The sequence below is a fragment of the Lethenteron reissneri genome, chromosome 41 (assembly GCF_015708825.2).
Source record: "Lethenteron reissneri isolate LAM-NWPU_2019-01 chromosome 41, ASM1570882v1, whole genome shotgun sequence".
Taxonomy (NCBI): Eukaryota; Metazoa; Chordata; class Hyperoartia; order Petromyzontiformes; family Petromyzontidae; genus Lethenteron; species Lethenteron reissneri.
In genome coordinates this window covers 7,369,646-7,429,796 of record NC_083819.1, presented here as the reverse complement: position 1 = coordinate 7,429,796, position 60,151 = coordinate 7,369,646, and the positions used below count along the sequence as shown (strand labels likewise).

Sequence of the window (60,151 nt, the reverse complement as noted above, 5' to 3'; positions counted from 1 at the left end):
ATGGCAGAATACCCAAGGAAGTCTTGTACGGCGAGGTGGCATCAGGCACGCGGGTCACTGGTCACCCAGTCCTGCGCTTCAAAGATGTCTGTAAACGGGACATGAAGAGCTGCGACATCAACCCAAATGACTGGGAGAAAACTGCGGGAAACCGACTCAGCTGGCAGCAGGCTGTAAAAACAGGCCTCCGGAGAGGCGAGGAGAAAAGACACACTGCGTGGCAGATCAAGAGGGAGTGACGTAAAGAAAAAGCAACAAACACCTCTGGAGCTGCCACCGCATTCACTTGCAATTGTTGTGGCAAGGATTGCCACTCAAGGATTGGCCTACTAAGTCGTTTAAGGCGCTGCAAAACCGACAGCTGACCTCGTAAGGCGCAAAAGAATTGTCTCTCGAGACACAAAGGCCTATGATGGACAAGCAAACCCCTAGCCAAAATGAGTAGAAAACAAACGTCGCTGGAGAGCTTCTTTGAAATGGGGGAAAGACCCAATGATGAACCCCCCCCCACCCCTCGGTCCGTGAAAAAATTATCTTCCACGAAACCGTTCCCTGGTACCAAAACGTTTGGGGATCGCTGCTTTCAACGGCCCATCGGCTCGTCAGTCGTAAGCGAGACCCCGGGGGACTGCTCCCCTCGCGTGAATGCCGAAGCGTTAACGCCTTGCAGCGCTCGTGCCACGCTCACCGAGGCATCGGGCACGTGCGCCTATTTGTTTGCGCCGCACGCGATTCGACGCCTTCGTGCGCCAGGCAGGCGTGGCAGTGCAGACATCTCGTCTCGTTTATGTGGTTGTAGATGTCCTTCCCCCATTGATCCGCGTGGTAACCCCCACGCGTTGCGACCGCAGGGCGAGACGCGCATCTGGAATTCGCGCAACGATGAGGCTGGCGTGCATCGCCTACCAGCAGACCTCCCTACCGGGAACAGATGCAGCGCGCTACTCGTCAGTGAGATGGAATTGAATCTCGGTTGCGTTCGACGCACGTCCCACACTCCACGTGTTTGGGGGGAGGGGTCGAACGGGGCAGTCGCGTGGCTCATCACGAAAGCGGCGGCCGTAGGTGAAGCCATTGTCCCACGATGTTCGTGACCCCTGCAGCTGTTTTCCACGACCCTTCCGTCCATTGATCCGCAGCACAAATCGCGCGTCTTGTGATGTGGAGAGCACACCTGCGAACAGATGTATGTTCAACTTATTTCACACCGCACTGAGCCAAACGCGCCAATCGGGGGAGGGGGGGGGGGTTACTGGAGAAGGACAATAAACTAAACACACACAAACACAAAGCAGTTCTGAATATGTGGGACCAATAATGATGCATTTATTGTCATTTCCAGGTGTGCTCTTTCATTTGCGCGTGGTCACACTGAATTGGTGGGGCTTCAGCGATGCAGCATCGGCACCAAAGGCTCGCCAAATCGCACCGTCCGCATTCAGACAGCAGCTGTTTTCCATGCCTGTTAACGACCAGACCAAACACGAGCTGAAACATGTTTCTAGCAGAAAAAGAGCAGCATCTGAAATGATGCGCGCGGTGTGTGTGTGTGTTTTTAAAAAAATTCATTCTGCAGGGAGGAAGCTCTTGAGTGGCCGCTCATCCATCAGGAGGCACGTGGGAGATGTTGAGGGTTTGAGAGGCGCAAGCAGCCACGGGCTGCCAGGGGTGTCTTGAATTGGGGGGGGGCACCACCACTCCTGCACGCTGCTTCACCTCACGGGCTCTTTGGAGCTGCGAAAATCGGTCGATCAAGTCGATACATCGATGAAAAAATCCTGACCAACCACTGTTTCGTCGTCGATTGTACAGGTCCCATTTAAAGACGGCGGCCGCCCCTGCATGGTCTCTCGTCCAGCGGCACACGTGGGGGTGGAGGTGACTTTGTATCCAATTATGTTCGTTTTCTTTAATTAGTCAAGTGACCGATCCGACATTCGGTGGAGTAAATAAATGGATTGCTAAATAACGAGAGAGCGCAACTCTCGCTGGATTCACGGCCTTTCATATGATACCCCTTGTTTTCTTGAGCAGGTGGAGGCCCAGGCCCCCCGAAGATTCATGCGATGACTCTCGCGTTCGCCTTCCGTCCCCTTGAGGACCAGGATAAGGGTGAGGTAGGGCCTTAATTTATATCTTCCTAGGGATCTGGTTCGCACGGCTCACTCTGTGTATGCGATGGGCTCCATGTCTTGTCAGCAGTGCTATACACACCTTGTTGTGACCGCTTTGCTCCGTTTTAATCATGAATGTTTATCAAGGATATCCTGTGTCTGGAATTGTTCGCCGTTCGACCTGGTTATGTATGTCAATCGTCTGGCTTTGCCAATGCATTGCAGGGGGCGTGTTGGCAGTCTCCGAATTACACTCTGCACTCTTATGTAATGCACATTAGATCACGTGGTTATACATCCGAGCCGTCGTTTGCATTACATTACTGTGGCTGAGCCGTAGAGCGAACGGCTTCAGAATCGGTTGGTTAATTCAGCCCATCACCTCTCCGGGGTCGATATAATTAGTACCACTTGGTCGGAAAATCATCCACATTTGTGCTTGTGATAGTCTCTCTCCCTCCATAGGAATGTGGCATTTCCACGATTGGCTTGGGGCTGTAAACGGGAGACGAGCAGAGTCGCCTCAATGCTCATTTGAGCAGAAAAAAACAAATCAATGACTTGCATCTTGTCGAATGCGTAACTTGTCGCGACGTTTATCATTCTAATCCGCCTAATGTACTGAGATGTGCACCCGGTTCCATACTCCGCCACTGCCCACTAACAACCCCGCGTGGTACGAGGCGTGATGGTGGCTTCCCGCTCCCCCCCCCCCCCCCAGTGCCGGATTTTATAAAGGGGCCCTATATAAATACCTAAATATTCAAGCACAAATGTTTTACTTGCATAGTAAAGTAATTGTATTTTTGCATTTGATATACAGCCAGATAATACGACAAATTGCTAACCTTAAACGCCCAGTCGTTCATAAAAGTTGAAGGCAGTATAGTACTCTAGTAATATAGCAAGTGCAGAATCACTGAACCGGAATTCATAGTTTGAAAACATTTAGCGCGGGGCCCTTGAAAGTGCGGGGCCCGTAGCAGATGTACAGTGATACCTCGGTTCACGAACTTAATTCGTGAACTGACTCTGGTCGTGAACCGAATTGGTCGTGAACCGAGGCACATTTTCCCATAGGGTTCAATGTAATAGCTACTTTTGCTGCTAGGATAATCCGGCACTGCCACCATTTCACCCCATGTCTCTCCCTTCTCTCTCGCTCGTGAGAAGCGCTTTCCTCTCTGTTTACCTCATGCCGTGTCTGTTGCATTGTCGCCTGCGTTCACCGTTCGTTGTTCCCTGTGCCTGGAATAGAATTACGACCGCTGGACAGGTTCAAAGAAAACCGCACACTCAACAGGCAAAGGGCTCTTGAAGAATGTTGAGGGAGTTAATGGCTTTAACCCACTCCACCTTTCCTCCGTCCGCCCCGTTTTCTAACGGTGTTGTGGGTGTGGTGGGAGGCTGCCTCCATGTGCCTCCGCCAAAATACGCCAACGCGTAATTAGTTTACCGCACTCCGCGGACAAAAGATGTCCTTAAATATAGATCATTATGTTTTTATTCATTAAAGCACGAAAGCAAACACCGAGGACTATTACGTGCACGCGTTACTATGAAATGCAACTCGAATCGCGCGGCGCGTCGCGCAGCTCGTGGTGACACTCGGGGCGATCGTGGGGGGCACAGAGCGCGAAACACGAGGGGCCCCCATCCCGTAGCCGACTCCTCGGGTGCGAGTCCCGAGCCGTGCCACGTGACTTTCCAGCTTCGCGGTTGACGAAAACAACTTTTTTTTTTAATAAAATGAAAATCATAACATGTCGGGGGGTCTACGACCGAGCGATCAGTTGTGCAACGTCGCCCCAGCCCAAACCAACCAGCAGCTCAGGAGCCACGAGTTGGAGCTCTCCTACTGCCCCCAACTCTCACCGCTATCACCACCAAAAAACAAAGACAAAGATCTTTCGATTTAAAGCTTTCGTGACTGCAGGGATTCATCTTCTTGTTTTTTTTTGGTAAAGTCACGTAGACTCTGTCTTCTCGATAGACCCGTTCTTCACCTGAGGACGGCTGCTTGCGTTGTGGCCGAAACGTCGTGAGGATTATTTTTTTATGTTTTATTATTTTATTATTTCCATTCTACGTGACTTTGCCGAAAGAACCAAGAAGAAAGACAAAGATTCCCCGCGTAGCCTTTAACAGACTGTTGGGGGTGGGGTGGCCAGCACTACGCCCGGCCGCCTTTGTCTCCCTAGTGGCAATGTTTACACATCGCACTAGATACTCATTTAAGGCTAAGTCGACCTCGGGGAGGCCCACGACCGGTGCAGATAATGTTCACTGGTGTTGGCCGTGAGCGGGAATCGAACCTGGGAAGCCGGGTTCCTAGCACAGCGCACTAACCGCTACACTACCGCTCTCCCTACCGTGTCCGACAAATTCTCAAATAAACAAAGTCCCACTTTTTTTTTTCTTGGTTCTTTCGGTAAAGTCACGTAGAAGGGAAGTAATAAAATAATAAAAATAATAAATATTTTATTACTTCCCTTCTACGTGACTTTACCGAAAGAACCAAGAAGATGAATCCCTGCAGTCACGAAAGCTTTAAATCGAAAAGTCCCACTTCTAAACTATCACCCACCTCCAACCACCACCACCACCACAACACACAGGGTGCCTGTCTATCGTTGAGTTGCTTGCCACTTCGTGGTGGGCGTTCACGTTTCCTCTGTGTCTCGCGAAATCGTCGCACCGAGGCGTCACAGCCGCATCGCCCATGCGGTTCCATTAAGCACGACGCTCCGTGCTAACCGTTCACATTGAAACCACTGTCGCAGATGCGCGGAAAGGCGCTATGAGGTCGATTTTCCATCATTTATCAGAGGAGGAAACTGCCTTTTAACAATCGCACCCGTCAGGCAAGACATCCTTTGATAAATTATCTGAAACGTTCCAGATTGTTTGGGGACATCTGCTTGAATTTAGATTTTAAATTAATTGTCAGGCAGTGTGGCTGTTCAGGCTTCGTGTAATTTCAGTGCAATAATCACACCAAATCTGTTTAATATTTCTCTAACCTAATTATACTGTGAATGGTTTGAGAGTGATTTGCCCAAGCCAATTCCCATTATATTGTCTCTCATTATATGAATATTTTGTCTGTGCGATGTTTTCAATTTCTCCCATAACGCTGTTGATTTTTTTTACTGCTGCTTTTTACGTTTGCTTCAATGCTGTACTTTATTTAATTGTATCGTTTTGTTATTTTATTTATTTGGGATGTGGGCATCGCTGGTCTGCCAGAATTTACTCCCCATCCTAGCTTGGTGGCCCAAGATGAGTTCTAATCTGGTTCAACAAATACGTTTGAAACTTGGACTCCACCCTCAGTCTGAATTTTCCAAAAACTTTAACTGATTTTCAGACGTTTTGCCTGGAACATATTTTGGGCAGTTGTGGGCCCGCTGTAAGGCACCTCTAAGAGATTGTGAGTAAATTAAGTATGTAAATCTTATTATTACAGAACACCACGTGTGCGTAAAATTACAAAACATTTAATCAGAGAAAAATCTACACTTTAAACCTAGCCGCCAGATTAAATTGACATATAGAACGCTTAACGCTGCAGCAAATCCTTGGTACGCACTTAAGCAGTTAACGAGGTACACTTCACAAAAAGAAACGCTTGATAATGTCTAAATAATCATGGGGAAGGAAACGTCTCACCTAGAAGATTTCATCTCTCGACATTTCAATGGCCAATCCTGAAGAGCTTTCATTCCCGAAACATCCGGAGATGAAATTACTACAGTTGGGGGAAAAATCGTCTGCTTGGTGAGATATTTCCTAGCCCAAAGCCGTTTAACAATAATATATATCAATATTTAGTCTTACACATAACGTCATCGTTGTTGATGCAATTTGCATATCTCACAATCACTGAAGAAGCACACACGAGCTGAAAGGCAACCAGGCGGTGAGCTGGCGCTACCAACAATTGCCCAGATTTTGTCAGCCAATTCATTAATGTTCATACACATATGGGGAGGAAACCAAACTCATGCGTGCAAGCGGACAACACTCAATCCCACGCAGATGGGACAGATTATACGAGTCCGCACTTTTGATGGACTGCCTTCTCCGACTTCCTCGACGTCGACGGGACAGGAGTTTCACAATGATTTGCGCGGCGATTCACCAATCCTCGCTGCCTCCACAGTGCTCCGTTACAGGCCACGTGCGTAGCCACGACCGCACCACCACCAAGTATAAAGCCTAAATCACAACCGTCATGATGAATGTGAGACACACTTCTACAGGATAACGTCGCTTGCAACCCTTGCAGCAGCCAACATATCGCGTGTCGCAATCGCGAAAGAGGGTTTTAGAGCAAAGTTAACACAGAACGCACATTTACAGTCAACACAATAGCCACACATTCAGTGCTTTCGGAGCTTGTTGTATGAATAAGGCCAAGAGACATTGTGGATGCAGTGCACAACTTTGTGTGTTGTAAAATCGATACAAGGTACACATTTAGAGGATACAATTAGGGCAATGTAAGGCGAAATGAATGTGGCAGGCTGCCAAATAATTGCCAGAACAGCGCTGTGAGTCATGCTGAGTGGAGTGTCTATGACGCATCACTCACTCCATACTTCAGATGTGACTGTTCTGGTGGGAGGGGGGAGGGGTACGTGAAGGGGGCTAGGCACCCACCTTGCTCAATAAATTGCCACCACCCTCCAATACATAACCAACAGCTGTGCAGATGGAGTAAACGCTTCCCTCCTATCGCCTATTCGGTTCGACAGGTTGCTGAGCGTGACAGCCGCTGCATCCCCATTTGCCACATTGAGAAATCGAGCTCCCAGGGGAGCTGGCTTTAACCGTGACGACAAGGCCCCGTGAGCAGACGGTCCGCAGAAGCAGACGGTCTCTTTCTAACCGCCCCACCTCCTCGCACGCCGTGTCGGCCCGCGCGCGGTCATCTCGCTGCAAGGGACGGCTTGGACGTCACAAACCCCGCGTCTCTCGCGTGGCAAATCGATGACGGGCGCCTCTGAACTCGTAGCGAGGTCGAGATTGCACAATCGGCTGGCGCCAGCCCGCAGCAAAGCACCCCCCCCCCCCCGCCTCTCTGATGCTTGGAACTTGCATCGTGCACAGGTAGTCCAGTGCCAACGCAACTCTGATTTGATAGAAGCCCGTCCCCCAAGGCAGATGGGGGCCGGAGGTGAGAGTGGGTGTGAGCCTGCCCTAAGTTGAAGGCGTTCCCAGTGTTGGACCCAAGTCACAAGCGTTTTTTTTTATTCCCACCAACAACCTGCCCTATGTTGTGATGCAAGTTGCCTGAGACTGTTGAACTGAAGTAGGCTGTGTGATATAAGTTTCCTGAGACTGTCGGATTGACGTAGGCTGTGTGACACTAGTTGCCTGCGACTGTTGGACTGAAGTAGGCTGTGTGAATGTCCTGAGCTGGCACAAGTTTCCGTGACTCCAGTAGCACGTGGCTGCTATGAACAGCAGTTGTCTACAAAGGGCTTTCAAAGCTGTTCAGCCCCAAAACGTATAAATCAAAACCTGATATTTGTTGCTAGTAAGGTTTCCCCTTTTTTTCTGGCAACAAAACAGGTGTTAAGATGTTAAAACACCAAACTGAAACCTTTTACAAGGAATCATGTCTGCATTAACCACAATACTTGTGGTCAGAATGCAAACAAAAAACATACTCTGATAATATATGCATTGTCTTTTAAACTGATTGGTCCACACCAGAGACAGCTTTCTTTTGAGCCTAGTCTCAAAACGGTGTTGGACCAGAGGACGCCAAAAGGCGTACGTATATTTTTTTACATGTTGTTTATATTTATTCAATCCTACTAAACGGCCTCGCTTCATGCCTCTTGGATGCAAACTTAACCCCTTTGTTTCAATGTATACAACAATGCCAGTCATGCCACATTAAATCGTGTTACATATGATTTGACTTCTGACCCCGCCGGCATCCCTTGCCGCCCTCTGACCCCGCCCGAGGTAAGTCACCGGGGCTGAAATTACTCACCCGATATTTTGACCGGAGCGCGTGACGTGTCACGTCGCGTGAAATTCCCGTCACAGTCGTGTGTGCACCGTCCTCGTTCAAGGCGGGGGTTTATCTTGACGACAGAGCAAGTTTAATTTTAGCTGCTGTCCCTCAAATGTCTCTTCGGTAACCCTGAGCACTATTCACGCGTGGCTTTTGCCCGCCAGCACCACGGCATATGCCGCCGCAGCGGGCCAAAATAAGACGGCATGGACGCGCCGTGCCGATATAATTCCCGGAACAGCATTCTGCACTGATAATTGTTTTTTTACCCTTCTATCTGGCAACAAAACTGACACCTTTTTTACAAGGAGTCATGTTTACATAGACCACAATACCTGCAGTCATAATGCAAACAAAAAACATAACTCTGATAATGTGCACTGTCCTTGAAGTTGATTGGTCCACACCCGAGACAGCTTTCCTTAGAGCCTAGTCTCACATGGGTTGGACCAGATGACGCCAAAAGGCGCACATTATCAGAGTTATGTTTTTTGTTTGCATTACGACTGCAGGTATTGTGGTCTATGTAAACATGACTCCTTGTAAAAAAGGTGTCAGTTTTGTTGCCAGATAGAAGGGTACAAAAACAATTATCATATTTTTTACCGGACAATGAGGTTCCAATGGAGCATTCTGCACTGTTCCAGTCAAAATGGCGCACCGGTTTGTCTCACTGCAGGGTCGATCTGGCAACACACGATTCATAAATACCGGTACTGTACCCGGCCTCCTGTGGCTCATATATAAAATATACCCAGAAGAAACATATAACTTAATTAGCTCTTTATTACCATTTGATTTACTTGTTGACTCCCAAGTTCTGTGGCCTAACGCAAAGTCGTGACACCTTCCCTGTGGAACTCTGGGTAATTGACTTGTTGACCATCTCGGACGTGTTGCACTTATTTCGGGTTTTTTCCATCCTCAATTGATCATTATCTGTTGCCTTTGTAACCCTGTCCTTATGTTTTCCGAACAATAGCGACTGCTCGCCTCGGTGGGCCGGGGGGAGGGGGCTCTCTCGCCTGGGGAAAATTCCAGACTGCTTACCGACTCAAAAAAAGCGTCGGGTTTATTAATCGCACGCATTTGCTCACCTCTCATGACGCTAGGAATAGTGGCAGGGGGGCGAATACTCTTTTGACAGAGCTTCTCAAGGGATTGTTGAATTATATTATTGAATTGAATGGCAATACATACAAGGGGGGGGGGGGTTGTAAATAGTAACGTAAGAATCATAAACTCAAGCTAAAGGCATACTCCCCAATTCCTCATCGTTCACACTTCACCACCCTCAAAACGGAAATGTTCAGTGAGGCTAAGATAGCATAACCGTCGTGCCTTCGCGACAGCTTTTGCCCTTCAAGGATGGCACGGATACCAAATGTGTTTATTTATTGATCGTAATAAATTAGTTTACTACCCTCGTCCCCCCCCCCACCACTGTAAATCGAATGACAGGCATTGAGCCGCGTTACGACCATGACGGCCCGCGTGGGGCCCGGAGCCGACCGCCGACCACGACACCGGCGCCTGCCGTCTTCATGCCGAGCCCGCCAACAACGCCACCGCCACCACCGCCACCACTGCCACCGCCGCCGTCACCGCTGGCACCACCACCGCCGTTCAGGTCCTGGCTTCCACCACCGCCGCCACTGCCGCTACCGCCGCTGCCGCCCCTGATGATGACCGTGAGGCTGCCATTTCGCAGGCCGCGGTGGCCGCCCGACACCACCTGGCCACGGTGGCGCTGCGCGCGGCGCTCGCACAGCCCCACGCGGCTCAGCAGGACGAAGACGTCTCGGCGGAAGCTCTTGGTGAAGACGGCGTAGAGTAAGGGGTTGGCGCACGCATTGAGCGGGTAGAAGAGCACGAGCAGGATCTTGGTGTGCGACACCGTGATGAGCGGCAGCTTGGCCGCCGCCAGGATGGCGAAGAAGGAAATGGGCGCCATGCAGGTGAAGTCGGTGAAGATGAGGACGGCCATGCGCTTGGCGATCTTGGCGTCGTGGCTGCCCAAGTCGTAGCTCGGGTTCCTCACCGTCGAGTAGATGTGCGCATAGCACACGCAGATGACGACGAACGCCAGGATGTTGAGGCCCAGGATGAGCTGGACATAGGCCTGCGACGGCAGCGTCTCGATGTCCATGGGCAGGCAAATGCTCACCTTGGAGTAGCTGCTGATGCCAGCGAGGGGCAGGGCGGCCAGAACCAGCGCCAGCGCCCAGGCCGACACCATGATGGTGACCGCCTGCGCCGAGGACACCTTGCGGTCGAGGCGCATGGCGTAGATGATGGTGTGCCAGCGCTCCACCGTGATCACGGTGAGCGTGAAGACCGACAGCTCGGAGGAGAAGACCGTGAGGAAGCCCGCGAGCCGGCAGCCGAGGCCCGTCTGCCAGTCGATGGCGTGGTTGTGATATTCGCCGCGGGTGTACAGGTCGAAGGACGCGATCATGAGCAGATACACGCCCATGCAGAGGTCGGCAAAGGCCAAGTTGCACATGAGGAAGCGCGGCACGGCCAGCTTGTAGCGGCTGCTCAGGATGACGAGGATGACGATGGAGTTGCCCAGGACGGCGAGGACGCTCACAAACCACATGCTGAAGCGCAGCAGCTGGTGGCCCATGAGGTCCTCGCAGGGGTTGAAGGCGTCGGGCTCCGGAGCGCACTGCACCAAGTCGAAGTCGCTGGAGGCGAAGCTCTCGTTCTGGAGCTCCTGGTCCATGTAGAAGATGTCCGCGTGGCACCTGGGTGGGCGAGAGGCGTCGCGTCAGCTCGCAGGAGGACTGCTTCAGCACGGGCCATAAAAGTGTGGCCTTCAAAGTAAAACGAATACATCATAGGGCAATGGCCCTTCACAGCACATGAACTAGCTTCATAAATGATCTTCACGATGATCATCACATTAACATCACCATCTTCATGTCAACATCGTTATCATCATCATGTAATGAGCGACTTCCGCGACACGTCGTGTAGAGGGTACTTCTTCTTTATTACTCACACTGGGCACAACACAGGCCAACACTGGGTACAACACGATGCATTAACACCTCTACTGGCTACACGCACCGCCGATCACTCGACGTGGTCCCATCGCCCTCACTCAGCCACGCCGCTGACTGGCGGCGTGCTGATGACCGTGATGGAAACCACGCAGGAGATCTTCCACGTGACGGAGAGAGATGTCGGCGGGCAGCGACACAGCCAGGACCCAGGACCCCACACACGAGCCTCGGGTTCACTTCCCCTTATATCCCCCCAGGCGTGGCTAGGCCCCGCCTCCGGCCACGTCCTCTCGTGGAACCTTCGAGCAGGTACCTTTTCCCCAGATACGTCTCCTCTGATTGGTTGTTACTTAACGGTGCCCGTACCCGTGATTCCCTTTCCGGCCAGCAGGTGTCACCCTGTCTTTACAATCATACTAATCATCCAAGTCGTCTCGTGGTTATCACACGCAACTCCCCGGCTCGCGGAGCCCCAGTGCGCGGTGATGGTTATGATGGTTACCCCTGTGCCGCCTTGCGGTGCCAGAATGTGCAGCAGTGGCTGGGGTAGGTGAGGTTGGCAGAGCACAGCGAGGAGAAGCTGTCCATGGGGGGCAGCTGCTTGAGGTGCCACGCGGCGTACGCCACCAGCTTCCACACGTGCTGCAGCCCGCGGCGCGGAAGCGAGCGCACGGAGGTACGGGACACGTCCCTGTGGTGGTCACGCACGGGTGGGGCGCACGTGGTCACACACGAGCAACTGTGGGCGAGCAACAAACATCACTCTCAGACGCGATTTAAGGCGTCATCTTAAATTGGGCACGGTTGACCGTGGGAGGGAATTCTGATCGTTGCCCTCTCTCTCCATTGGGTGCCACGTATGAAGCGTTGCTCACAGTGTGAAAGAGTTCTCCTGGATCCCACTGAAGGCATCCTCGCCGATGACCCACAGTCTGTCATTGTTGTGCAGGTCCCTGCATGCGCAGCAAGAGGAAGACACGGCGAGAGAGGCGTGGCGAATCGTCCCAGCCCCGCACCACCGCACCAACTCTAAACTAAACTTGCATTTTATTTTACCAGCTAAGGTCCCACGGAGCTCTACAGCTCTTTTTCATAAGCGAACTGGCCACAAACGAAAGCTTGCCCAGGTGGCTGATCGTGTGGAAAATGTCAAGCAGCCAAATGCTCTGAACGCGCGTTGATTCTAAATGTGGAGGGAAAAACCGGAGGGCCCGGATAAAAATCCACGCGACCACAAGGAGAGAGAGACACGCGAACTCCAGATATACAGCAGGTGTCAGGGTCGGGATCGAACCCACGTCCTCCTGTATACCAGGCGAGGTAGTTAACATCTCCCCACCGTGGCGCCCCTCATTCCACCCCCCCCCCCCCACGAAATCCACCCCTCCCCCCCACGAGACGAGATAAGCCCCCCCCCAGCCCTCTTTTCCACGTGAAAAGCGCCCGTCGCACTGCGCGTACTTTTGAAGGCGAAGGGCATCGCGATTGCCCCTGCGCCCTGCCCAGCCCTCCCTCCCTGGCGGCAGGCGCACGTTGGTGCGTTGTGATTGGACGAGGAGACAACAACCGCGACGCAGCAAACAGGACCCAGTCCCTCCCTCCCTCCTCCGTGGTACTATACAGGGTAGTCCAGATGTCTTGTGACCCCCTCCCACCCCCTCCGTTAATTGACCCCTCAACACTTGTTTCCGTCGATTATTCATTTCTATTCCACACCCGTTTGGTACACAAAGTATTACGTTTATCTTCTTGGTTCTTTCGGTAAAGTCACGTAGAATTGACTCTGTCTCCTCGACAGACCTGTTCTCCACCTGAGGACGGCTGCTTGCGTTGTGGCCGAAACATCGTGAGAATTATTTTATTATGTTTTATTTTTTATTATTTTATTACTTCAATTCTACGTGACTTTACCGAAAGAACCAATAAGATTAATCCATGCAGTCATGAAAGCTTTAAATCGAAATATTACGTTTAATTAAGAAAATTAAATGGTGGGGGGGGGGGGGTCACAAGACAACTAGATTCAAAGCTTTCGTGACTGCAGGAATTACTCTTTGGTTCTTTCGGTAAAGTCACCAAGAAAGAAATGTAATTAAATAATAATAGAATACGACGTTTCGATTGTAAGACAAGCAACCATCATCAGGTACGAATGGATGAGAAAACCTCGTAAACTTGGGCAGGAATTCCACCCAACTCCCCCTCTGCCCCACCAGAGCGCGATGCGCTAACTGATGACCCACGGCTCCACCCCAAAAATGAGTCGTCAATCTAAGAGCTCAGCTGTATTGTCCGTATCAATCGGTATCGCATCGCGTTTCTCCACCTCGCCTGGCATCAACTCCTGCTCAAGCCCACGGACTCCGATCGTGTTCGAAATCTCGTTTGTTTCGTATTTCTCTGTTTCCACCATTTCAATGGCACTGATCCCCTCGATGTAATGTGCGCTCGTAGTTAACGTCATTCGGAACGGCGAGGGACGCTTTTGGGCATTGAACACCCTTCGCACACCTCCGATTAGCGCGGTTGGCTACATACGGGGTGAAAGCAGTGCAACATACATCCTCACCAAATTTTAACGTCAACTACACTGACAACTACAACGCTGAGACGACTATTTGTCGCGTCTCTGTGAACGTGTACACGAGAATAGGAATATGGGGGACGATAAAATTGGCTTATTACGGGAAAGGCGTGCCTTGTAATTTAGTGTCAGTGCTTTCGATCGATAATGCCTACTCCGAGGCAATCTTTTGCGGGAGATATTGAGCGCGAAACGATGCCCCCTGGAGGCGAGTGCCAACGTCATCGCTTAGAATTCATCTCTCGAGCCTCACGTGACCGGACGCATGGAATCCGTGGGTGCGAGGCTCAGGGTCAACCGCCGCCGTGACGCGAGAGGGAGGCTCACAGCAGGTCCAGCATGGTGGCGTTGAAGGCGAAATCTTCTATTTTCGCAAACTTGTTGTTGAAGAGTCTCCTGCAGAGACAAAGACAAAGGTTCCCACTCCCGCCGTATAGCCGCAGAGAGTTTTGGGGGCGGGCGCTTAGAACGGTATGGTGTGGCAAGCGCCACGCCTGGCCACCACCTTTGTCTCCCACGTGCTGTTGTTTTAGACGACTCACCTTATAAGGGACTCGTTTGAGGCCGAGACGAACTCGGTGGAAGCTGGCCAGGAGCGGTGCAGATCATTGTTACTGTTATTAGCCGCTGGAAGCAATCGAACTCGGGTCACCGGGTTTGTAACGCAGTGTGAAAACCACTAGGCACATGGCCTAACCTCCTGAACGTAAGATCTATTTATCATCAATGAATCGATGCATTAAATAGATGCCCACGGTTCGAGTATTTACAATCACACACTCATATAGCACGCGACCGATGTCCTCACCGTCACTGGAGGGCAAAGGCTTGGGGAGAGCTCCATCCAACGGTGGATAGATAATGGCCGATGTGGATGACGATGATAGATCACTGGGTCAGTTACAAGCCCCAGATACACAGAGGACGTGTCTTCCTTGACACGATGCACGTGCATCGCTCCATTTAACGTTGAGCCGTCGTTGGCACGTCGTTCAGACCCGTGGGATCAACGTTGGCCCAACGCTCCATCCTTAATGTGACCGCGCGGTGAGATTTTGGCGAATACGACGGCCGGTTTTGGAAAGAGGAGACGCAGCGTGTGTTGGGGCCATAATTCTCATCAGCAGAGCTGCCCGCTCAGTGTGATCCGCACAACCATTTTCCTCTACTGCACGTGTACTCCCACTCCCCACCAACCCTGTACGTTATGCAAGCGGAGAACAGCAACAAGAATCTGTTAATACCGGGCAACTGTTTCCGATTGAAACATTTCCTATTTCTAATTTTAGGAACGTATGCGGATGAGTTAGCAGAGTCTACGATCATTTCGTGTTCGCTTACGAATGTCACGTGTGCCTGCGTCGTGCTCGCAACAAAGGGCACGTGACGCGGCGATGCCACGTGACGGCACAGTGTCGCGCGCGTGCTACCCTCGCCCGCGTCACACTTTAGGGATCAAACCGGAAACCAAACGAAAGGTTTCGGACCGTTCAAAAAATTGCCGTATCTTGGGCCGAGACTTTCCGCTTCTCTTTTTAATTTTATTTTTTATTTACGGCCCGAAACTCAGGGAGCACATCCTGACCGGGTTTGTATTCGTTGTTTGTGTTTGTGAATTTCGTGCGGGGAGGGAAACGGCGCCGGGCTTTGTCAGCTCAAGGTCGCCAGCCGCTCCACTCAGGAGCAGCAGCAAGTAGCACGCGGCTGATGAGAGGCTCGCTACGTTGTATGTATGCTTGACATTATTTTTCACCGTACGTAGCCAAGCGTGCTAATCGTTGCCACGGGATTTATAACGCGCGTATCACCATCATCATCACCAGCATCATTATCGTCACCATCATCGTCGTCGTCGTCACCACAACCACCCTTCCTCCTGCCAAATACAAAAAAATCATCTCTCCCCGAAGCAACGCTCGCTACCAACACTCAGGCACAGAGTCAATCGCTGCGCGTCAAGATTATTGATAAACGGCAGCACCGGCGCAATTAAAACAGCCGAGAGCCGTGGTCCCCGGATTGTTAAAGAACCTGAAACGCCAGTGGTTTACGAGTGACAGCTGTTAAATCAATTTGTATTGAGATGGTGGCTATTGCGCCCAGGAATTGCATTGGCTAGGTGGATCGCGCCCCGTGCTAACCATAACGAGTATTCCCACAATGCAATGTGCCAGCAACGTTTTATCATTTTACCTTTGATATAAATGTGTTGTTTTGAGGAATTGGTTATTTATTATTGAAGGGGTTTGTCTGTTATTCAAGGGCTACTATGCGGTAACTATTCATATGTCCATCTAAAAACGGGCCATTAGCAAAAAAAAACATTTCAAAAAAATGAAATTCCCATCAGGTCCAATGGTGTAAACACGTGCTATCTCCAACTCTTATCGTCCACGCTGTCACTCTACTGGTCTCTCTATGTGCTATGAAGAAGGCCCATTGCCAGAAACGTCGCCTATCATATGCAGTATTTTTTTTTCTTTTCAGGCCACAGTGTTATTGACGAATGCGTTGAGGATTTCTTTTTTTTTCAAAGCACTTTCGTTGCTCTTTCCAAAACTCAGTCGCTCATCTCCGCAGGGCGTCATTTAAGTCACCGGTTTGCCGAGCATAAAGACCTAAAATCCCAAGTGGCCAACAACAAACAGCACAATCACAGTCGTGAAAGATAAGACTTAACGCGGTTCTTGAACTGGGGGTAAGAGACACTTATGGGAGCGAATTCCAGAGTGGATCAATGTGAGGGAAGAAGAAATAAGAAAAGTGAGGTGATTTGCAGTGTGGCCAGTGAGTGGATTCGAGTCTGGTGGGTGACAGTGTGTTAAGCCAGGTGGTGCATTTCCAGTGATCTCAGACGGTCAACCCATGTTACCTGGGTCTGTCCCGTAACCTCCTGTCAGCGAGCCTTCCACACTACACGTGGCCACAAAGTCCACCTAGCCTGGCACAACCGCCGTGCTCACTTCCACTTAGTGGGAAATGGCGGATGTTGTTTAAGTGTGAGTCCGACTCTTGGCCTCAAATGCGTAGCGAGTGCGGTGTGTAAGCATCAGCACTGGGGAGGCCAAGGTAGCCGGACGTGGTGCTGGCCGCCCACCCCCTCGTGTGCCGTTTCGCCCTTCATAGGTGCTCACTAACAACAGCACTTGCCCCCACTGTTAAAGACTCTACGGGGAGGTGAGTGGAGTGTGTATCATGTAGGCTTTCGCGACCAATATTATTAATCAAGGTTTTTGGGTGAGATCGCGTAAGTATAAATTGTCGTAAGCCTCCACCACCCGACACAGCCAATTAGTAAGGGATCTGTCACGTAAACACAACGCGCCAATAGTTTACTACTTCCGCCCACCGGCGTGTTGGAGAGTAAATCCACAACATTGAAATTATGAGTAGTACGACGTTTCGCTGGTAATTACATTCAGCATCATAGGGCGATACATCTCCCGAATTAGTAACTAATTGGCGCGTTTTGTTTAGTGACAAATCCCTTACTGATTGGCTATGTCGGGTGGTGGAGGGTTACGACACATTTATGCTTACGAGATCGAACCCAAAAAACTTTATTATGGAGTGTGTATGTTCTCGCCCTGTTCTGCATGGGATTACCCCGGGGTTCTCAGTGGAACTGGCTTTGACCGAAACATCTCAAATGCTGAGAAAATGTACCTGCAAACAAACGCGAATTTGGATGACACCTAATAACATCACCACTCCACTGTGAAACTTGGCAGGAACCTGCTGAAGTTGAGTCTTGATTCTTAGCCCTTTCTGGGTCAACAAGCATCATACTGTAATCACAACAATGTCAATACATATTCTTGGTTCTTTCGGTAAAGTCACGTAGCAGGGAAATAATAAAATAATGAAAATAAAACATAAAAATTCTCACGACTTCCCAATGTCAATACAGCCGTGTTTCATTCCTCGCAGCCGAAAACACGCTGGATGTAGTAAAAAAAAAACACCACTGCAATGTTGTTTTGGTGAAGTCGTTGGCGATCAAACTGAGACCATCAAACCCACCACACGGCTCTACAACGCAGCGGCTGACGGACAAATTCGAAAGCAGCATCTCAGTTGCAGTGGCTCAGCTATCTCTGACCCGGCCATCACGAACTCGCTGATCCGCCCGACCTCCTTCTGCGTGTGTTCCTTAAATTCCTCTGTGACCTCCGCCACGGGGAACATTAAATCGTTCAACCCCCCCCCCCCCCCCCCATTCTTCTCCGTTCTTCGGCCACCGATCCAGCATGCGTGGAGCTCGAGTCGGTCATCATCGTCGCGAGACGCAGGCGATGATGCCAGAGACGCTGTTTCTGCTGCCCGCACGGAGGGGGGAGGGGTGGCACTAACTGCTAGGCGAGAGGCCTCCCTCACGTGGCCTTGAAGGCCTCCTTCACGTGGCCTTGATCTCGCAACTCGGCCCAGAAGAATCGGCTCCTTTCAACCCGGACGCGTCGAGGTCCGGCCTTGACCACTTATCTGCCCCTGGGGGTGGTGGAGGAGGTGGAGGGTGCGGCCTCAAGGTCTCGGATCTGGACTCGTGTGGCGCTCGGGGAAGGTGCACGTTGGTTCGTTTTAATGGGGGAGGGGGGCGTATGAACGTGAGCACCGGTTTGTTGTGTTGCTGGCTAGCCAGCTCCTGCCGTTGTATTATGGAAGTTCCACCAGTCGAGTTCATTAATGTAACGAGGTGAGAACCCAGGATAAGTCGCATTTGCAAGAATGACGTGGGTCACCAAGAAGGCGGGTCGCAGAGATCACCGACGGTCGCATGTTGATGTCGAGGTTTGAGCCACGTGATGTTGTAGGTGTCTGATGCTCATTCATAATAAAGGTTTTTGGGTTTAGATCGCGTTATTTATAAATGTGTCGCAACCCTCCACCACCCGACACGGCAAATCAGTAAAAAAATGTGTCACGTTGACAAAAGACAAATAAAATGTCTGATGCTGCCCGTGACTGTTTCAAGTGGGCAGTGTCTGATCATCAGATCTCGTTGAGAGTTCCACAAAAAAAGCTAATAGACACATACTGAGACCCCTTTTAGCTTCACACAGAAACCATCGACTCACATATGCACCAATGGACTCGCACAGAGAACCAAAGCCACCCGAGGTTTGGCTGTTGTGTTCGCTGTCGCGACCTGGACGCTCCTTCGCTCCGCTACGGTGGCCGCGTCCTGCTGTGTGACGCTGGAATGCGGTTCAATGCGGAGCGCTGCCTTTGGCGAACATCGATGATGAGGCTCACGCTCGGGACTCGAGAGCTGGCCCAACGGTGGCCTCCTCCACCCACGACCAAAACGCCCTGGAGCCACGCGTCGATTATTCGAGAAGTTGTCCATCTCAGCGCCCCGGGGCCTCATCCCGCAGCCCTTGCGGCAATCGACACCGTTGCCGCGACGTGTGATTTGTACCGGTGCAATGTGCAACACTATCCCACGCAGAGGTCCACACTTTGCTGTACCGCGTTCTCCTCGCGCGACACGGCTCCCCCGCGACGCCCACGGGACGGGAGCTTTGCAATCGTTTGAGCGGTGATCCACCAACCACCGTTGCGGCCTGCGCGGCGCTCGAGTGCAGGCCAGCAGCGGAGTGACGAAAGAGCCGCGCGTGTACACGCGTCGATGTGGCTGGCCTCGCTCCCCGTGTCGGGCCGCGGGTCAGCGCTTGCTGTGGCTCCGCGTGTGTTTTTAACTTTAGGCGCATGCCTCCAGAGGGCTTATCTCACGTCATGAAATGCGTTTTTTTTTTGTTTGGCAACAGTCAAGGCTGAAGCCCGATACAATTTTCTTAAGAGTCGACAGCCTCGCAATAACGATCAAGTCACCGCGTGCGTCAACAACGCTGCCCTGAGTGGGAAAACATATATATAGCAGAGACTTTATCTCTCTGCTATAAAGAAGGGCAATCGCCCGAAACGTTGTCTGTTATCTCCTTTTTTTATTTTCAGGCCCCACGCACACGCAGTGTTATTGACGGATGCGTTGACATTGTGTGATTTGTGCCTGGGCGTCGCTGCCAATGCAGCAACAGCATCACAACAACAAAAGTTTAACTTTGACCACAGCTAAGGGTTCGGTGTTCGAGCGGCGTGCATTTCTGTTCTGTACTGATTCGCTATGTGCTTTCAGACTTTGAAAAAATGTGGCTCAAAACCGGGTGGCTCAGAGGTCAGAGCGTCACACTGTTAAGGCTGCTGGGTTCGAATCCAGGTTTCAGCCACTACCTGTGCTTAATCCGAGTCCTACATTTGTAGCGAGTTCATAACCTCAAACCGGTCACCAATGACTGACACAGAAAAAAAAACCATCACGTAAAATTTGGCTCTGCACTCAAATCGACCAAATTCCAGCTCTGAGAATTAAAATGTTTTTGGCTGTCATGCGACAAGCCTCGCTCTCGCATGCCCAGCCAGTGGGAAAGTGCTGCCCTCTACTGTGTGTGGGTCAGAGGTCACTTGAAGAAGGGATCTCAGAGGTAGCTCTGTGATACCCAAGTCTGTGGGCCGTTCTCTCACTAGAAGGGTTGCAATGTCCTGCGGAATAACTTGGGGGGGGGGGATAATCCCAACAATATATATATGGATAAGCAGATGATACGTCTCCACGTGTCCGTCTCTCCACGTAGAAAACACACGTGCAGCATATCGAACACGTCCTATGGACCACGCGGCCTTCTGGGAGTGAACACATTCCAACGGCGTTGATTCGGTCCAAGCAAACCTCTGAACTGGTTCGATAACCATTTCTACACGTGTGTGTTTTAAATATGACTCAAATCTGCGTAGAAGACCGTGACAACACGGCGGAGCACAGCGCAGCGGTGGCGGGTCTCGCTCGCCGCAGCGATTTCTACATCGCTGACAATCTCTCACGCAGAGCTCTGCCGAGTGGAAACCCATGGGCTTGATACACCGCTGTTTCGTCCCTGTTACGAATACATTATGAGGTCGCACTCATTACGCACGAAGTGCTTGCCACAAGTGAACCACAACACCTTGTTGATCTCATCTTCTTGGTTCTTTCGGTAAAGTCACGTGACTTTACCGAAAGATCCAAGAAGATGAATCCCTGCAGTCACGAAAGCTATAAATCGAAACTTGTTGATCTCATCAAGGAACATAAACCAATCACGCTCAACTCCGGTCATCCTGGCAGCAGCGGCGTTTGGCTGGCCATCTATCAAAGACTTCACCGCACCGCGCGCTTTCAGATGCACTTCTGCAGCCTCTGGAGTGCTCTCCCTTCCCAAATTACGAAGCCACTGGGTTATGCACCTTTAAATCTCGATTGAAAACTAATTTCTTTAAAATAGATTTAGTTTTTAGTTTGTTGTCCTTCCCCTGCACCTTTCATTAACACGTTTGGCTACGTATTGTACGTTGCGAAATGAACCTCAACATACATGCATTATCCCGTACGTGCACACGCACGGCACCCTTTGTAAATCCACTGCCGGATGAGTGAGGGCCTCCCCACACCGTGTGATGATGCGTGAGGGTTATGCGAGCGGACTTCACCGTGCCGAGCGGTAATAGTTGGCGCAGGCGGGGGACCATAGATGTGGGAGCATAGTATCGTACAACATCGGATTTTGTAGCACTGCCCTCTGATGTTCGCAACATGGCCTGTCTGTTTTACGACATGGGGGTGTGACAGACATAAGGGGGCGACAGTTGCACGAGGTAACAAGTGCACACAGAGGTGTATGGTGCAGGTGACAGGTGTGTATGGAGCAGGTGACAGGTGCACACAGGTGTGTATGGTGGAGGTGACAAGTCCACACAGGTGTGTATGGTGCAGGTGACAGGTGCACACAGGTGTGTATGGCGCAGGTGACAGGTGTGTATGGAGCAGGTGACAGGTGCACACAGGTGTGTATGGTGGAGGTGACAAGTCCACACAGGTGTGTATGGTGCAGGTGACAGGTGCACACAGGTGTGTATGGCGCAGGTGACAGGTGTGTATGGTGCAGGTGACAGGTCCACACAGGTGTGTATGATGGAGGTGACAGGTGGACACAGGTGTGTATGGTGCAGGTGACAGGTGTGTATGGAGCAGGTGACAGGTCCACACAGGTGTGTATGGTGCAGGTGACAGCTGCACACAGGTGTGTATGGTGCAGGTGCGCTGCGTAGGTGCGCGCGCCCGCGAGTGGCGCTTGGCGGTTCGCTTACACGATGAGCGACCCGGAGCTGAGACCTTGCAGAGCGTTTGCTGGGATGAGGTCAATCATGGGGTTGTCCAGGATTTCGCTGTGACATGGTGACAACAGGAAGCGACGAGATTAGATTAAGGGCAGGATGTTTTCCGTTCTTTCGTTGTTTGTGTGTGTGTGTGGGGTTTTTTTTGTCACGCGAAAATAACACCACGACGAACGTGGCTCGCATCGACTCCGCCCTTCGTTCGCCCATCACCATCGACAGTCACCATCGGTCGGAGCGACCCGCGAGCGACGATGCAGTGCTCAGGATCCACGGTCTACTCGGGATTTAGAAGTCACGCAAGCTGACAGCGGAGATCGCCCGCGATGGCAACACCGAGAGCTCGGATTGATTGGCATCGAAGCCATTGAGCACCGTCGCAAGACCCCTCTTCTTCGAGACCAGAGAGTCCAGAGTGGCGCTGTTGTCAATCCAGGCCACGACCGAGTCGCCGCACAGGGCAGCGTGAAGCTAGGGGGCGAGCGAGCCCGAAGGCCTGCCACCACAAACCCAAAGACGCCCCCCCCTCCCCACCCCACCGAGGTGCGACGGAAACGTTCAGGTGGAGGCCGGCTATGGCAGGGTCTCGAGAAGCTGGCAGGAGAAGGGGGAAGCCGGAGCCAGTGGCAGAATCACTCTGGGAAGGATGTAAGACAGTTGGAGTTGAGGCAGCAGCAGCAGCAACAGCAGAAGTTCTAGGCCCTAAAAACATAAGAGAGGCTCAGGGGCCCTGCCTGGTGAATGTTGCCCATCCCCCTTCAGCACGGACGTATTTATATTCTCAAAAGCTGGAATTTAGTCACATTCAGTGCTGCACCAACTTGAATGCGACGGGGTTTGTATTTGAGTGCAGTCGTTGGTGACCGAGTTGAGACCGTCAGCTCGCTGCGCTTGAGAACCCCGGTTTAAGCACACGTGGCTGGAACCCTTGATTCAAACCCGGGATCTCTGGCGGTGCTGGCTCAGCGAACGTCCCAGGGCCTCTAAATCGATGTCAGTGATCGATCCTCCGCGGCCGGCCGCTAGACTCACAGGATGAAGCTGAAAACTGTGGACTGGATCCTGCCCAGGTGCGGAAAACACTCAATGGCCGTGTTGGTGATTCCCCTGCCGGAATAAACACAACAGAGTCCATCATTAATAACACGGTCTGTCATCGACCACACAGTCTACAATCGACCACACAGTCCACCATCGACCACACAGTCCACCATCGACCACACAGTCCACAATCGACCACACAGTCCACCATCGACCACACAGTCCACCATCGACCACACAGTCCACCATCGACCACACAGTCCACAATCGACCACACAGTCCACCATCGACCACACAGTCCACAATCGACCACACAGTCAACAATCGACCACACAGTCCACCATCGACCACACAGTCAACAATCGACCACACAGTCCACCATCGACCACACAGTCACAGTCCACCATCGACCACACAGTCTACCATCGACCACACAGTCCATAATCGACCACACAGTCCACAATCGACCACACAGTCTACCATCGACCACACAGTCCACCATCGACCACACAGTCTACAATCGACCACACAGTCCACAATCGACCACACAGTCCACCATCGACCACACAGTCCACTATCGACCACACAGTCCACAATCGACCACACAGTCTACCATCGACCACACAGTCCACCATCGACCACACAGTCTACAATCGACCACACAGTCCACAATCGACCACACAGTCCACCATCGACCACACAGTCCACTATCGACCACACAGTCCACCATCGACCACACAGTCCACCATCGACCACACAGTCCACCATCGACCACACAGTCCACCATCCACCAAACAGTCCACAATCGACCACACAGTCCACCATCGACCACACAGTCCACCATCGACCACACAGTCCACCATCGACCACACAGTCTATAATCGACCACACAGTCTATAATCGACCACACAGTCTACCATCGACCACACAGTCCCAGTCCACAATCGACCACACAGTCCACCATCGACCACACAGTCCACTATCGACCACACAGTCCACCATCGACCACACAGTCCACCATCGACCACACAGTCCACCATCGACCACACAGTCCACCATCCACCAAACAGTCCACAATCGACCACACAGTCCACCATCGACCACACAGTCCACCATCGACCACACAGTCCACCATCGACCACACAGTCTATAATCGACCACACAGTCCACCATCGACCACACAGTCACAGTCCACCATCGACCACACAGTCTACCATCGACCACACAGTCCATAATCGACCACACAGTCCACAATCGACCACACAGTCTACCATCGACCACACAGTCCACCATCGACCACACAGTCTACAATCGACCACACAGTCCACAATCGACCACACAGTCCACCATCGACCACACAGTCCACTATCGACCACACAGTCCACAATCGACCACACAGTCTACCATCGACCACACAGTCCACCATCGACCACACAGTCTACAATCGACCACACAGTCCACAATCGACCACACAGTCCACCATCGACCACACAGTCCACTATCGACCACACAGTCCACCATCGACCACACAGTCCACCATCGACCACACAGTCCACCATCGACCACACAGTCCACCATCCACCAAACAGTCCACAATCGACCACACAGTCCACCATCGACCACACAGTCCACCATCGACCACACAGTCCACCATCGACCACACAGTCTATAATCGACCACACAGTCTACCATCGACCACACAGTCCACTATCGACCACACAGTCCATAATCGACCACACAGTCCACAATCGACCACACAGTCTACCATCGACCACACAGTCCACCATCGACCACACAGTCCACCATCGACCACACAGTCTACCATCGACCACACAGTCCACCATCGACACACAGTCCACAATCGACCACATAGTCCACAATCGACCACACAGTCCACCATCGACCACACAGTCCACCATCGACCACACAGTCCACAATCGACCACACAGTCCACCATCGACCACACAGTCCACCATCCACCAAATCCCAACAGCGCCCACCACCCTAGCTCAAACACGCCGCGCTCCCTTCCTCCGCGGTTGCCGTTGCCGATCTCACGGCAGCGCCTCGAGCGAGAAGCCTGCAGGGAAACGCGCGGCCTCCCGACGACACAACGGGGGGTGGGGGCGGGCGAACACGACGGAACGGGACTCACAGGAACCTGAGGCTGGGCAGCTCGTGGAACGCGTCCCTGTGGATGTAGACGAGGCGGTTGGCGTTGCGGATTTCTCTGCAAGGTAATGACGGCGCGAGAGACGCATCGTGTGAATATGTGGGCGACGAGTAGCCCCGCGGCCCGTGAAGAACATTTAATTTTTATTTCATTGACAAATGTTTTATTCCTTCATGGTATTTATGAAGGTTGTTTTTTTTCTCATAGATATTTGCGGTATATCTGACGTCACACCCAACAGACACGTTATTAACCCCGCCCCTGGTCCTGCTTGGCACCCGAGCCAGGTTCAGTTGTATTCTTGCGAGGGCAGCGTATCACGGTTTGGTTCCAGCTCGGCTCGGGAAATAGACCCAGTGGAAAAACCACTCAAACCATGAGGGCCCCGTACCTGCTTCGCTCGGGTTTGCCAGTATAAGAGGGGAAACAGTGTCAATGGGCTATCACCTAGCTTAATTCAAGGAGCTTGCTAGACGTATTTTTTTATGTATTTACAACCTCAATAAAATCTTGATTTGAAGCTTTCGTGACTGCAGGAATCCATACTCTTGAGGCTGCACCCATCTCAGGCCTATATGAGACCTTGTTTCAGTAGCTTTCTCTCTCTCTCACCTGAAGACGGTCGTTTGTGTCTATTAATTTTCTATCTACATGACTTTACCAAAAGAACCAAAGAGTATGGAACCTCAATAAACGTTGAACGAATGAACGAACCTGGATTGATATCACGCTCTATCACGTGACGACACGGGGACAGCCCCCCCCCCCCCCCCTATCGGCATCTGCTCCTATGCGGCACGAGGTGACTCTCAGCACCTGGCTCAGCGGTGGGCGTCGGTCTGCCAGCAGGGGGCGATGGTCGCTTTGCGAGTCGTCTGTGGGCAATTTTTCTAACGTTTTAAAATGTGAACCTAGATTGACATTGCACGTATTTATTGTTGGGGCTGAACCTGGAGAATCCGGAGGAAACCCAGGCAGAGCAAGGGGGAGAACCTCGAGATGCAACCCCGCCACCACAAGGAGCCTGACGCCACCACGATGCAATTATTCCAGCTCCGATACTGCGTCACCTCGCAACTTAACCCCAACGCTAACCCAGCCAGACTCTGGAGCAGGGTGGGAAAGTGCTGGGAACGGACTTTGGGGGTGAAATGGGAAGACGCTAGGGAGGATTTGGACAAGACCAGCGAAGGACCTAGTGAGGACCTGGGGAAGATGACTCTGGAGGAGGGGGGCTTTGGAGGATCTGCCTCAAACATCTACATGGTCTTTCTGAGCTACTGGCCATCTTCCTCGATGATTTCAACAAATACCCCCTCCCCCACCGTGGCGAGGCGTAGGGACGCGAGGAGGGGGTTACCACGCACATGTCCTGCAGCTGCGAGAGACGGGAGAAGGACATGGCCTCCAAGCTTCGCAGGTGCTTGGAAACTAGGATGTCGCTGTGAAAACAAAAATCCGCGAGTCAAGAGTCAGAGGCCGCACGGTACATAGGACCACCAATGGGGCAACGTGGAGAGGCCTCGCCTCATCCCGGCCCTGTTGTTTGGCAGGTCACCTCTCGTAAACGAGACCTTTCCTGGTCTGTTGAGTTCTCACCTAGAACCTGGTGACGTTAGCGAGCTTGAGTGGTGATCACGTTGCGGGGATCACGGTGCGGAGATCACGGTGCTGGGATCACGGTGCAGGAATCATGGTGCGGAGATCATGGTGCTGGGATCACGGTGCAGGAATCATGGTGCGGAGATCATGGTGCTGGGATCACGGTGCAGGAATCATGGTGCGGAGATCATGGTGCTGGGATCACGGTGCGGGGATAATGTGCTGGGATCACGGTGTGGGGGGATTACGGGGGAGCAGCTCCGAGCGGAGACACTCACATTTTCGTGACGTTTCTCAGCCTGGCGAAGGCTCCCGACGGGATACGTTCGATAACGGTGTCCATCAACACCCTGGCAGCACGCACGGAGACACAAAGACAAAGATTGTGGTGCCACGACCACGGAGCAACTCCGCAAACGCCGCGATCCCCTCCCGGCCCCCGCACTGAAAGCACACACCCGCACGCAGCGCACCCACGTAGCGTCCTGACGAGGGGTTGCCTGGCACACCGGGTTTTAATCCGAAGGGCCCCTAGAGGGAGAGTCCCACGGTTTCCCGGTGCCAGGAGATTGGCCGACCCTGACAGGACAGGTTACATTGCGGTGCCCCTAAATTGGCTTAAGATTGTATGGGCGCACAGAAACTCACCGGGCTAACCGCAATGAGAACGCTCACAGCACGGGGGGAGGGGCCAGGGGGAGAATAACATGCGGGCGGTGCAGACGGGGAGAGGGGATGGAAAGCCCTGGACCCCCCCGCGGAGGTGTATTCCGCGGGACGGCAACACCGACCAAGCCGGCTGAATCTGGAAGGGGGGAGGGCGGGCGCTTAGACAATGGGTCGAGGCGTAACGGAAAATAATGCTCCAGGTAAGGACAGGACATTGGCTGCGCGTCGCGACGTCCCCCTGGGCCTTTGAAGTGTATTGAATAAAGGTGGGAGCCCCGGGACGATTAGGTCCAATGTCTTCAACCTCCGGGCCGTCAAGAACCTTTCCCTGCCGTCCTGCCTCTTCGAGCCGCTCACAGCATCCATGTGATGCCAGCGAGTGCTGCTGCGAGACAGTGATAGTTTAAGTCTTCCCTCGTCCTTCTCCCTCCGACTCTCTCAGCTTCCGTGGGACGCCATGAGTCCAGCTTCGAGGTACGTGGTAAGGACGTTTGAGCAACTGGGTTCGTAGGCAGACTTAGGCTAAACTCTTCCCGCGAAGTATCCCCCCCCCCCCCCCCCAGGTAGGGTGTATTTGCGCCGGTAATAAACTTTAGTTCAGAGGATCGGTGCAGTGTGATTTCTGTGTGTGTGGGTAGAATCTCGGCGTGATGTCTGCTGCGATTTGTGTGTGGTGCGACTGCACGGGGAGACTGTGCGCGAGAGAGCGAGTGTAGGGCTGCAGCGTCGGCGCGGTGTTGGTAACACTGGTCAACACACTTTTTCTGGCATAAGGTATTCCAACGGTTTTATAACACTGGTCAACACACTTTTTCTGGCATAAGGTATTCCAACGATTTTATAACACTGGTCAACACACTTTTTCTGGCATAAGGTATTCCAACGGTTTTATAACACTGGTCAACACACTTTTTCTGGCATAAGGTATTCCAACGGTTTTATAACACTGGTCAACACACTTTTTCTGGCATAAGGTATTCCAACGGTTTTATAACACTGGTCAACACACTTTTTCTGGCATAAGGTATTCCAACGATTTTATAACACTGGTCAACACACTTTTTCTGGCATAAGGTATTCCAACGGTTTTATAACACTGGTCAACACACTTTTTCTGGCATAAGGTATTCCAACGGTTTTATAACACTGGGCAACACACTTTTTCTGGCATAAGGTATTCCAACGGTTTTAAGGTAATTTTGGGGTTCTGAATCCAAATCTGGCATCAGTTTTTGTCTATCACATCAGGTTTTTGAGATATAAAATATTGCATTTTCAATAAAAACTGCAGAAGAAAAATATTAAATAAATGTGGAAATCTACATAAAATGATATTATAAACACACTATCCTAAAAATACAGCACCAATTTTTAACACTAAAGCAGTCACTGACTCGCAACAACTTGCAATCATAAGTGACAGAGTTAATTTCGGGTAAAATCAATTAAAATGGGGTATGCATGCCGATAGCATAAAAATGAGATGTGATAGAGCAAATCTGAGATCAGATTTGGAATCAGCACCCTGAAATTAGTCTAAAACAGCTGCAAAAGTCCAGGCCAGAAAAAAATGTTTTTTTTGACCAGTGATCATTGGAGCGTGTGTGCGAGTGTATTAAAACATACACGGTCGCCGACGCTCGCGCGAGTTTACGCGTGCGTGTGAAACACGAGCGCCTGCAGTGTGCCGCGTGAGTAATTCGGGCAGGGGTGGAGTGCGATAAACCCGCTCGTCGGCGTTTACACAGCGACGATAGCATTAACGGCGAGGCACGCGCAACATATTCATAACACCGCCGTTCGTTTTTCTTCTGCGCTAGCCTTTGTGCGCAAGCGGATTAGGGCTTAGCCACTCGGAGGTGCGCGTGCATATTCATACAGCCCTTTAGCATTAGCTTTAGTGTGCTGCCGATTAGGGCTTAACCACGGGGTGGAGAGTGCGCGCGCATATTAATACCGCCGTTTTCTTTAGCGCTAACCTTTGCGCGGAATGAGCGCCTGTAGGGGCGCGCGCGTGGACGCCACCGCGTTCGCTTGTGTGGTGGTGTACGTGGGCGTGTGCGGGATAACCCCGGGCGGTGGTTAGCCAGCCAATTAGCGATGTCCCTCAGAGAGGGGCCGAACGGCGCTGTGGAGGAGGGAGTGGAGGGGGAAAACGTTGCGCTTCACCTGCCCAACGAGGGCGGCGGAGCGGACGTCGGCCCCCACAAGATCCCCCCCGTGGAGCCTCAACAGACTGTTGGGGCGAGTGCTTTTAGCGAGTGACATCGGTGAAGACCGCCACGGCACGCGAGGGGGTGGGTGGCCACGCGCACACGCACGCGCACACGCACGCACGCGTGGAACGAGTTAGTTTGTATTTGTGATGGGGAGGAGTACACCGGCAAACGCGGAGATGAGTAGCATGGTGAGTCGCTAGGATCTGTTCGAGCCAACTTCCCTTACAGGAAATATATTTTTTATGATCCTTTTGATTAATTTCCGAATTATTTGAGATTTCTCTTGGAACGCAGTTTGTTGTTGCTGATGCTTTTGTGATTTCGAGTGACACCCGCGGTCACTCTCTTTCAAATGAGACAGAAGCGGTCGCGTGCATGTAACGTAAAGCCCAGATTATGAACACCAATTCGAACTCACAAACACAACGACTGTATCACGACCGCCGAGCCAGCAATCACGCGTCCGTGAAATTGTCTAATCTCGCTGCCTTCGCCACTCTCGTCGGAGCGGGTTTTTCAGGGTCAACAGAGAACTGACACAGCAAGGATTGACCTCTCTGCTCCTGCTGCCGCTGCCTATGGCGACATGGGCCGCCGCTGATGTTGGTTAAAATGATCAGATGTCATTCTACTCTTCACCTAATCGACGCGACACTTGGCAGCCGTAACCTTGAGAGCGAACACCTCGCTGGTGAACACGGCCACACAAAAATTATGAGCAATGGCTTTAAGGCTCGGTACTGACACCGTCGCTCCTTAACATCGTTATACTGGTAGGAACCCATTGGTTCCACCAGCCCACAGGGGATTATTGTGTCCGTCCGTCGTGCAGGGAGGGGCTGTGTGGGGAGGGAGGGCATGGTGGGGAGGGGAGGGTGGGGAGGGGCTGGGTGAGAAGGGTGGGGAGGGGCTGGGTGGGGAGGGGCTTGGTGGGGAGGGTGGGGCTGGGTGGGGGGTGGGAGGGGTGGGGCTGGGTGGGGAGGGGCTGGTCACCCCGTGGTGCCCTTATAAAACTCAACGTTTAACCTACTCACGCCGGCTTGTGCCCGCCCTCACAGTCGGGCATATTTGCGGAATACACCACGCCGCCGTTGACCCTGGACATTGACCGAGCAACCCAACGTTCCTACCAGCTCCCTCCGCAGGAATGTGTTATATTAGTCACCTGCCATGTACATCACCGAGCAAGTTCATCTATGCCGTAACCCTTGCTGCACAAACATCGAGAACATTGCCAATGCTCTCACAGCTGATGTAGTTTTATAGGAGGAATGTTTCCATCTCTGGAGACTCCAACCAAATCCCTCCAAATCCACCGCTAGCGCTTCATACTTGAACATCTTTCATGTCGCCTAATTTTACTATGTAAAAAATAATCGATAATAAGATAAGCTTTGGACAATACTTTTTGAACTCAGGTGGGTAAAACAATTTCGATATGTGTATATATATACTGTTCCACACTTGGAATGATCAGTAGCGTGTCGTACATTCAGTGTGACGCTCATATCATCTTTAATTACACAACTGTGTGAAGATCTCGCGCAAATGACAGCCACTCTGAAGACGGTCGCTTGTGTTTGATTGACAGCCACTCTGGTCCAGGCTTCACTGCCCTTAAGTCGCCCTTCAACTGACAGCCCCGCGGCTGTCCGCCGATCACACATCCCACGTCACAAATCCACGTCACATCCACGTCACACAACACATCACACCCCACGTCACACCCCACGTCACAAATGCACGTCACACCCCACGTCACAAATCCACGTCACATCCCACGTCACACCCCACGTCACACCCACGTCACACCTCACATCACAAATCCACGTCACATCCCACGTCACACCCTACGCCACACCTCACGTCACAAATCCACGTCACATCCCACGTCACACCCCACGAGCTGTCGGCCCGGGGCTCCATCCACCCAGGGGGTGCTGTTGGTGTTCACAGTCAGCGCCACGAGTCGGCAGTCCCGTCCCCGTAGTTTCCCTGTTGTGGTGCCGCATTCCCTTTGCCACAACAGCACCTCTCAATTCCCTTATACGTTACACGATATCTTCATAAGCATCGTGTTCAACTGCACAACCCCGCAGGAAATGCCACCCTTGCTGCGTAGTCCGGTGCGTGATGACCCCCACTCCAAGATATCTCGGGGTTCTGGTCGTGAGACGCCTGACATAACAACAGATCGGCAAAAAGAGCAAATCAAGAATCGCCCTGCTAGAGACACCTGCAAGGAAGGAACCTGATGCGCTTCAGATGGCGCGCTGCGAGCCGCTACCCTCTCGCTGACCGACTCGGTGGGGTAGAGTCACTGCGCTCCAACCCGGCCCGGGAGCTCGGACACCAAACGGCCAGATACACAATGAAATAATGCAATGAGCATCATAACAGGAGCATCGAACCTGGCACCAATCTCCTGGCTCCCTTTTCTCCGGCGAACGTGCGGCCCCCAGGTATCCGCAAAGACATGGAAACTGCGAGAGGGGGTTTGCACGTTTCCTTGACAACGACAACCACTGACCCATCGACCAAGACATTAACAACGTCCTTCACCACCACCCGCCAAGTCCCCCCCCCCACCCCTTCTGTGATTGCGCTGCTGCTACTGCTGCTGTCAAGATCCTAGCATCTTTCCACCCAGATTCTGAGAAACACCGCTAGCTGTGCGAACGGAGTGGCGCAATGCGCTCGTCCAGAATAGACGGCCCCCTCATTCGAGACCCAAACACCATCGCATCTCCTCCTGGCTTCGATATTCTTCCTCATACTCGAAGACACTTGGTGGAACCATGTTGCGCGCTGGAACATTACCGCTCCGATGCGCAACATCTCCTTCATGAATGGAAAATTCAAAGGCACAAGCCACAACCGTGCCATTGTGGCCATGCAAGCCAAACTATGGACCATGCAGTGAAACCATAGAGACACACAGAGACTCGAAGAGAAATGTAGGGACCATATGTAAACCGCTGTTGTCTGCGCTGATTCAACGGAGGAGAATGAATAGCAGAACGGCACGCACTCTCTCTGTTGAAGCCCTCTCGTCGCGGCGAACAGCCATCGACATTCACATCGAGCACCTGAACAGCTTGCTTTGTGCAATAATATAATTGCTCAATTTCATTTTAATTAGCCAATGGAAATTTGCGAAGAGCACCCGGCTCATTTATCTCGTTTGCATGGATTTTTTTTGCATTTAGAGGTGACACACCAAATCGCTAGACTTGCTTCCAGAAGGATCCTACTACATCGGGATGTTGGGGTCTAGTGCATGATCGAGTGTGTCACTTCGCGCGGGAGGAAAATCCGAGAAAACCCACGCTCAATAATCGAGTCAACGCTCCCAGCTCCGTACAGATAGATACAAGTTTCCATTGCACCTGCCGGTAACTCGCAGTCCAGGCGGTTACACTTCTAACGCGGCCCTTGCGAGAGGCGTCTTGCGGACTAACATCGCGATGAGCTTGTAAACGCGACCCCCTCCCCTATGATCCGAGAACACCTGCCTCGGCTAGGAGGAGCATAATGACCAACTCTTGGGAGGCGTGTGCAGTGTCCGAACGAGACTTGAACTCAGACGGTTCAAACGTGCGAGGAACTCACCGTGAAGACGTTCCCAGAGCGGTGTGGGCGATTGAGTTGATGATGGAACTGGTGTGCTGACCTATGTGTGATGACGATGGTTAATCACACGCTCACAGATGATGATGATGATGATGAGTCGGTCGGTGTGGTGGCTACGCTGCACGTGGCTGCATGCGATCTATCCATGTGGAGGCAGCAGCGAGGGTTGATGGATCACACACAGATGGGGTGGGCGTCGAGCAGGTGCCGTACCCTGGCTCGCCGATCAGCAGGCGGTACAGCAAGTTGACTCATCGCCATATGTGCCCATCTGTATGGGGATGGTGTTGCCCCCTTACGCAAGGCATCGCTTTCCTCTGGGTGCACCAGTTTCCTACCCACTTGTATAATGATCATAATAAACACAACTCGCGATCAATTGGCTAAAACATCTTACAAATAAAAAGCCAACGAAGGAACAACAGGAGCCATCCTCACTGAAAACGAGTCGGGCGTGGCTCTCCTGGATAAGTGATGGTGATGATGGTGATGACGGTGATGATGATGTTGATGGTGATGATGATGGTGATGATGGTGATGATGATGGTGATGATGGTGATGATGGTGATGATGTTGATGGTTATGATGGTGATGATGATGGTGATGATGATGGTGATGATGATGGTGATGATGGTGATGATGTTGATGGTGATGATGGTGATGATGTTGATGATGTTGATGGTGATGATGATGGTGATGATGGTGATGATGTTGATGATGATGATGGTGATGATGGTGATGATGATGATGTTGATGGTGATGATGATGGTGATGATGATGATGTTGATGGTGATGATGGTGATGATGATGGTGATGATGATGTTGATGATGATGATGTTGATGGTGATGATGATGATGGTGATGATGATGGTGATGATGGTGATGATGTTGATGATGATGTTGATGATGATGGTGATGATGGTGATGATGTTGATGATGGTGATGATGGTGATGACGGTGATGATGATGTTGATGGTGATTATGATGGTGATGATGATGATAGTGATGATGGTGATGATGTTGATGATGATGATGGTGATGATGGTGATGATGATGATGATGTTGATGGTGATGATGATGATGGTGATGATGGTGATGATGTTGATGATGATGATGGTGATGATGGTGATGATGGTGATGATGGTGATGATGATGGTGGTGATGATGATGATGACGAACTCACAAGTGCTGCGTGCGTGCCGGCAGCAGGCTCAGCTCCAGCGTCTTCCCGCCCACGCACTGCACCAAGTTCATCCAGTCGTGCGCGCACACGCACCCGAGGGGGCACGCGCCCCCCTCGACCTTCGGCGGCAGCGCCAGAGCCTGGAGCCAGAGCGCGACCAGGGCCCCCCACCACGTCCTACGGTGCCCCCAACTCATGGCCGCGTTTGCGAGAGCACGGAGTCGCCGAGGAAGAGAGAGAGAGCGCGCAGGAGTGTCACGGGAAGGAGCGAGGGAGTCGCCGAGGAAGAGAGAGAGAGCGCGCAGGGGTGTCACGGGAAGGAGCGAGGGAGTCGCCGAGGAAGAGAGAGAGAGCGCGCAGGGGTGTCACGGGAAGGAGCGAGGGAATCGCCGAGGAAGAGAGAGAGAGAGCGCGCAGGGGTGTCACGGGAAGGAGCGAGGGAGTCGCAGAGGAAGAGAGAGAGAGCGCGCAGGGGTGTCACGGGAAGGAGCGAGGGAGTCACCGAGGAAGAGAGAGAGAGCGCGCAGGGGTGTCACGGGAAGGAGCGAGGGAGTCGCCGAGGAAGAGAGAGAGAGAGCGCGCAGGGGTGTCACGGGAATGAGCGAGGGAGTCGCCGAGGAAGAGAGAGAGAGAGAGCGCGCAGGGGTGTCACGGGAAGGAGCGAGGGAGTCGCCGAGGAAGAGAGAGAGCGCGCAGGGGTGTCACGGGAAGGAGCGAGGGAGTCGCCGAGGAAGAGAGAGAGAGCGCGCAGGAGTGTCACGGGAAGGAGCGAGGGAATCGCCGAGGAAGAGAGAGAGAGAGCGCGCAGGGGTGTCACGGGAAGGAGCGAGGGAGTCGTCGAGGAAGAGAGGAAGAGAGAGAGAGAGCGCGCAGGGGTGTCACGGGAAGGAGCGAGGGAGTCGCCGAGGAAGAGAGAGAAAGCGCGCAGGGGTGTCACGGGAAGGAGCGAGGGAGTCGCCGAGGAAGAGAGAGAGAGAGCGCGCAGGGGTGTCACGGGAATGAGCGAGGGAGTCGCCGAGGAAGAGAGAGAGAGAGCGCGCAGGGGTGTCACGGGAAGGAGCGAGGGAGTCGCCGAGGAAGAGAGAGAGAGCGCGCAGGGGTGTCACGGGAAGGAGCGAGGGAGTCGCCGAGGAAGAGAGAGAGAGAGCGCAGGGATGTCACGGTAAGGAGCGAGGGAGTCGCCGAGGAAGAGAGAGAGAGAGCGCGCAGTGGTGTCACGGGAAGGAGCGAGGGAGTCGTCGAGGAAGAGAGGAAGAGAGAGAGAGAGCGCGCAGGGGTGTCACGGGAAGGAGCGAGGGAGTCAAACGGAGAGAAGCAGCAAGGGAGTCACAGGGGAGGGTGCTGGGCGTCACGAGAAGGAGCGAGGGAGTCGCTGTGGAGGCAGCAAGTATTAACGGGGGAGGCGACAGGGAGTTACGGGGCATGGGAGCAGCGAGTCAGGGTGGGGAGGGTTTGGGCAGCGGGTGACGGGAACTGGGAACTGAGCTCGGGGCTCGGAGAGCCGCGGGGAACTCTGCTGCCGCTTCTCTTGCTGCTGCTGCTGCTTCTTCCTCCGCCGCTTTCTCGCTCGCTCGCTCGATCTCACAGTCGCGATGGAACGCGACTCGAGACCACGACTCAGTCCGCGGGGACTCGGCTGGAATCAGCGAGAGGGAGAGGTGGTGGTGGGGGGGGGGGCGGTTGTGGAATGGGGGAGCAAATCCTCGAGCTGCCCTCCTAGCCCCGCGTGGAAGCGCTCCTTCGCGAGTCTCCACCAAACAAACTGCTGCTGCTGCGGCTGCTGCTGCTGCTGCTGCTACTGCGGCTGCTGCGGCTGCTGCTGCTGCTTCTGTCGAACGAACGGCGGAGGCGCGAGACACGAGAAGGAGGAGGAGGAGCACGGGGACCTTGGTCGGATCCCGCATTTATCCCCTCCAGGAGGGGCCCAGCACAGGTACGAGGTGAAGAGGGAGGGGTGGGGGTCAAGGTAATCATCCCCCGCCCCGCCTCCCTCCTTCGCTCCATCAATGCCATTACTTGTCGAGATTATGTTGCATAACCAAATAGGCTCACTTCATTGACCTCGTTAGCAACGGGTTAGGAGTTTTGGGGTTGGGCTGTGGTTTCGAGTTGAGCCGCGGGTGCAGTTTGGCACGATGTCCGACGTTCTGCTCCACGTACTTCTGCAGGAACGGATTACTCAGTTCCTTCTGAATGATGATATTTCATTGTTGTTCATGATGATGTTTTCGTGAATTTTTTCAATATTTTGCCTGGAAAATCCCACGATATGGAACAGCTCGATCTGCGGTGATCCGGTGCCAAAATCCACCCATCCCCCAAGTTCTGAAGTCCTCTATGTATTAAGGTGTTTACATGTAGCAATAAACCGAAGCACACGGAAAAACCCCACGCATGCGAGGGAGCAACACTCGATCTCTCACAGACAGGACACGTGGGAGTCCCACGTTCTTGCTGTAGCGCCGTCTCCTGGTGAGCCAGGGTACGGACACCTTCTCGACGCCCACGTGAAGGGAGTGAGTGTTGAAGCCCATCTGTGCGGTGATCCACCAGCGCCCGGCAGTTCTGATCGCGATCATTTGATGTTTGATGACGACGATGATCGCTTAAGACTATTCATCCGACACGTCTTTTTGGTCGACGTCGTTGTCATAGTCCAGAATGTTGCATTCAGTTTCTGAAGAACAGCACTAACCAACGTGGTGAAGTATGGTCAAACAATCCTCCTGACTGACACGGTCATGGAGACGTTCATCCTTCCCCCGCACCTCCAATGAGCACGGTTGGCAACGTACGGCGCGAAAGAAGTTCAACGTACACCCAGCAGTGAACTGTTCCAACTACTGCAATGCGTCTAAATCATTCGTCGCCTGATGCTGCTGGAGCATTAAAAAGGAAAGACATATCATGTCGGCGACGTTTCGGGCAATGGGCCTTTTTCAGAGCACATAAAATAGATGTGATAAATGTATTATATGTGCTATGAACAAGGGCCGTTATCTATATTTTGTCCCGTTATTGACGCGCGTGTTTATTTTTTTGTTCGAATCTAAATAGAGTACGCCGAGTCTCGCCCAAGCTATTAAATGCACCCGTCACGATAATCATCGATTAATCGATGCACGCGTTACATCCAGCTGTCCGAGGCTAAAATACCCCGTGAAAAGTTCAGCCCAGGGCTATCTCTCCCGGCTGGTTGTCAAAGCTGACGTCCCCCCCGCCACCCCAGGTACCCAGCACATGGCAGCAGAGATATTTCGCACGATGCAGCAACGCCGATAGCACCCACCAGGGGTCGCTCTCACACCGCAAGGGAGTCAGACGCAAGTGAAACCCGCGCGAATTGTCCCGGCCCTGACCTATTGATTTGATTCGACGCTTGCCGCGTGATCGCAGCGGCGAGGTGTTCTCGAGTTCGATGGCAATGCCGAGGCCTGCTGCTGGGCCACGTCGAGACGGCTTTAGGAGGGAGTTCGTGCAAGTTTCACTGTTCGTCCTCCTCCTGTGGAAGAAGTGCAGGACCGCAGTGGTTTACGATGCGATCTCCATCCATCCATCTATATGAGTCTCCGTGTGTCTCTATGGGCTTACTGTACGGGCCATAGTTCGGGTCGCACTACTGTGGTTGAGTCTTTCGTTTTCCCATTCGCGAGCGAGATATTTACGCAGCCATCTGTTGTATGTTTTCATGTGCTGTTGACGGCTCCCGTCTGTGTCTTCGTGGGATGATCGTTGAAGGCAGAAGGGGGCGCGATGGTGCTTGGGTCCGGAATGAGGAGGCGTTTATTGTGGCCGTGCCGCGTTGCTACAACTCCGTTCGCACAGCAGCAGCGTTCCTCGGGATCTGGGATTGTGAGATGAAAATGATGGCACCAGCAGCTCGGTTCCAGAAGGGCGGTTCGGGAGTTGAGTCCGTGGTGGTGGGGACTGCGTTTGGTTACCCAGGAAACTCGCACAGAGCCTCGACACTTTTCCAGAAGGGTGCTGCTACAGTTTCCCAGTAAAGGGCGATCATTACTTCGAGTGTGACCTCAATTATGTAATTTTCTTTTTTTCATTTTTTTACAAATTTAGACCATGACGCCGGCACACCATGGCCTATATAACTCGCGCGAATGACAACGCGTGGATCTTTAACGCCCACCGCGAACAGCGGACATCGACTCGTCTTTTGAATGGTGAAACGCAGACGCAGCGTTAGCCAGGGCGACCGCGGGCAAATTGGAACCGCTAACCGTCGACAGAGCGCTGGGTGGGCCACGTCACTGCCTCCCCAGGTCGTTCTCCAAATCACACGGAGCTCTCGATTGTCGGCCCACGGCATCGAGTTCCATCTCACGTCGGAGGTTTCGCTACGGTCAGCGCGTGGGGGAGCGGCAGTGCAGTGGCGAGCGCGCTGCGCTACGAACCACGAGCCACCCGAATTCGATTCGCGCCCAGGGCCAACACCAGTGACAATTACGAGTCCTGAGCCTCCCCTGTGTCGGCTCAGCCTCAAATGAGTACTCGGTTGCGGCGTGTAATACATGCAGCACTAGGGAGACAAAGGCGGTCGGGCGTGCGGCTGGCCACGTGTGCCGTGTCGGCCCTCATGGGTGCTCGCTAACAACACCCCCAACAGCCTGTGTAGGCTATACGGGGGGTCTTTGTGTGAGTGTGTAATATGTGTCTCGGTATTTCTGTGTGTGTATCTAGGTATATTTCTGTCCATGTGTGAGTGTGTAATGTGTATCTAGGTATGTCTGTGAGTGTGAATGTGTGTCTAGGTGTGAGTGTGTATGTGTGTCTAGGTATGTCTGTGTGAGTGTGTAATGTGTATCTAGGTATGTCTGTGAGTGTGTAATGTGTATCTAGGTATGTCTGTGAGTGTGTAATGTGTATCTAGGTATGTCTGTGAGTGTGAGTGTGTAATGTGTATCTAGTTATGTCTGTGAGTGTGTAATGTGTATCTAGGTATGTCTGTGAGTGTGAGTGTGTATGTGTGTCTAGGTATGTCTGTGAGTGTGTATGTGTGTCTAGGTATGTCTGTGAGTGTGAGTGTGTAATGTGTGTCTAGGTATGTCTGTGTGTGTGAGTGTGTATCTAGGTATGTCTGTGAGTGTGAGTGTGTAATGTGTATCTAGGTATGTCTGTGAGTGTGAGTGTGTATCTAGGTATGTCTGTGAGTGTGAGTGTGTAATGTGTGTCTAGGTATGTCTGTGTGTGTGAGTATGTATGTGTATCTAGGTATGTCTGTGAGTGTGTATGTGTGTCTAGGTATGTCTGTGTATGTGAGTGTGTAATGTGTATCTAGGTATGTCTGTGTGAGTGTGTAATGTGTATCTAGGTATGTCTGTGAGTACGAGTGTGTATGTGTGTCTAGGTATGTCTGTGAGTGTGTATGTGTGTCTAGGTATGTCGGTGTGTGTGAGTGTGTAATGTGTATCTAGGTATGTCTGTGAGTGTGTAATGTGTATCTAGGTATGTCTGTGAGTGTGTATGTGTGTCTAGGTATGTCTGTGTGTGTGAGTGTGTAATGTGTATCTAGGTATGTCTGTGAGTGTGAGTGTGTATCTAGGTATGTCTGTGAGTGTGTATGTGTGTCTAGGTATGTCTGTGTGTGTGAGTGTGTAATGTGTATCTAGGTATGTCTGTGAGTGTGTATGTGTGTCTAGGTGTGAGTGTGTATGTGTGTCTAGGTATGTCTGTGTGAGTGTGTAATGTGTATCTAGGTATGTCTGTGAGTGTGAGTGTGTAATGTGTGTCTAGGTATGTCTGTGAGTGTGAGTGTGTAATGTGTATCTAGGTATGTCTGTGAGTGTGAGTGTGTATCTAGGTATGTCTGTGAGTGTGAGTGTGTAATGTGTATCTAGGTATGTCTGTGAGTGTGTAATGTGTATCTAGGTATATCTGTGAGTGTGAGTGTGTAATGTGTATCTAGGTATTTCTGTGAGTGTGTAGGTATATTTCTGTCCATGTGTGAGTGTGTAATGTGTATCTAGGTATTTCTGTGAGTGTGTATGTGTGTCTAGGTATGTCTGTGTGTGTGAGTGTGTAATGTGTATCTAGGTATTTCTGTGAGTGTGTCTATGCGTTTCCGTGTGTGTTTATCTGTGGTTGTATCAATGCGTAGTTATGCATGCACGCGTGTGTACTGTATGTGTGTGTGTATGTGAAGCGGTGGCGACTAACACTGGCGGATATTTGAACCGGTGCTGGGCTTCCCCTAGCTTCAAACGAGTCCCTAGTGCGGTGTGTAAACATCAGCACTGGGGAGACAAAGGCGGCTGAGTGTGGTGTTGGCAACCCACCCACTCGTGTGCTATGCTGACATTCATAGGGGCTCGCTATAGCACGCAATTGCCCCAAACAGTGTGTTCAAGGCTGTATAGGGGATTTTTGTCTTGGTATAGGTGTATGAATACCAGTATATGTGCTTTGGCGTGTGTGTGAGCTCGTGTATGTGGATATGTAGGTATGTGTGTGGGCGTACATGTTATTTCTACTCGTGTATTTATAGCTATGTATCGTGTGTGCGTGTAGGTGTGTATTTTAAATGTCCCGACACAAAATCAAATCTATATTCTGATACTTCTCTGGTAGCGGTGCATAAACAAAAAAAAATCGTCAATAACACCGTGGCCTTAAAAGGAAAGCACATAAATAGGCGACGTTTCGGCCGATGAACCTTCAGAGCTAATAGAGAGCGCGTGAAAACTAGTTTGAGACTGTACTGCACACCAGAGAGCCGGCATAAGAATTATGAAGAATAAGGGTCATTGCCCGAAACGTCGCCTATTATTTCTACATGTATTATTTCGTAAGGCCGCAAGGTTGAAAGACGATCGTGTTCGTGCGGGACGGGGAAGTTCCCTTGTTCTACATGTATGTTGTATGTATGTTGTATGTATATTGTATGTATGTTGTATGTATGTTGTATGTAATTTGAACTTATTCATACGTAGGCAACCCTGCTCATCGGAAGTGCGGGCGAAACGACAACAAACCAAGCACACACAGCCAACTCTGAAGAAATTGGTTTCCCACGAAGATGTAAAAGTGCATAAGCTCCCAGCGGCTTCCTCATATCGGAAGGGAAGAACGTTCCAGACGTGCCGCAGCAGCAGCGCATCCTAACGCGTCACGCGACGCTGTTGACCGGCCTTTGTTCGACGGCTCGGACGAGGCAAGCTGCATGCAGGGAGATGCCGCCCAGAGATTGCGACAGTAGCAGCCGGAGCCGCCACCAGCGACTTTGCGCGAGAGCTCGCGATGTGGGTCCTAGATAAAGGCGGCGACGTTTCCACGAGGAAGCAACTAGCTTGTGGTATTGGGGTGGGGGGTGCGGATGGTAGCAACGGCCTCCACGCACAGCCCACATGCGCCCCACGAGATGGGAGTACTCTCGCCCACCACCACCACCCCCCGGTCATATGAATGTGGAATGTCCATTGCTGGGTCAGGGATATTAGTGAGAGGTGTGCGCCTTCCACCCCCCCTCCTACCCCACACGCTGACAACTTTAAATTCTGGCGACCGCATTGCAGGGAGTCGTCAGAAATTCCTTCCGCGCGCAGACTCATCCCCCGTCGTGGGAATGTGTAATTTCCACTATTGCTCACGTGAATACTGGCTTACTTTGACGCGATACCGTGTGCACGCTGCATTGATTCCTCCACCCGTGTTGAGGACTCGGGTCTACCAGACACGAACCGCTTCCTCTCATCCACCACCCGGTGTTCAACCACGACGCTGCAGGTCGCAAGCGCTTCCTTTCACGCGTCTCCTCTCGGTGCAGAAAACAAAATCTATTGTTGTACTGTACTATACCCCCATCGTCTACGCTCCCCGCCGTCGGAAACTCGCACTGAGCAGCTTGGTGAAGTGTGGTCAAATGACCCCGCGACTTGCAACCCAGAGTGGATTGCGAGAGGGGAACGTGACGTGCACGCGCGTGCACATCAGCGCACATGCGCGTGCACATCAGCGCACAGGCGCACGACGGCTTGCGCGGACCATCACGGGTCCAATCCGGTCCACGCCAAACTCCGTTCTTTGTACTCCGCACGTAACATCGACGCTCTCGTCCACCCTCCTCTCGGCTTTGCGGAGCGCTGCCTTTTTCTGGCAGCTTTTGTTGAAGCAAGAGGCCAGCCCTGGACCGGTTTGGCCCGTGGGTGTAAACTCGCAAAGAGAAAGAACCAAAGAGCACGCTTTGTTGCGCTCGCGCCCGCGCGCGGTCACGCAGCACAGAGCCGTCGCACGCAACTTCTCTAGGAAGTTGCCCGCGACCGCGCCCTGCCCACTGCGACTTGGGTTTTGAATGAGCGAGCGATGCTGCTGCTCAGAGAGACGGACGCATTCCTGCAGCTGTGCCCTGGGCGGGCCACCATCTCTAGACAACATACTTTGAGTCAAAGATACGAACTGTGCGTGAGAGCAGAGGAACGCGTGGGTGACTGGGGGGTAGGGGTGGTGGACGTGGCGAGGGTAGGACCCTGTTCACCCACCCCCCTACTCATCTTTACCTGCAGCCACCCCAAGGCGTCACCCGCGCCCATCTTGGCCAGGAATGAGATCGGACCGGCCCGGACCACGCTCCCCGCCCCACACCGCCCGGGCTGATTCCTATCAGAGAGCTCGGAGAGCTGCCGAAACACTCCCGGATTCCTTGCATTGCACGTGTAGATGCTTTTGTATCGCCACATCATCATCATCGTCGTCCATAATAATAATCACCATCCATTCACCATCGATCATCATCACAGTGATAATCGCCATTAACATCATTATTATAATAACCCTCCTCGGTCACCACAATCGATCGTCATCATTATAATCTATCATCACAATTCACCATCATCCTCCATCATCACCATAATCATCGATCAATCGCCTTCATAATTGTATTAATCTTCATCATCATTTCTAATTTTCACCACCGATCAAAATCATCATGATGGAAATAACCATCATCGATCATCAACATCTCCATCACACGTGGCGGTCGTGAGCGCCATGAATTCGTGGCGCGAGCGTTCACGGGCAGCCCAAGCGTTGCGCCACCGCTCGCGACCCAGCCTGGGCTCCTCGACTTGAACCCCAACAACAAACGCCACGCAGCGTCATGAGACGCACACACATGGCGGCGAGACCGCGTTCATGGCAGTGCTTGCGCGAAAGCACAAATCTACCCATCTCGATCGGCTCGAAATTATCGTAAATCACGTGCTTTTGTGCGTGTGTGTGTGTCCACCCCCGGGGAGCGGTGGTGTAGTGGTTAGCGCACTGCGCTATGAACCCAGCGACACGGGTTCGATTCCCGCTCACGGCCAACACCAGTGACGATTATCTGAACCGGTCCCGGGCCTCCCCTAGGTCGACTCAGCCTCAAATGAGTACCTGGTGCGGTGTGTAAACATTGCCACTTGGGAGACAAAGGCGGTCGGGCGTGGTGCTGGCCACCCACCCCCTCGTGTACCGTTCCACGGCCTTCATAGGTGCTTGCTAACAGCACTTGCCCCTACAGTCTGTTAAGGCTACAAGGGGGATCTTTGTCTTTGTCTAAATCCATTCCCTCGTATCTATACTGTGCCCTTTCTGGGGGTGCGAGACTTGGCCGAAAAAAATGTAGAAGGTAAAAGCATCGAAAAACAAATTAAGCACGGGCAGTAAGTGCAACGACTTTGTTGCATCAACCCCTAAGTATGTATTAACATTGTACTGTTTTTTTTTACAATTGAGAACCAAAGGAGTGCAAGGCTGCAGTAAAGGTTAAGAACCACTGCTCGATATAAACCAGCTCAAGCATAAATTTCTATTTAAAGCTTTCGTGACTGCAGGGATTCATCTTCTTGGTTCTTTGGGTAAAGTCACGTAAATTTGAAATAATAAAATAATAAAAATAAAACATAATAAAACGAAACGTCGTGAGAATTATTTATTATGTTTAATTTTTATTATTTTATTATTTACATTCTACGTGACTTTACCGAAAGAACCAAGAAGACAGCTCAAGCTTCTCGTAAACCACGTGGTTTCTATATAGACACTCCTACTCTGACTCCCCGCCCCCTGTGAAAACAGACGCCGCTCCGTGTAGCAGCCTCGATGCGCAAATGTCGCTGCTTGCTCCCTATCCTCATCTCTCCTGATCCGTTGCTCCCGCTTCTTCGTTCCTTCTCCATCCTCTGTCTTTATGTTGAACTTATTTGACACGTTACGTAGCCAACTATGATAATTATCGAAGGTGTGGGATATTAGAAACATTGACAACAGGCAACGTTTCGGGCAATAGCCCATAATCACAGCAGAGACGCAGTTGCATTGAGACAATGCTCACATTAACACGACCGTTGTGGGGCCTGGCTGTATTGGGGTTAGTGTGGGGGAGATATGTGGCTATACTTCCCCACGCCGGTCAATGCGGGTTGGCAAGGTGACAAGGAGGCGGGGGGGGGGGGGTCAACGCTCACACCCACGTGGCCTCGCCAACCTCTCGCGATCCCTCAGGGGCCCAGCCAAGCACACGTGGTGTGGGTTCTGGTTCGGCGTGTGGCCTATATGGGTATGGATAGGGTTGTGGTTCAGGATTGGGATTCAGGGATCGGTGTGGGGTGAGGGGTTGTCGTTTCGGACATTTCCCGGGAGCTCTTAATGGACATCAAAACTCAACACGCTGCTGAGCAATCTTCTTCCCGTTGCTATTCCTCCATACGGCGTCATGTGGGTCATTGTTTGGTCTCGGAACTGTTTCATCATCTCTCTACTTACGAAGAAGGACCATTGCCCGGAACGTCGCCGATTAAATACGTACGTTTTATGCTTCTTCTTTTTCTATTTCAGTTGCAGTGGTATTGAGGAATTTGCTGATTTTGTAATTTTATTTTATTTTCGGGAGCAGCAGAATTTCTCGATGTTCACGCCCCGCGCGCCTCGCCCCGCGACTCGGCATTTAAATCGAGTTCCGCGCGTCCTCGCGTCACCTGCCTTCTCATAACCCCCCTCCCCCCCCCCCCCCCATTGTTTGGTGTCAGACACAGCCCCCCCCCACCCCACTCCCTCCTCCACGTGTGAGCAAGTATCGGCACGCCATGGCCCCGGCATAAGAATGTGCAGCGCCGAACCCACAGCCCCGTATTTCCCTCTGCTGTACGACCAGATTTACCCTGAACGCATCGCCAGCGAAGCGGGTTTGAACCTGGTTGATGAGCACTTTGCCTGGGAATGCCACGTGGTGTTGTTAGGCGGTGGGCTGCCAGTTGGACGAGAGGAGGCGGTACACCAATGCATTGTTTAATTCATCTGTGCGGAGTTTGGGACGTGTTCTCCCCTCGTGTGATGGCGCACGTGGTGGATGGTTTTTATTCCGGTTTCGCAGATCGACATCCAAAGCTCGCAGCAACCTCCTGAAAGCGATACTCAGCGAAGCTTTCCTGGCTAAATAGGGGACATCGATTCATCGGTTAGGATTAATTGACCTCCACTTTGAGAAACAATGCCCAATTGCCCGATTGCGACTCCGCATAATCATCATCAGCCATGGTCAATCCACTGCTGGATGAAAGCCTCCCCAAGCCGCCGCCACCACCCTCTCAAGATCCTGCGACATAATAACCCACCTGCACGGGAACCAACTTCATCGCTCCATCTCCTCGATTGACGTCCTCTCGGATGAGCTCATTCCTTGGCTGCTGCGGCGGCTTCGCTACGACTCGCAATTTATTGCCACACTTGGTGATTCGCGAGGCTCAATCGCTCCGGGTTGTGGGCAGCTGGGGCTGTGGGCAGCCTGGGGTTGTGGGTAGCTGGGGCTGTGGGTAGCCTGGGGATTGTGGGCAGCTGGGGCTGTGGGTAGCCTGGGGATTGTGGGCAGCTAGTGTGGTGGGCAGCCCGCGGCTGCTGTTGGCAGCTGAGGCTGTGGGCAGCGGTGGGCAGCTGGGGCTGTGAGCAGCCTGGAGTTGTGGGCAGCTAGTGTGGTGGGCAGCCCGCGGCTGTGGGCAGCTGAGGCTGTGGGCAGCTGGGGGATTGTGAATAGCCCGCGGCTGTGGGCAGCTGAGGCTGTGGGCAGCTGGGGGATTGTGAATATCCCGCGGCTGTGGGCAGTTGGGGCGAAGTGCGCCTCGGGGGTAGACGGAAGCCCGGGAGGGCAGCTCGGGGTGGGGAGTGACGTGGCACGTGGATCGAGTGTCACGCACAGCGAAGTGTCACAAGTTCGTGTCACACAAAGCGCAGTGTCACACACACACACACTCACCTAAGTGGCACATGCAAGTGTCACTCAACGTGTCACAACGTGCCAAAAACAGCGAAGTCTCACAGTATGCGACACTTTACTACGCAACCGTGCCACAGGGCAGGGTCACAAAACGCGTTACACAGTATTGTCACAAAGCAGTCGCACAGTGAGTGCAGTGTCACACACACCAGTCACACAAAACAAAGACAAAGATCCCCCGTATAGCCTGAGCAGACTGTTGGGGCAAGTGCTGTTAGCGAGCAGCTATGAAGGCCGGTACGGCACACGAGGGGGTGGGTGGCCAACACCACGCCCGACCCCCCTTGTCTCCCCAGTGGCGATGTTTACACACCGCACCAGGTACTCATTTGAGGCTGAGTCGACCTAGGGGAAGCCCAGAACCGGTTCAGATAATCGTCACTGGTGTTGGTTCGTAGCGCAGCGCGCTAATCGCGACACACACACTCCAAGTCACACACACCAATCAGATACACACCAATCAGACACACACGCACCTGTAACATAAACAACCCAGCCACACATACCCCGAGTCCCACCCCAGTCACACACACACCCCAATCACACCCCAGTCACACACACCACAGTCACACACCTACAGCCCAAGCAGCCACCGCTGTCACCGTGAATACCTCTCATAACTCCCTCCCACGTGAGTCACGCATGCTTGCAGTGAGGAACCCTTACAACACGGGGGGTGGTGGTGGTGTGTGTCGCGCAGCCCGTTCCTCCAGTCGGTGTCATCATTAAAGGGCCACGGAGTCACGAGGTGTGGCCGCGATTACGACCAGAAAAACCAGCCCCATCACTCACCCGCCCATCCACTCACTCACCTCATCCACACATCTACTCACCCACTTACTCACCCACCCACACATCAATCCCATCCACTCATCCACCCACCCACCCAACCGCCCCCACCCAGGCCTTCGACGTCCACGTTTCAATCGAGGAGACGCAACGAGACGCGTGCGTGGTGACGTGGGGGCATTCCTGCGTCGGGTATAAAGCAGCCCGCGTCCTGACAGCACCAGCCGCGTCTCATCCATCTCTCTCGGCCACGCGCGGCCTTCCCTGCCACTCCAGGTGAGCTTAGACCAGCGGGGTCGGAGCTGCGTGCGGCTATTTAAGGGCCTCCTGCGTGATGTTATTCAAAAGCAAGGCGGCTCTTTAAATATTGCGGGGTTTTTTTTTTACTACCAAATTCTAAAGAAATGGCTCCTTGTTATTTCTGTTGCCGACCACTGGGTTATACCATCGACAGGCGCCGAGACTTTCTGCAATAATTCTAATAATCGTAATTTTGAAATATGTAAATATAAATTTTTGTAAACATTTTATAGACCTTGGTCTATGTATGAAGCCCTCGGCATCCGTCATCAGGGGGGGGGAAGGGGGCGTTTGACCATTCTTCACCGGCGCTGATCGACTCGTGTTGGTGACGAGATTGCGGTAGATACCAAGAGCGGTTGAGATATCACTTGCCACTGATGTTATCCGTCGTCGAGAACCGACCTCGGGTCACGAGAGGTTCATAGTGTGTAGCGCGCTAACCTCTACGCCGTAGCCCACGCACATGTATAACTGTAGGTTTCCAGTGTATTGTATGCAGACTGATAATGGCACGATATATGTGCCTACGTGTAGCTCGATCGGACTCCATGTGGCGTGCCTTCAACTCAAACGCAAGGGAAAATTGTTACATTTAAGTGGCTGTGACTGTCGGCGATTATTCGTGATTTTTGCAAGACTCAAGCCAAAGTAACCCACCTGAGAGGCAAGGTGTTTTGCCCTCGACGTCAGTCGGGTATGTACCTACCCGTCTGGTATAAAGCCGGTTACTGGCGAAGTTTGCGAGCGCTGTGAACCCGGCCAGCAGAGTTAAATTCCCGGCCACGGATAACGACATCGGTGGCAAGTGATATCCGAACCGGTTTTCGGGCCTGCCGCCTCCACAAACCCGTGGTGAAGCATGGCCAATCAACTTCGCCTCCCTCCCATTACCGACATGGCGCGGAGAAGTATTAACCCAGCAGTGGAATGGAAAGAGCAAAAACGATCAAATTAATTCGTTGATTGTACGCCGTGTAATTGTATGCGTGAGAACAAATTGAAAGGTGATCATTTTCGTGATGGGTTTAACTCTCTCGCTCTGTCTTTGACCTCCAGAGGGCTATCTGGCAGCTCGCCGTGACCTTCACCTGGACGCCGGACCGGTTGAACCTCGGGCCCTGCTCATCGCAGATTCGACAGCGACCGCGCGGGTTCCTCCGCGGTGTCCCTCGCGACGAAAATCGATGCCACGTGGCGGCGTCGTGACGTCACACGACAGCCGATATGAGCACTGCGTTGTGATCACAACTCAACACATTTGTCAATAGCACTGTGGCCTTCAAAGGAAACAAATATTCGTTTCGGTTGATGACCCATCCAATGATATGCTATGAAGAAGGGCCATTGTCTGAAACGTCGTCATATATTTTTCCCTTTTTAAGGCCACAGTGTAATTTACCAATGTGTTGATTTTTGTTTGTATTGTTAATTAGGCTTGTGCACCACTTGTTTACTATTGCCAAGACGCAGCAGAACTAGACTCAAGCCCCGTTCGAGCTCTCGGGTTTGTGTGAATGCCAGAGGCTCACGGCGTCAAACCAAGGTCCCTTTTAGGACTCCAATGGTTGCGTGTCAATGTCTGAGGCTCACGGCAAAAAGAGGGAGGGAGGGAGAGTTTAAAGAGCGACACAGCCGCAGTCAATCGCTTTATTCGTCACCACGCGACCTTAAACGCTGCCCAGGAACACGAGGACCAAGTCTCTGCTTCCCGGGTCCAGTGGTTCTCATCAGTTCAACAGTTCTTTGGAGAAATTGTGAAATGTTTAGGACCACTGGAGCCGGAGGGGCATCTCCGTCAAAGCCGAGTTCGACGTGGTGCCGCACTCAAAGCGGTGGAAATTCCACATTCTCACGACGGGGGCGAGTCAACCCACGAGACAATCGGTGTTATATTTGCTGTGTGCCTATACAAGCATGCACATCAAATGTAAATTGAATGTAATAAAAATTGTTATAATAAGTTATTAAACAATACCTTAGTTAACTATAGTTACTATACATCGAATTGTATGTTAATATATTAATATAGTTAATTGTATGTTAATATATACATTACATTGTTCTTGAATTATATTGTGTTTGGCCTCATATTTTGACTCTACGCTACTGCTGCGTTATATAAAAAAAAAGTCTTTCTCCCTGCTATCCAGCATTCACCGTTGCGCGGAGCTAGTATCCAAACAAGCACACGAGGCGCGCGTGTGCGGGCAGTTCAGGCAAGAGGCAACACGTGGGCAGCACGAGACACCCACGCCACAGAGCCGCTTGGTTTTCCGTGTCTCTATTTGAGCAGCGTAAGCAGTGAGACTCGCTGGGGTTTCTTGTTGAATCTTGTCTTCATCGAGCATTCTTCATCTCGCGCGCGCACACACACACACCGCGCACTCTCTCTCTCTCTTTCCGGGCCATTGTGTGGCCAGCTATGGCTTACTGATGAGCGCTATGAGCGCGAAGCCGGTGGCCCATGTTTTGTGTCCGAGGCGCAGCATGAAACCAAATAGGCATTCGTTTATCCGGGAAATCCGCGTAACACCGCGAGCGCGGGTGTTTTCCATACGGTGATATCACCCTGGTCTCGTCGGATCTCGAAAGCTAACCGGGTTTTAGCCGGGTTGTGAATTGATTCTGTGCAGAGATGTGAGCATTGCCCCCCTCGAATCCGTGGATATTCTCCGGTTCCTCTGGCTTCCTCCGACACGCCAAGGGCTCATACGTGGAACGAATAAAAACATTCTAGATTTGAAGCTTTCGTGACTGCAAGGATTCATATTCTTAGGTTTTTTCGGTAAAGTCACGTAGGTAAAAAATTAAAACGAATAAAAGTAAAATAAAAAATAAAATAAAAATCACGACGTTTCGGAGGCAACACAAGCTTCCGTCTTCAGGTGGACCCGTCACAGCACGATAGCTGTAAAAAATAAAATAAAAATCACGACGTTTCGGAGGCAACACAAGCTTCCGTCTTCAGGTGGAACCGTCACAGCACGATAGCTATCGTCGTGATTTTTATTTTATTTCTATTTTACTTTTATTAATTTAAAATTTTCACCTACGTGACTTTACCGAAAAAACATAAGAATATGAATAAAAACATCCCAATGACAATGCGTCTCGAGAGCCAGTGCAGCTTTCCAGGGGTAAATAATTAACATTGTCACTATTACTATCGCTATTCAGTTCACATCAGCCACCGTGATAGAGAAAATCAACACTGCCTAGACCAGTGGGAGCAGCTTACTGGGTGCCTGCACCACCACAACTCGGACGTCGGACCGCGTGAGTCTGTGGCTGCATCGCGACCACTCACTCGGTCTGGATTTTCAGGTTCCCCGGCCGCCCTATTCGAATTGTTGTGGAGCAGGAATGGCTCATTGAAATCTCACCGTCACTATACAGAACAACTCGTCTATAGATACAATCTTAATTTGAGGCTTTCGTGACTGCAGGAATCCATACTCTTTGGTTCTTTCGGTAAAGTCGCGTAGGTATAAAATAAAATAAGTAATTTCTGACGTTAACATCATGCTAATCTCTCACATTAACATAGCCACTTCCGTGCCCTCTAATTTCTCACATTAACATCATGCTAATCTCTCACATTAACATAGCCACTTCCGTGCCCTCGTCGAGGAGGCCGCTCTCCTTCTATCTTACAGCTACATGCTAATTTCTCACGTTAACATCACTAACCCCGGCCACTTCTTTATGACCCTTGGGCTACACCCATTTCAAACCTTTTAAAACAGTCTGCCTCAGCAGCAGACCACGCTTTCCCACCTGATGACGGACGTCGTGATTTATTTTATTTTATACCTCCGTGACTTTACCGAAAGAACCAAAGAGTATGGATACAATATACATCACGTGACTTGTGTGCCCCCCCCCCCCCCACTCTGAATCCCTCCCCTCTCCCCGCCGCCCACTGTGGAAACAGACGCCGCTCCCGTCGTGTAGCAGTTTCAAGGCCCTGATGCAGCCTCTTCCTCCCAAGCCTCATCAATCTTACCCCTTGCATCCCGTTCCTCCGTTCCATCTCCATCCTTCCCCCCCCCCCCTCATTTCAAATTACTTTGTTCTCTCTTCCCTTTACCGTTCCTATATCTTGTTCTACGCATTACATCCTTGACTCTCCTTCCCTTCCCATGGCGTGGAGCCACGGGTACAACGTTGATAGTTGAGTTCCATTTATTGCTGGTGACCGAAAACAAGATGAGCAGTTCTGCAGGAACTGGTGGTTTGTCTAATGTTCAAGACTAAGAGCTTTTCGTGCACTCGGTGCACGAGTTTGTGTGATGCTGACTGCGGGAACAACTCTGCCCCAGCCGATAGAAATTCCACATTCATATGATGGAGTCCAGTCCACCCATATATATATAATCTACCCATCAGAATGATCGAATTGTGTTAATACCATATTCTCCAGATTATAAGACGCACGGATGTCATACATGTGGAGCGTCAACGATTCAGAGACAGAGTTTCTAGGAGGCACCTTCTTTATTAAACAACGTCTCGTCCGCACACTCTCCACAGTTACTTAGCCTAGCCTGTACACAGCCCTCACCGTCTAACACTGACGGCGCTGACTTGAGATAGCCAACAACTTCCAGCAGCGCAGCATCTTGCGAAGACGACAACGACGACGAGACGAGTCCACTCCCAGAACCGGCAGCCCCGAGCACCCCGCTCTCGGTTCCTGTTATGCTGCCAGCGCGGCCTGGCTCCGCCCTGACCGCGCCTCCCTTCTCGAACCCGCTAGCAGGTTCCAGGGGCCTCCAGAATGGGTCCTCACCGGCGTGTGCGCCGTCTGTCCACCACAGTTGCCGCTTCTGTCCACCAGCCGGCGCTATGCAACTACACTTGTTAAAGTAACAGTTAGGGGTGCGTCTTATTATGATTATCGGGAGAATGCGGTATTCTCTTCGGTATGAGATGAAATCACAAACATTGTTTGCCTTTCGCAGGATAGCGCCTGGGCGGTGGATAGATGACCGACCACGGCGCAAACAAAAAAAAGCCACGTTGTAGGTAAACCCTGATTACCCAGTAAACGTGGAGCGGTGGGCCAACGTTGGGTCAACGGTTCCAACCGCTGACCGGGAATAGACCTCGTGCAGATGCCGTGGTGCAATCGCACACTCAAGTCCCGGAGGTCGCCGATTCGTTTCCATCAGGCGCGCGCGCTGCAGTTGTAAACAACGCCGTGAGTCTCCCAACCTCTCCGCCTCTGTCCACACCAGCGGTCGCAATGGGTGCGGTAAAGTGTGGGTGCGCCCATCGCTTCCGATACGCTTGATCAGCGCGGAAGAGTAGGCCGAAGATCACTCTAGCGCCTCCCTCTATAGCGGAGGCTCTTGTGCCAGCAGGGGCACGAGCGAGACATTGCATGGCTGCGCCTTCACCTCGAGGTCTCGAAAAGAACACACACGGCTGCCTTCTGCCACCTCAGGTGAGAGCGTGGGGCGGTGACGTCGCCTAATTAAATCAAACTATCGCGTGGGACCCGGCGGAGCGGTCATTACTGACAGTTAGAATTTACAAGTGGAACACGCGCACACGCAAGGGGGAGACAACATGAACCCCCTTGTGGACATTAGCAGACTCTTGGGGGCAAGGCGCTGGTGTTACCGTGCACCTATGAACGCCCCGGACGGCACACGTGGTTGCAAGCACCACGCGCCGGCCTCCTTTGTCTCCCCAGCCGCCGGCCGCTACGGGAGGCCCTCTGCTGCGGAGCAAGGTGGCCCCCACAGCCTAGAACACCTGTGACGCAGGGTGATTACCAATCCGCGAACTGTCGTGCAGGCTCAGAGCTTCCGAGGTCTGACGAGATGGGGCGCATTCCGCGTGATTTGTCACAAGATAACACTGCCTGCATCAGATCCGCAGTGTGTGTGACGGCACGTTTATAAACACGCGTGTCAGTCCGCATGCATAGGCCAAGCACCAAAACGAGTGGAGGGATGCACAAGGTGGTCCAGATGTCTTGTGACCCCCCCCCATCCCATTTAATTATATTATCTATACTTAATATGTTTGTATACCAGTGGGTAGTGAAAATATTAATTAATGGGCAAAGGGAGAGAACAAAAATTGTTCGGGGTCAATTAATTAGCGGCCACAAGACATCTGGGCCCACCCTGTACAACACTATGGAGGATAGAGGCGCAGCCCTGCAACTGCCTGCTCGTGCCACTGCCGTGCCACTGCCGTGCCGCGGGGCCTGGGCGCGCGTGGATGCCGCCACTGCCCTCGCGGCTCCCGCGCGCCGGACCCAGCGCTCCCTCTGCTGTGCGAACTCATCACGCCTCCGTTGAGCTTCATTGGCCGTAACTTTTTAAAATTATTATTACACGCTTTTATTTAACTCACTCTGTCTGTTGTTGTTGTTGTTGTCGTATCCTCAAATCTTGTAACTCAATTTTAACCCACTTCCCAATGTGGTATCGACTGCAAACTTGGTATACTTATGTCATACTGATGACAATACTATATTCTATCATAAAAATATAAAAATATATAAAAATTAAACACTCATTTTTATATGTTATGTTTCGGCTTGGGTCGAATTGTTCACGGTCAACTCACGTTGGCTGTAAATCACCACGGGCCCTTACGTATGGCAAGCCTCGGGGACACTTCCTGGAGTCGTGGAGTTCTGCCATTACTCGTACGGTACATTTTATTAAAGCGTGTTTTTAAAAAAGTATTTTTAAATATTACCTTTTTTTGCTGTTGTTGCATTTTGTCATTTTGGGGAAACCAGGTTCACTCTTGCAAGCGAGACTCTATCCTGGTCTCTTGGAGTCTCGTCACATGGTTACCCAAACGTCTACTTGAAACTTGAATTTCTGGTTCTTGGTTCTTTCGGTAAAGTCACGTAGAATGGAAATAATAAAATAATAAAAATAAAACATAATAAAATAATTCTCACGACGTTTCGGCCACAACGCAAGCAGCCGTCCTCAGGTGAAGAACAGGTCTGTCAGAAAGACAGCTGAGGACGGTTGCTTGCGTTGTGGCCGAAACGTCGTGATAATTATTTTATTATGTTTTATTTTTTTATTTTATTATTTCCATTCTACGTGACTTTACCGAAAGAACCAAGAAGATGAATCCCTGCAGTCACGAAAGCTTTAAATCGAAATTGAATTTCTGGCTTTCGCCTGAGGAAGCTGGTGGAAATTACGGGCGAAACGTCATAGTCGAAAATTGTGGGTTGGCTCTCCAACACGGCGGTGTGCTGAACTAGTCACGAATTGGCATTTTTTGTTTACCTGTGTCGGGTGGTGGCGGGTTTAACGACACATTCAGATTCACGTGCTCTCACCCAAAAAAATAACTCTTATGGATAATATTAGTCGCGACAGCCTACAACTACCACGTGTTGAACTCACTCGAGCTTAATTCCTCCTGCGCTCACAGAATGCTCTGCGTGAACCGATGTTGTGCCCCCCCCCCCCCTTTCCTTCGTTACTCGAAGTTAAATCGCCTTTCGTCTTTTTTCCGTAACTTTTCTTGCGTAAATTATACCGGTTTATAGATATTGTTTCTGTGGCTATTTTTTTTTTTACAATGGCTCAACTAACTTCCAGAATAAACCGGCAAAATTAACATCCTTTTTAAATCCTTTATATTAAGTTCGCTTGCTTGCGTGCTTGCTTGCTTACGACCGTGCAAATCTTTCGGTCGTTTTTTAACCCACTTCCCGTGATCCAATCGAGCTGACATTTTCCACACAGACTCGTTGTGCGTGACAATTAATTTTCGTGAAAACATTTTTCCAAAATTTTACACTTTTTAGGACAAAAATATTATATTTAATTACCAATTGCTTAATGGTGGCATGCAATCATCTGACCCATAGGTGGCAGCCATCTCAAGCCAGAGGACGAGCCGCCACGCATATAAAGGATTTATAGTGAAAAACTTCGTTTTTACGGGTTAATTTTTTATTTTTGATGGCTCGGTGCAAACGAGCGTAGAGTTTTATTTGATTTTGTTGAACGCGGGCGATCCCCGTTTAACCGGTTGCCCGGCAATTCGTGGTGGCGCGAACACGGCAGCAACAAACGACAAGAACCAAAAATGAACGCATCGATGTGTGCGGAGGACGAGGAGAGAGGGTCCGTTACGACGGGCTGCTTATTGGGACAGCTGACAAGCGAGGAGGTTAACGGCCGTAAGCGAAACGCACGCGAAATCGAAAGATAAAAAAAATCCCAGCGCAAACATGATGAGAGCAAAAGGCGACAGGGGGGAACAAAGCGTTCGATACAGGTGCGAGTAACCGCTATATTTTAGTACGAGTTCATTAAGCCTGACTTCGCCAGGCACACGTTTTAAATACGTATAATAATTCACCTGATATTCTTTGTTCTTTCGGTGAAGTCACGTAGAAGGGACATAATAAAATAATCAAAATAAAATAATAAAATTATCACGGCGTTTCGATTGCAACACAAGCAATCATCATCAGGTGTAAAAACCACAGCAAGAAAATTTTCGAAACGTCGTGAGAATTTTATTGTTTTATTTGTATTATTTTATTATTTCCCTTCTACGTGACTTTACCGAAAGAAGCAAGAATATGAATCCCTGCAGTCGCGAAAGCTTTAGATCGAAATTCATCTGATATTATCTTTTGCAATTGTTATTTACGATCAGACACTAACAACTACTCCAAACATCTGTATTTTTCCGGAAAAAAACTCTAATTGTTGACGACTTGATTCAACTTCTTATATTTAAAAACGTACCCATTAGAAACTGCTAGATTAAAAAAATCCGTTATTTTTTTAGTTACAAATAACAACAAATAATGCACTTAATACGCTATGAGAGGAAGCTCCTATATTTTACATTTTCTAATTATTCAGATTTGAACATCATAAAATGTGTATTTTTTTCGTTCGAACCCGCTTGAATGCGGAATATCTCAAAAACAATAAAAGATAGAATCAATGGTTCTCGCTTTAATTTAATTTGCTATATATAACGCTCTTTCAAAGGAAGAAACCTTCAAACTTATATCAGAACGATTTCTGAATAACGCCACGCACAAACATGTTCATGGGGGCACTTCTCATCGAGATTTGGGGGCCTTAAAATGAAAAATCTCGGATTTACCTTGTCGGGAAGTACCCAAGAGGGACTTGAGACGTACATAGATTTAAAATAGGGACAATAAACAAGATGGCATTGGAGCAGCAAGGAGGGACGTGGCAACTCAAGTGGCACTTTCGAAGCAAGGAAAGGAGACATCAGAGTCCAGGAGCTTAAGGGCGAGTACATCACCACAGTCAGGCTTACGTCTGGGGTGCGTTCCTGAAATGTGCGACGAATATTTGAAACGACGCAAATCAAAGCGATGTACAGGGTGGGTGGAGGCGAATGCCGAGAGGCGACGGATACGACAAAAAGTGTGGGTTGAGGCGACGCCAATCGGGTTGCGATGTCAACAGAGTAAGGACGTGATAATTGTTTTTTTACCCTTCTATCTGGCAACAAAACTGACACCTTTTTTACGAGTCATGTTTGCATAGACCACAATACCTGCAGTCATAATGCAAACAAAAAACATAACTCTGATAATGTGCACTGTTCTTTAAGTTGATTGGTCCACACCCGAGACAGCTTTCCTAAGGAAAAGTTGATTGGTTCACACCCGAGACAGCTTTCTCGGGTGTGGACCAATCAACTTCAAGGACAGTGCACATTATCAGAGTTATGTTTTTTGTTTACATTATGACTGCAGGTATTGTGGTCTATGCAAACATGACTCCTTGTAAAAAAAAAAAAGGTGTCAGTTTTGTTGCCAGATAGAAGGGTCAAAAAACAATTATCATATTTTTTTACTGGCAAATGAGGTTCCAACAGAGTAACGACGTGTTGGCGAAACGCGACGAATCGTCGCCTGCACCTCCCACGACCGCCGTGACGGCGGTGCAAGCGGTGGGGCCGCTGGGAGGCGACAACAGCGCCGACCACGAGGGAGCGCACGCGCAGCACCATGACCAAAGGTCCCCCCCCTAGAGCCTTTGACGGACGGTTGGAGCACCTATGAAAGCTTGCACGGCACACGAGTGGGGGTGGGTGAACACCACGCCCGGCCGCCTTTGTCTGCCCTTGTGGTGATGTTTATACACTGCACCAGGTACTCATTTGAGGCTGAGTCGACTTAGGGGAGGGCCCAGAACCGGTTCAAATAATCATTACTGGCGATGACCGTGAGCGAGAATCGAACTCGGATCGTCGGAGTCCGTAGCGCAGCGCGCTAACCGCTAGACCACTGCTCCCCACAAATATCAGAACTCACCAAACATCCACGCGAACTGGCAGCCGATCCCTTCCCGACACGAGGAGTCGCTTTCTCTGCTCACCACCTCCCACGTTAAAGCATCGCCGCCCGAGCCAAGGGCCGCATCCAAACGTTAAAGCTACGCCAACGCCTGCGCTGTCCGGGCTCCCAGTCTCCTACGCCAAGAACCAACGCAGCGAATTGCAGAAGATCCCTTCCATCTCTGGAACGACGAGGAGGAAGAGGCCAACGGACGACTCGGCATCGTCTGGAACGTGGTACTCGTTCGGTCGCTCGCTGCTGGAATCCTGTTCCAGCTCGGAGTGGCGTTGGACCCCTCTATTAATGTGATATGTAGAAAGGGTCATTGCCCGAAACGTCAGGCCACACGCAATGTTATTGACGAATGCGTCGATAACTTTTGTTGGTTGTGCTTGCGCCCCACTGCCAATGCAGCGGCGGCATCAGCGGCACCAGATTTTTTTTTAAAATCAGAGCCGGTCACCCGCCGCTGATGTAAGCCGATGCAGAGTTCATAGCGCAGTGCGCTAACTATTGCGCGGCCGCTCCCACGTTCCTCGAGACACGGTTCAAGAGACAAGCTTAACCCAGATGCGTGTCTCCGTCTCGATGGAGCGATGATGGCATGAGTTCGCGTGCAGGTGCTGAGCGCATTATTTGCTTGGTAGCATCGTGCGGTGAAGGCGGCTTGGGCAGGGGTGGGGGGGAGGCGGAGGCCTTCATCCACCAGTGGATTGACCATGGCCGATAATAACGACTTATGATACAAATAATTTGACCATGAGTGATAATGATCGCCTGGCGGTGGGTGCCTGTAATCCTCCAGCATTGTGGAGGCAGCAGCGCGGGTTGATGGATCACACACAGATGTTGTGAAACTCCCTTCCCGCGGGCGTCGATGAGGTGCCATGCCCCTGGCTCGCCAGGGGAAGGCTATACAGAAAAAAATGTGGACTCTCGCATGTTCTGTCTATACGGGATAGTGCAGTGTTCTTCACTGATTTTCAGAGGGGGGGCCACTTTCGCCAATAAGACATAATCAGTGCATGAGGGCGACCACACATTTGAAACCATTGGGGTTTGACAGCAGCACGAATACGATGGGGAGTGTTGTCACGTGTTGTGTATTGTCGGGGGCCGCACGTCAGGGGCCGCACTTAAGTCCACCAGGGGCCGCACTAAAAGACACCAGGGGCCGCACTAAAGGCCACCAGGGGCCTCACTAAAGGACACCAGGGGCCGCACTAAAGGCCACCAGGGGCCTCACTAAAGGACACCAGGGGCCTCACTAAAGGCCACCAGGGGCCGCACTAAAAGACACCAGGGGCCGCACTAAAGGCCACCAGGGGCCTCACTAAAGGCCACCAGGGGCCTCACTAAAGGCCACCAGGGGCCGCACTAAAAGACACCAGGGGCCACACTAAAGGCCACCAGGGGCCTCACTAAAGGCCACCAGGGGCCACACTAAAGGCCACCAGGGGCCGCACTAAAAGACACCAGGGGCCTCACTAAAGGACACCAGGGGCCGCACTAAAGGCCACCAGGGGCCGCACTAAAAGACACCAGGGGTCTCACTAAAGGCCACCAGGGGCCGCACTAAAGGCCACCAGGGGCCGCACTAAAAGACACCAGGGGTCTCACTAAAGGCCACCAGGGGCCTCACTAAAGGCCACCAGGGGCCGCACTAAAGGCCACCAGGGGCCTCACTAAAGGCCACCAGGGGCCGCACTAAAAGACACCAGGGGCCTCACTAAAGGCCATCAGGGGCCACACTAAAGGCCACCAGGGGCCGCACTAAAAGACACCAGGGGCCTCACTAAAGGCCATCAGGGGCCACACTAAAGGCCACCAGGGGCCGCACTAAAGGCCACCAGGGGCCTCACTAAAGGCCACCAGGGGCCTCACTAAAGGCCACCAGGGGCCTCACTAAAGGCCACCAGGGGCCTCACTAAAGACCATCAGGGGCCGCACTAAAGACCATCAGGGGCCGCACTAAAGGCCACCAGGGGCC

The 60,151-nt window shown here is 51.7% G+C and overlaps 1 protein-coding gene and 1 long non-coding RNA gene across 2 annotated transcripts; one reads left to right on the top strand and one right to left on the bottom strand.

Annotated features, from left to right (window-relative positions):
* Positions 1-9,613: 9,613 nt before the first annotated feature.
* On the bottom strand, positions 9,614-34,668 carry LOC133352749 (lutropin-choriogonadotropic hormone receptor-like). The gene is made up of 10 exons (XM_061568601.1): positions 34,472-34,668; positions 27,046-27,117; positions 26,533-26,607; positions 25,148-25,222; positions 22,984-23,058; positions 21,925-22,002; positions 14,071-14,139; positions 12,035-12,112; positions 11,662-11,850; positions 9,614-10,898 (listed from the first exon to the last, which is right to left on the bottom strand). Exons 1-10 carry the CDS (start codon positions 34,666-34,668, stop codon positions 9,623-9,625), a joined length of 2,184 nt encoding a protein of 727 aa, XP_061424585.1. The 3' UTR covers positions 9,614-9,622.
* Positions 34,669-47,745: 13,077 nt separating this feature from the next.
* LOC133352769 (uncharacterized) lies at positions 47,746-49,909 on the top strand. Its single transcript, XR_009756301.1, has 2 exons — positions 47,746-47,792; positions 48,876-49,909. It is a non-coding gene; the product is annotated as an uncharacterized LOC133352769 (long non-coding RNA).
* The last annotated feature ends 10,242 nt before the right edge of the window (positions 49,910-60,151 follow it).

Bases quoted from the DNA above. Each gene is read 5' to 3' on its own strand.
- LOC133352749 (XM_061568601.1), bottom strand. From the start codon at position 34,668: ATGAGTTGGGGGCACCGTAGGACGTGGTGGGGGGCCCTGGTCGCGCTC. The intron at 25,223-26,532 runs GTGCGTGGTAAC...ATTACCTTGCAG, and splicing joins CTCTCGCAGCTGCAGGACAT to AGAAATCCGCAACGCCAACC. The intron at 11,851-12,034 runs GTGAGCAACGCT...TGACCACCACAG, and splicing joins CAGGAGAACTCTTTCACACT to GGACGTGTCCCGTACCTCCG.